The sequence below is a fragment of the Hevea brasiliensis genome, chromosome 5 (genome assembly GCF_030052815.1).
Source record: "Hevea brasiliensis isolate MT/VB/25A 57/8 chromosome 5, ASM3005281v1, whole genome shotgun sequence".
NCBI lineage: Eukaryota > Viridiplantae > Streptophyta > Magnoliopsida > Malpighiales > Euphorbiaceae > Hevea > Hevea brasiliensis.
This window is the reverse complement of record NC_079497.1, coordinates 106,735,668-106,807,756: the sequence shown is the minus strand read 5'-3', so window position 1 is coordinate 106,807,756 and position 72,089 is coordinate 106,735,668. Positions and strand designations below refer to the sequence as shown.

The window sequence follows — 72,089 nt, the reverse complement described above, 5'->3', positions numbered from 1 at the left end:
TTTAGGATTAGGATCTTCAAATCTAATGACTCATGCCCTTCAAGTCTTATGGCAATCATTGTGCACAAGGGAATTATGTCAAGACATTCATTTTTACTCTATGCAATTCATTTCATTTAGATGAATAAAAAAATGAATGTAATATATAATAAAATAAAAATTAATCGATGAGATGTTCTAATTATAAATAAAAAAATAAAAAATTTAGATATAAAAGAAAGACAAGAAGAAAGAATTGTTTGCCAACACTTATATGTAAGAATTGTTTGCCAACACTTATATGTTCTTTAATTTTCTTATACTGTCATGTGAAATTTGTTCCCACAAGCCATATACTCTAACAATAAGAAAAATGTTGTTTTCTTGAGTGTAGATCCCTCAATCCCACAAAACACTTCAAATATTCCCTAAACAATGCCTGTGGTTTAGCCTAAATTGTTCTTTTACCACAAAACATGATTGATTTACAGGTAGTTGACTTATAAACTTGTGTAGTTTTTAACTTCTCATTAGAAAGTCTCGAGTTTTGCAAAAATGACATAAATGTAGATATCATCTTCCCATCTTCATTTGGAAGTGATGTTGCTTACGGGTACCTCTCTAGTGTTTGAATTTAATAACGAATGAGCTAGAAAGAAAAACATACTTAGTGTCGAGCCTTTTTATAGGCATTGGACAGACTTCAATTTTACGCTATGAGTGTGGGTGTAAAAGTTTCCTATTGGGATTTTGAATCCCATATAAATTGAAATATGATGCTTATTCTCTGTTGATAGAGTCAATGTGTAACACCCCTATATGCATAGTCCTGTGCATTTCACTGTTCCGATGACCGGTGTCGGTCCAAACAATTAAGAGGATTAGAACTACATTTAAGTCACTCAGAAAAGTCCTGAATAAAAATTAATATTGATTACAAGAAGGTAAAATACAAATAATAAAAATAAAGTATAAAAGGTTAAATAAACCGGGGGGTCACAGCGATGGGTGACCGTACTGGAAAGTGACTGCAAGGTCAATTGTAACCCTAATTTCATACGGGGCATTATGACACCATAGTCCTAAGAATTATTGCGAAGCTAGTGAAAATGAGAAAATCATAGAAAAGATTTGAGAAGTAGGTCAAATAATTAGATCAGGGTTCCGGAAGAAATACAAAATTATTGGTAAACTGAATTAAATCGGCGATGGGCAAATTGGTAAATTCACCCTTAGAGGTGACTCATGGCCTAATTGTCCAATAAAATGTAAGAAATTAAAATTTTGAAATATAGATTTAAATTGAAGAAGTTATGAAAAAACAAAGGAAAAGAAAATCAAATTAAAAAGACTTATGACATCATCATGATAATGCCAAAATGACTTCATAAATAATTATCATTTAATCATTTATTTGACTAAGTCAAAATAAGGATAAATACACATAAATGAAAAAAAAAATGCAAATAGAGTCTTCTTCCTCTTCATTGTCATGGCCTTCCTCTCTCTCTCTCTCCCTTTTCTCACTTAACTCCTCCATTAAAGCTTAGTTTAAGCTTTTCAAAACCCAAAAAATTAGCCATAAAAATTTTAGATTTCTTAGTAAAAACTTCTTTTTGAGTCTTGAGTTGGAGATTTGAGCAAGAAAAAGAAGAGGAAAATTAGAGATTGAAGCCTGAGAATTCTACCAAAGAGGTTAGTAGTAAATTTGCAATTTCCCTCCTTATATTCATGCTTAAGCATCTAAATTAAGTTAGAAATTGTGTACAATCAAACAAAAATGATAGATTATGGGACTAATGGAATCCGGCCAGCTTTTGGGGAGAGATGGATTTGATGAGTTTAATTGAATTAATTATGAATTGTGATGTGTTAAGAGTTGAGCAAGGTTAGTGAAGTGAGTTTGTATAAATTGTGCAAATTGCAAAATTAGGATTCTTGACCTTAGGCAAATTGGGGGAAAATTTGGAGGTTTTTGAAATTGAAGCAAATTGACCTAATTTAGACTTAAAATGGTCAATTGGGATAAATTAAAGTGTGTTTGAATGGTTAGTTTTGAAAGAGAATGTTGGTTGGTAGAGTCCAATTCTGGACAGCCAGACCATGGTCCACTTAAAGGACCAAAATTGAAATTCTGCTACTCCAATTGGTGTGAGGCTAATTAAAGATGAAATTAAACACATAATGCCACAATTTTCATGCAAAAACCCTACCCTGAAAATGACTTTAAGTTAGTGAAAAATTAGGTTAAACCCGGATTAGGCACACTGCCACTGTACAAAAATGATCAAATAAACAATATTTGTTCATTTGGCCATAACTTAGTGTAGAAATGTCCAAATGACCTGATTTTTACACCATTGGAAAGATATGACATAGTACTACAACTTTTATGAAGAACACAAACCCAAATTCTTCCCATAACCAAGTCAATTTACCACCCAAAGTTGTGTCATCAAAACTGCCAAAACCAAGAATTACCCAGAATTTCTGGGTTCTTACCAATCTGGCTAGCCTTAGAAAAATAGGCATAACTTGAGTTACAAAACTCCAAATTAAGTGATTCAAAAAGGAAATTAAAGCTAAGACAATAAGGAACAACTTTGATGAATGACATTTATCCAAATTCCTACTATAGCAAGACCAATGGAATAGTAGAAACAGTGACCCAAAACTGAAAAAAAGTACAATTTCTCTTAGGAAGCTTTGAATTTAGAATGGCAATCAACGCCAACAAATTTGACACCTAAAATGTGGCATGTGGGTGCAATTAGGGTTAATATACCTATTAAAGATGAAAAAGTCAATATTTTGACTTGAATAGTATAATGAATAGCAACCCCATAACCATAAATACAAGAATTCATCTTATGAGACCTAATAGGTAAATTTAGTAGGCAAAAATGAAATTATTGTTGGATTAATTCCTAGAAATAATCGAAGGGATATTGAAACACTTTAAAATTTTGTGTTTCAATTGGAGAGGAGCTACTCAAGGAAAGAGGAAAAATTAGATTAGATCAAAACAACCAAAGAGGTTTGTGCACAACTAGTTTTCAATTGATAATGTTTTGCATATTTCATTTGATTAAATGATTTTATTTCCTTTATGTATTATGTTTATCAAGTATTGAATTTATTTCAACAATTATTGAAATTTGTTACGATATGAATGAGTTTAGTTTTGGAGAATGATTAAGTTATGATTTTATTTCAACAATTATTGAGTATTATTGTGGATTGAATAAAATTGGCTTTGGAAAATTGTGATTGAAATGCGATTTGCATAGGAAATGAAAAATTATACTTTGAATTGTGATTGGCATGGAAAGTATCGATTATTGAAATTGGCATTGAAAATGAGTTGTATTATGAGTTTATGCTCACAAAAAGGGGCAATGAATTTTATGATGTTATTTTGATATCTCACTATAAATGCTCGACATGGTTATTACCCGTCCCTCATTTTTTGAGGAGATAATAGTGTTAGCTTTGTTTTGATTATTATGGTACGTGCACATTGATGATTAGATCTTCATCTTATCAGAGGATAGATCTAAATTGGAGATGGCCCTTTCGGAAATTTAATTGTTATGGTGTTATAGATGGAATGTGCACGACTCGATCTCTCCGATCATAGGGAGTGAGAATCACTTTGAAGATGGCCCTTACGGATTAGTCCTGCATAGTTAGTGAGATTAAGAATGGTTTTTGGAAAGTGAGCAATGGTGATTTTAAAATGAGATTTGTGCATAATGGTTTTAAAAGAGATTAATTAATTTAGTTGATCTCTATTCTTCTTATGTTCTTCCTTATTTAGTGAAATTTACTATTTATTTCTATAAATTAATGGGATTATTTTAAATGTCCAATTATGATTTAATAAAATGAGATTATTGTTCAAGGTCATTTAAACAAAGGATTGATATTATTGGAAGCTCTCATTTTGATATTAGGAATTATGATGAATCTAAAGATTTTCAAATTCTTTGTTATAATTTTGTCAATATATTTTGTATTACATTTTAAATTATAGTTGTGCACCACTGAGTTCACCGCTCATCGATAGCTTTGTATGCTGTCGTAGGTGAAAGAAAAGATAGAGCAGCTGAGTGAGATCACTTGAAGATGCGCCTTGTAGACATATTGGGACTATCTTTGGGTATATCCTAAGAATATCCTTGTACATTAGATTTTGATGTAATCATGTAATTATATGTATGTAATTTCATTTGAGCAGTTGCATAAACTCTTTTATAATATTATCTTAAAATTTATTTACTCATAAAGTTTTGCAATTGATGCATACATTTTGCATAGTCATTTAGGTCTAATTTCATAGCCATTTTATTTTATTATTAGTTATTTTTAGCTAATTTCATTAGTTATTTAGTTAGTTTTTCATAATTGTCAATTTTGGATTAATTTGTAATTTTTACTTTGTTTTGTAGGAAAAATGGTGTTTGTGAAGGACTGAAAAGAAATTTTGCCATTGAGGAGTGACTTCTATAGCCAAAGATGTCAAAAACAAGTCTTCAAGCTGAAATATGCATTGACCAAATTGTGCATAACTTGCCGCATAAGCCATGCAGATCTGCATAAGGAGAAAAATCACTGTTCCAATACCTGCCGAATTGTGCATAAGGAAAGTGCATGGCTTATGCAGATTCACGTCTCCCTTATGCACTCTCACGGAATTGTGCATAACCTATGCGCCAAGTCATGCAGTTTCGCATAAGTGAACCAGAAACAGCCAAAAACTGCATAAGGGACTGCATAACTTATGCAGTCCCACAAAGGTTTCATTAATGAGCTGGCAGAAGATTCCCTCAGAAAATTCCTCCTAGAACTCACCATTTTAGGGCTCCATGTCAGAAAATGCTATAAATAGTCCCATTTCCCATTTTAGAAGGGGGAGGGGAAGCAGAAAAAGGAAAGGAAGAGGAGCAAAAGGGCAGCTGAAGAGTCACAAATCTCTCCCACACCATTTCCAATCAGATTTGGAGATTTCTTTCCTTTCTTACATTTTTCCTACATTTCTAGTGTTTAGTTTTTTTATTTCCTAGCTTAGATTAAAGCTTTATTTCCATACAAACTAAGGATATCTTGTAAACATTATGGGTAGTGAGTAGTTTTACTTTGATTCTGGAGTAAGGGTTGTAATATTTGTGATATTTTATGGATTTTGATTGGGTAATCCATATTTTGTGGTCTTAATGAGTTTTATTCATTTCTTGTGTGCTTAATGACATGCTTAATGTAGGATCCCATTAAGTGATGTTCTTAATCCATGGTTGAGGCACCGAAAGGAGAAGGCCTTGTGATAGATAATCAAGAAATTGGACTTAATTAACTTAGATCTAGAAATAGACTAAGGATTAAGAGGATTCACAGATTAATTAAAGAACCTAATGGGTCTTAATTAATTCTAACTCCACGAAAGTAGGATTAGATTGATTAAGGCACTCTTTGTCTCACTCGAAAGGGTATTCAAAGGATTTAAGAATTAATCTCCTTAAAACCCGTAAGTTCCACAAGATTGGATAACCAATTTAAAATCCCAAAATAGCTCGAATATGAAATCCCGAACTCTGGAATCGCCTTTTTATAATTGTTAATTTCTAATCAAAATTTAATTGCTTGCCATCTTAAATTTTGTCATATTTCAACTTGCTTATTTCAAATTGATGCAATTTTAGTTTAATTAATACATTGTTGGATAGATTATTAATTTTGCACATATAGATTTCATACTCCAATACCCATCAATTTATTGCTTTAATTTCATAAATAGTTCAATTTAGTCAACTTTTTATATCAAAAATTCAATCATTAACACAACTCCTCGTGGGAACGATATCTTATCTATATTACTTGTACGACCCGTGCACTTGCGGTTGGGCCACATCAAGTTTTTGGCGCCGTTGCCGGGGAGTTGTTTGTTTAATATTGAATTCTTGATTATTTTAGTTGTTTATAGTTTTATTTTTGTTATCTTTTCTTTTTTTTTTTTGTTCTTTTTCAGGTACTCTTAATCTTTTATGAGAAGAGCTAGAAGCACAAGTGACACATCCTTATTGTTCAATCCTGAAATAGAGAAATTTTGTAAAGCCAACAAGAAAGAAACCAGAAGAAGAAAAGAAGCTTTGAGAGAAACTGAATTAGAAGCGGACATGGCTGATGAAAGAATTAGAATTGGTGGTAATGCTGGAAATGATCGAAACAATGAAAATGTAGCCCAAGGTGAAGAGATTATAAATGCTAATGTGCCTAGGAGAAGTATGATGGATCATGCTTTTCCTCGTTTTGATGACTTGAGAGAAAGCATAGCAAGACCAAGAATTGATGCAAATAGCAACAAGATGGATTTTGGAGTTCTTCAAATGATTCAAAATTCTCAATTCGGAGGACATCCTTCTGAAAATCCACACACACATCTGAAGAAGTTTGCTATGATTTGTGATATGCAAAAACTGAAGGAACGGAAGCGTGAAAAACACAAGTTTATACCATTGAATTCAAAAATTTTCACCTAGGGTCACATGCATCATGTAAGATTTATTTTTATCTATTTGATTTCAATGATAAACAACATATTAAAACTCTTTTAATATGTTTTTGGATCTTGATTTGCCATTTAAGATTTTAAAATTAATCAGATTAATTTTAGAACCCTAGATTAAATCAAGAACGATTACACTAACCTCTTGATGCACTGCAAAGATGTCTCGCGCTTTGAGATTCGTCTTGAGACACGGATGTTGTCCTCTAGCTTGTCCACACCAAGAACACCTATGGCAGCCCTTGAACAGCTTCTAAAGCCTTTTCTATTAATTAGAAATTCAAGTTCTGCCTTTTAAGAGATTAGAGATGTAAACAGGACACTAGAAACAATTTCTAGTGTTCTTAATTCAAGAGATTGATGGCTAATCTCTTTGAATTGATGAGAGATGAAGAAGAATAGAGGGAGGGCTTCAAAATGGCGTGACCAAGGAGTGTGGCTGCTGGTTGTCTTTTATTTTCTCATAACAACACTTAAATAGCTAGGTTAACACATTAAACCCTTGCCACATGTCACCCTTTGATTAGCTCTAGGTTTAAGTGACCCAATCACATTGTGCCAAGTGTCAAACCTATATGTAATCTTGATTTTAATCATCTTACATGATTAAAAAACATTTGGCAAGCTTATGTGTTATGCCATGTGTCACCATCTCATGGTGCCACGTGTCACACTGCAAAATGACCAAAATGCCCCTGTGTCTTAATTTTGAGTTCTCAACCCAAAATAATTATTTTTCTTCTTCTAATTAATTCATATCAAATATAAATTGATTAATTAATCTCTATTAATTAATTTCTCATTAATTAAATTCATATTTAAACACTTTAAATATAAATTTAACTTATATTATACATCCAATAATCTAGATTTGGTTTCAAGTCATGCTAGGGACTTTGCAAACTAATTGCAAACCAAACCTATTTAATTAATCAATTAAACTCTTTAATTAATTAATTAAATCATATTTAATTAGGTGATAACTTGTGTATGTGTGTGACTTACTAGGCTCATCACTAATTGGCAATGAGACATGATATCAACTCTTAATATCATCCTAACTCTTTCTTACCATAAATGATTTCTCTAAATCATTTTATGAACCTCATAGACCATGGTTAACACCTAGCATAGCATGCCATGGCCACCCAATTAGTAATAAGTTTTACCTTAAATGAACCTATAATCATATGTTACCATGCACTAGAATCTCTCTGTTACAAAATCCCAACTCAAGCTGGAGTCATGGTTTATGTCAAACTCCATTTGCTATGAATATTATGTTCTCTTTTAATTCCAGTTCTTGATTAAAAAGATTTTCTCATCAGAAACTCTTTTCTGAATAAATCTATCTGTCCTGGCTAGGAACTTGAAACATCAAGAACAATTAAATGAACATAGGATTTTATCTCTATTTACTTAGAGGAACAGATTCCATCTTGATCAATACCTACCTCCATATATAACTAGTAGGAGCCAACACATGCCAATATACCCATGCACAGAACAAGTATGAAAGCAGTATCAAACTCAAACTACCTATATACAAGATAACTGTGCTATCTCAGGTCTAAAGATTATATGCACTAATATGATTTATGACAAAACATTGACAAGAGTAAACTCTATGTGCTTGTCATAAGTGTCACTGGTTCGGCCTACTTATCATTTATAAATGCCTATCATGTTTGTTATATGGCATGAGACTCACCATTCCATCTTATTTATATCTCATATAAATAACTTGGGAACAAACATGAATACAATCTTTCTGGATAAGTCATGTCCTTATTATGAAGTATCCTCGATTGTGAACCTATTTATGATACTTCGTGCTAGAAATATTGTCACTCATATTCTTAACAACTTAAGAATAATATTTCTAACAAAATATCAATGGACCTTTTCTATTACACATAAATATCTTATGTAAACGGAAAAGTGGAAATGCCTTTTATTAATAAAATATGTACAAGATACATACTAAATGATATGCTCTAGGGCATACTACTAACAATCTCCCACAAGCACTAGAGCCATTCATTACAATACCTTAGACCCATCTTCTCAAGATGTCAGTCTAACTGAGCTTGTTACAAAGGCCTAGTGAATGGATCAGCTGGTTTTTCAGCTAATGTTATTTTTTCTGCATGGCTATATCGCCTTGCCCAATTATATCTCTAATAATGTGGTAGTGCCTTTCTATGTGTTTGGATTTCTGGTGAGACCTTGGTTCCTTAGCCTGTATGACTGCTCCATTATTGTCACAGTGTAGTGGAACCGCGACTCAATGGAAGGAACTCTGTAAGTTCTCACGAACTTCTTTATCCAAATAGCTTCCATTTGCAAGATCTCGATGCAAAGAATATACTCACCTCTGTAGTGAAATCGCATTCGTGCTCGCTTGGAACTCTTCCAACCGCACCTCCATTACAAATGAACATATATCCAGAGGTAGACTTTCTATCATCGATATCTGATTGGAAATCAGAATCAATATAACTATCCAATTGCAAGTCTCCACCTCCATAAATCAAGAATAAATCCTTAGTTCTTCGCAAGTACTTAAGAATATTCTTGACAGCTATCCAGTGTTCCAAACCTGGATTGGATTGATACCTGCTAGTGAAACTAATATCATATGCGATATCCGGCCTAGTACACAACATTGCATACATTAAACTTCCAATAGCCGAAGCATATGGAATCCTGGCCATCTTATCTCTTTCTTCAGGTGTCTTTGGAGACATCTCTTTAGAAAGATGGATACCATGTCTCACTGGTAACAATCCTCTCTTGGAATCAAGCATGTTAAACCTCTTTAACACCTTTTCCAAGTATAGACTTTGGGATAAACCAATTATTCTTTTCGCTCTATCTTTATAGATGCGAATTCCAAGAATATAGGTTGCCTCCCCTAAGTCTTTCATGGAGAATGTATTTGACAACCATACCTTTATAGTCGTCAACATACCTGTGTCATTACCCATCAATAGTATGTCATCCACATATAAGACAAGGAAAGTGATAGCATCACACTAACCTTCTTATATACACATGGCTCATCCTCATTTTTGACAAAACCAAAGGATTTAATGGCTTCATCAAAACGGATGTTCCAACTCCTCGAAGCTTGTTTCAACCCATAAATGGATCGTTTTAGCTTGCATACTTTGGAACCATCTTGGGATTCAAATCCCTAGGTTGTTCCATGAAAATGTTTTCTTCAATGTATCCATTGAGAAAAGTCGCTTTGACATCCATCCGCCAAATCTCATAATCATAGTATGCACTATTGCTAATAAAATCCTAATTGATTTAAGCATGGCAACAAAGTAGAAAGTCTCCTCATAGTCGATTCCTTGCCTTTGGCGAAACCCTTTCGCTACTAGCCTTGCCTTATAGGTCTCTACCTTTCCATCAGAACCAATTTTCTTCTTGAAAACCCATTTGTTCCCTATAGTTATAATACCTTCAGGTGGGTCAACAAGATCCCAAACTTGATTCTTATACATGGAATCAATCTCGGATTTCATAGCATCAATCCATTTTGAAGAGTCTATATCTGATATAGCTTCTTCATAGGTAAGTGGATCATCTCCATGATCTACTTCTTCATGAGTAGATAACTCTTGTTCTTCTTCATGAAGAAAACCATATCTCACTAGTGGGTGAGATACCCTGGTTGTTCTATGAGGAACAGTTGTAGATGTTTCATCAATGGGTATTGGTTGACTAGATGGATCTATATCCATCTGATCTGTTGGTTGGTCAGAATTCTCCAATTCTAACTCTATTTGTCTTCCTTTGCCTCCTTCTTGAACAAACTGTTGTTCAAGAAATGTGGCATCTCTACTTATCACAACCTTTTGTGAAGTAGGCAAATAAAAATAATATCCAAAACTATCTTTTGGATATCCAACAAATTGACATTTTCTGATCTGGTCTCCAATTTATCGTTGTTCACTTTTGATATAAGCTGGACAACCCCAAATCTTAACATGCTTAAGACTTGGTTTTCTTCCATGCCATATCTCATAAGGTGTGGAAGAAACTGATTTTGATGGAATCCTATTCAGAATATACAAAGCTGATTCTAATGCAAATCCCCAAAAGAAGATTGGCATATCAGTATAGCTCATCATACTACGTACCATATCCAATATGGTACGATTTCTCCTTTCAGATACACCATTCACCGTGGCGTTCTCGGAGGAGTCACCGAGAAACAATGCCATGCTCTCTCGGTATTCATCAAATTCAAGACTCAAATATTCACCTCCATGATCTAATCAAGAGCTTTAATATTCTTTCTGCTTGATTTTCTACTTGATTTAAATTCTTTGAACTTTTCAAAGATTCATGTTTGTATTTCATCAAATACAAATACCCAAACCTTGATTTATCATCAATAAAGGTAATAAAATAATGAAAACCCCTCTAGCCATTTCTTTAAATGGACCACATACATCACTATGTATTAGCTCTAAAATATTTTCAGCTCTTAGCCCTTATCCAACAAAGGGTGATCTAGTCATTTTACCCTGAAGGCAAGATTCACAAGTTGGAGTAGGCTCAGAGCCCAATGAGGATAAAATCCCCATTTTCTCCAGTTTTGTAATCCTATCATCTACAACATGACATAACCTTAAGTGCCAAATATATTTTGAACTTGAGTTGGTTTTCACCATGGCATTGCATTCATTTAGATTACTATACTCTGGCCAGTGGAAACACTTTCTTACTGGTAATGGAAACACTTTCCTATTGGCAGTGGAAACACTTTCCTTTGCCTTTGTCAGCTTTGGTCTTCCTTTTCTGTTTAGCTATTTTCTTGGAAGGACCAGGAATCTGAGGTTTCTTTTTCTTATTGCCCTTCTTCTTGTTGGACTTTCCAGCAGAAGAAGATGCAACCAAAGCTACCTCTTTCCCTTTATTGCCTGGCATATTCTTTTGGGCAATAACCAGCATGTTGAGTAAACTAGCTAAGGTGCATTCCTGTTTAGTCATATGGAAATTTGTCACAAATTTCCTAAAAGACTCAGGAAGGGACTTAAGGATCAAATCCGTCTGTAGTTGGAAATCCATGTTGAAGTCAAGATGTTCCAACTGCTCAATCAGCCGAATCATCTTGTGGACATGATCCCCAACATTCTGTCCCTCAAACATCCTCATACGGAATAGCTGTCTAGATATCTCATACCTAGCATTCCTGCTGTGCTCACCATACAACTCTTGTAGGTGAAGGAGGATCTCACTCGCACTCTGCATGTTCTCATATTGCTTCTGTAACTCATTACTCATGGAAGCAAGCATGTAACACTTAGCTCTCATATCATGCTCCTTCCACTTGTTCAAAGTATCATGTTCCTCTTGTGTGGCCTCTGGAGGTAAGGGACCAGGAACATTTGAATCTAGAACATATCCTATATGTTCAAAGTTTAGGACAAGCTTCAAATTTCTTAGCCAATCAGACAGATTTGGTCCTGTCAACCTATTGTGATCAAGTATGCTTGCAAGGATATTGGATGGTGGTGGTTATTTTGTGCTCATTTTTATCAGAAAATTAACTGCAGAAAATAACCAGATTAATTAGTAAATGTATCATGTAATTAACCAAAATGATTATGGTCTTTTAATCAAATTAGTCCTCCCACTAACTTAGCGAATCCTACACTTCCAAAGTAGGAAACGGAAATCCTAGTTGGATGGATTTCTAGTGGATGATTGAATTCTTATAATTCTATTGATCATCCTCAGGTACATCCATTATTGGAATTACAATAAACTATAAGTGAGCAACTCCTTGCCCATTACATCTCATGTGAGGTTCAATCCTTTACCTAGCCCCTAATGCTCAAAATCTCAGGTACATCCATTATTGACTTATCTTGCATTAGTTAAGTTGATCCCATTGAGCCAGTAATTATGCAAATAATTTTAATGTCCTCAGGTACATCCAATATTGGCCACTAAACCATTTACATATTTACAACATCTCATGCTTAACAATTATTCTTAAGAAAATCTCTTAAATTAATTGCATCTCATGCAACTATTTAAAATTTCTTAAAATAATTGCCCCAATGGAGGGCCTATGTTATAATTACTTTAATTATAGCATTTTCAACTTAATCATTTGTTTGGAAGATTTTATGGTCATTCTAATTACTATTAAGGTCTCACTTTGCACATTATCCATTTAGCATGCATATATCATATAATTACATACATTCCCATACATCTCATGCATTCATGGATAAGCAGTAAATATGGTATGATCATGGACTTTCTAAGGGATTCAATTCTGAGCCACCAAGAATTGAATCAGGGCATTCCTAGGTGCATTTCATTCATTCATTCATTTTACAAGAGTTGCTAAAGGAGTACATAATCAACACTTGATCTTGAATTCCTCCCACTGGTCCCACCAATGCTCTTGACCTCCTTGAACTTCTTGCAATCCAATATTACATAGTAATCCTTGGCATACCAAGGCGAATTTACAAGAACTTAAATAAATGAAATTACAACCCAAAAATTATTACAAACTTAATAATACATGCCCAAAATAAATTAAAATAAATTAATTAATTTACAATCTCAAAGAAACATAAAAGAAATAAATCCAATCACATTGGTCTTTTATAGTCCATGATCATCCATCATGCATATCACTATTTAACAATTAAATAAAACATACATACTTAAATTAAATTGAATATCTCATATTCAACTTAAAAATCCAGATTTGAATATGATTCAAATAAATTTAAAAATTCAGATTTGAATCTTATTCAAACAAATTTAAAAATTCATATTTGAATTACATTCAAACAACTTCAAAAATTCAGATTTGAATCACATTCAAACATTTTTAAAAAAAAATCAGATTTGAATCACATTCAAACATTTTTTTAAAAATCAGATCTGAATTTTATTCAATCAATTTTAAAAAATCATATTTAAATATGATTCAAACAACTTTAAAAATTCAGATTTGAATCACATTCAAACAACTTTTAAAATTCAGATTTGAATCACATTCAAACAATTTTTAAAATTCTGATTTAAATCATAATTTAATTGTGTGATTAAAAATCCTAATTAAACATTTTAATTAGTCATATGATGAACCTTTCATCATGCAACAATTGCAGAATTTAATAACAACCATGCGCACCATGATCTTCCAAAGCCATGCGCACCATGTTGGAGTTCATCAAGCATACCGCCACACCTCTTGATCCAACCAGCAATGGATCAATCATCTCATGATCAAATCACAGAATTAAATCATATAATAAACAATCTAAATGGCAAATATAGTGGCTCTGATACCAATTGAAGGAATGTATGTGAAAACACAAGTTTATACCATTGAATTCAAAAATTTTCACCTAGGGTCACATGCATCATGTAAGATTTATTTTTATCTATTTTATTTCAATGATAAACAACATATTAAAACTCTTTTAATATGTTTTTGGATATGTATTTGCCATTTAAGATTTTAAAATTAATCAGATTAATTTTAGAACCCTAGATTAAATCAAGAACGATTACACTAACCTCTTGATGCACTACAGTGTGTCTGCGCCTTTGAGATTCGTCTTCAGGACACCAGATGTTGTCCCTCTAGCTTGTCCACACCAAGAACACCTATGGCAGCCCTTGAACAGCTTCTAAAGCCTTTTCTATTAATTAGAAATTCAAGTTCTTCCTTTTAAGAGATTAGAGATGTAAACAGGACACTAGAAACAATTTCTAGTGTTCTTAATTCAAGAGATTGATGGCTAATCTCTTTGAATTGATGAGAGATGAAGAAGAATAGAGGGAGGGCTGCAAAATGGCGTGACCAAGGAGTGTGGCTGCTGGTTGTCTTTTATTTTCTCATAACAACACTTAAATAGCTAGGTTAACACATTAAACCCTTGCCACATGTCACCCTTTGATTAGCTCTAGGTTTAAGTGACCCAATCACATTGTGCCAAGTGTCAAACCTATATGTAATCTTGATTTTAATCATCTTACATGATTAAAAAACATTTGGCAAGCTTATGTGTTATGCCATGTGTCACCATCTCATGGTGCCACGTGTCACACTGCAAAATGACCAAAATGCCTTTGTGTCTTAATTTTGAGTTCTCAACCCAAAATAATTATTTTTCTTCTTCTAATTAATTCATATCAAATATAAATTGATTAATTAATCTCTATTAATTAATTTCTCATTAATTAAATTCATATTTAAACACTTTAAATATAAATTTAACTTATATTATACATCCAATAATCTAGATTTGGTTTCAAGTCATGCTAGGGACTTTGCAAACTAATTGCAAACCAAACATATTTAATTAATCAATTAAACTCTTTAATTAATTAATTAAATCATATTTAATTAGGTGATAACTTGTGTATGTGTGTGACTTACTAGGCTCATCACTAATTGGCAATGAGACATGATATCAACTCTTAATATCATCAGAACTCTTTCTTACCATAAATGATTTCTCTAAATCATTTTATGAACCTCATAGACCATGGTTAACACCTAGCATAGCATGCCATGGCCACCCAATTAGTAATAAGTTTTACCTTAAATGAACCTATAATCATATGTTACCATGCACTAGAATCTCTCTGTTACAAAATCCCAACTCAATTTGTAGTCATGGTTTATGTCAAACTCCATTTGCTATGAATATTATGTTCTCTTTTAATTCCAGTTCTTGATTAAAAAGATTTTCTCATCAGAAACTCTTTTCTGAATAAATCTATCTGTCCTGGCTAGGAACTTGAAACATCAAGAACAATTAAATGAACATAGGATTTTATCTCTATTTACTTAGAGGAACAGATTCCATCTTGATCAATACCTACCTCCATATATAACTAGTAGGAGCCAACACATGCCCATATACCCATACACAGAACAAGTATGAAAGCAGTATCAAACTCAAACTACCTATATACAAGATAACTGTGCTATCTCAGGTCTAAAGATTATATGCACTAATATGATTTATGACAAAACATTGACAAGAGTAAACTCCATGTGCTTGTCATAAGTGTCACTGGTTCGGCCTACTTATCATTTATAAGTGCCTATCATGTTTGTTATATGGCATGAGACTCACCATTCCATCTTATTTATATCTCATATAAATAACTTGGGAACAAACATGAATACAATCTTTCTGGATAAGTCATGTCCTTATTATGAAGTATCCTCGATTGTGAACCTATTTATGATACTTCGTGATAGAAATATTGTCACTCATATTCTTAACAACTTAAGAATAATATTTCTAACAAAATATCAATGGACCTTTTCTATTACACATAAATATCTTATGTAAACGGAAAAGTGGAAATGCCTTTTATTAATAAAATATGTACAAGATACATACTAAATGATATGCTCTAGGGCATACTACTAACAATCTCCCACTAGCACTAGAGCCATTCATTACAATACCTTAGACCCATCTTCTCAAGATGTCAGTCTAACTGAGCTTGTTACAAAGGCCTAGTGAATGGATCAGCTGGTTTTTCAGCTAATGTTATTTTTTCTGCATGGCTATATCGCCTTGCCCAATTATATCTCTAATAATGTGGTAGTGCCTTTCTATGTGTTTGGATTTCTGGTGAGACCTTGGTTCCTTAGCCTGTATGACTGCTCCATTATTGTCACAGTGTAGTGGAACTGCTGACTCAATGGAAGGAACTACTGTAAGTTCTGTCACGAACTTCTTTATCCAAATAGCTTCCATTTGCAGCATCTGATGCAGCAATATACTCAGCCTCTGTAGTGAAATCTGCATTCGTGCTCTGTTTGGAACTCTTCCAACTGACTGCACCTCCATTACAAATGAACATATATCCAGAGGTAGACTTTCTATCATCGATATCTGATTGGAAATCAGAATCAATATAACTATCCAATTGCAAGTCTCCACCTCCATAAATCAAGAATAAATCCTTAGTTCTTCGCAAGTACTTAAGAATATTCTTGACAGCTATCCAGTGTTCCAAACCTGGATTGGATTGATACCTGCTAGTGAAACTAATATCATATGCGATATCCGGCCTAGTACACAACATTGCATACATTAAACTTCCAATAGCCGAAGCATATGGAATCCTGGCCATCTTATCTCTTTCTTCAGGTGTCTTTGGAGACATCTCTTTAGAAAGATGGATACCATGTCTCACTGGTAACAATCCTCTCTTGGAATCAAGCATGTTAAACCTCTTTAACACCTTTTCCAAGTATAGACTTTGGGATAAACCAATTATTCTTTTCGCTCTATCTCTATAGATGCGAATTCCAAGAATATAGGTTGCCTCCCCTAAGTCTTTCATGGAGAATGTATTTGACAACCATACCTTTATAGTCGTCAACATACCTGTGTCATTACCCATCAACAGTATGTCATCCACATATAAGACAAGGAAAGTGATAGCACTGTCACTAACCTTCTTATATACACATGGCTCATCCTCATTTTTTATAAAACCAAAGGATTTAATGGCTTCATCAAAACGGATGTTCCAACTCCTCGAAGCTTGTTTCAACCCATAAATGGATCGTTTTAGCTTGCATACTTTGGAACCATCTTGGGATTCAAATCCCCTAGGTTGTTCCATGAAAATGTTTTCTTCAATGTATCCATTGAGAAAAGCTGTTTTGACATCCATCTGCCAAATCTCATAATCATAGTATGCAGCTATTGCTAATAAAATCCTAATTGATTTAAGCATGGCAACAGGCGAGAAAGTCTCCTCATAGTCGATTCCTTGCCTTTGGCGAAACCCTTTCGCTACTAGCCTTGCCTTATAGGTCTCTACCTTTCCATCAGAACCAATTTTCTTCTTGAAAACCCATTTGTTCCCTATAGTTATAATACCTTCAGGTGGGTCAACAAGATCCCAAACTTGATTCTTATACATGAAATCAATCTCGGATTTCATAGCATCAATCCATTTTGAAGAGTCTATATCTGATATAGCTTCTTCATAGGTAAGTGGATCATCTCCATGATCTACTTCTTCATGAGTAGATAACTCTTGTTCTTCTTCATGAAGAAAACCATATCTCACTGGTGGGTGAGATACCCTGGTTGTTCTTTGAGGAACAGTTGTAGATGTTTCATCAATGGGTATTGGTTGACTAGATGGATCTATATCCATCTGATCTGTTGGTTGGTCAGAATTCTCCAATTCTAACTCTATTTGTCTTCCTTTGCCTCCTTCTTGAACAAACTGTTGTTCAAGAAATGTGGCATCTCTACTTATCACAACCTTTTGTGAAGTAGGCAAATAAAAATAATATCCAAAACTATCTTTTGGATATCCAACAAATTGACATTTTCTGATCTGGTCTCCAATTTATCAGTGTTCAGCTTTTTTATATAAGCTGGACAACCCCAAATCTTAACATGCTTAAGACTTGGTTTTCTTCCATGCCATATCTCATAAGGTGTGGAAGAAACTGATTTTGATGGAATCCTATTCAGAATATACAAAGCTGATTCTAATGCAAATCCCCAAAAGAAGATTGGCATATCAGTATAGCTCATCATACTACGTACCATATCCAATATGGTACGATTTCTCCTTTCAGATACACCATTCAGCTGTGGCGTTCCTGGAGGAGTCAGCTGAGAAACAATGCCATGCTCTCTCAGGTATTCATCAAATTCAGTACTCAAATATTCACCTCCATGATCTAATCGAAGAGCTTTAATATTCTTTCCTGTTTGATTTTCTACTTCAGATTTAAATTCTTTGAACTTTTCAAAAGATTCATGTTTGTATTTCATCAAATACAAATACCCAAACCTTGATTTATCATCGATAAGGTAATAAAATAATGAAAACCCCCTCTAGCCATTTCTTTAAATGGACCACATACATCACTATGTATTAGCTCTAAAATATTTTCAGCTCTTAGCCCTTATCCAACAAAGGGTGATCTAGTCATTTTACCCTGAAGGCAAGATTCACAAGTTGGAGTAGGCTCAGAGCCCAATGAGGATAAAATCCCCATTTTCTCCAGTTTTGTAATCCTATCATCTACAACATGACATAACCTTAAGTGCCAAATATATTTTGAACTTGAGTTGGTTTTCACCATGGCATTGCATTCATTTAGATTACTATACTCTGGCCAGTGGAAACACTTTCTTACTGGTAATGGAAACACTTTCCTATTGGCAGTGGAAACACTTTCCTTTGCCTTTGTCAGCTTTGGTCTTCCTTTTCTGTTTAGCTATTTTCTTGGAAGGACCAGGAATCTGAGGTTTCTTTTTCTTATTGCCCTTCTTCTTGTTGGACTTTCCAGTGAAGAAGATGCAACAAAGCTACCTCTTTCCCTTTATTGCACGGCATATTCTTTTGGGCAATAACCACATGTTGAGTAAACTAGCTAAGGTGCATTCCTGTTTAGTCATATGGAAATTTGTCACAAATTTCCTAAAGACTCAGGAAGGGACTGAAGGATCAAATCCGTCTGTAGTTGGAAATCCATGTTGAAGTCAAGATGTTCCAACTGCTCAATCAGCAGAATCATCTTGTGGACATGATCCCCAACATTCTGTCCCTCAGACATCCTCATACGGAATAGCTGTCTAGATATCTCATACCTAGCATTCTCTTTGTGCTCACCATACAACTCTTGTAGGTGAAGGAGGATCTCACTACTTTCTGCATGTTCTCATATTGCTTCTGTAACTCATTACTCATGGAAGCAAGCATGTAACACTTAGCTCTCATATCATGCTCCTTCCACTTGTTCAAAGTATCATGTTCCTCTTGTGTGGCCTCTGGAGGTAAGGGACCAGGAACATTTGAATCTAGAACATATCCTATATGTTCAAAGTTTAGGACAAGCTTCAAATTTCTTAGCCAATCAGACAGATTTGGTCCTGTCAACCTATTGTGATCAAGTATGCTTGCAAGGATATTGGATGGTGGTGGTTGTTTTGTGCTCATTTTTATCAGAAAATTAACTGCAGAAAATAACCAGATTAATTAGTAAATGTATCATGTAATTAACCAAAATGATTATGGTCTTTTAATCAAATTAGTCCTCCCACTAACTTAGCGAATCCTACACTTCCAAAGTAGGAAACGGAAATCCTAGTTGGATGGATTTCTAGTGGATGATTGAATTCTTATAATTCTATTGATCATCCTCAGGTACATCCATTATTGGAATTACAATAAACTATAAGTGAGCAACTCCTTGCCCATTACATCTCATGTGAGGTTCAATCCTTTACCTAGCCCCTAATGCTCAAAATCTCAGGTACATCCATTATTGACTTATCTTGCATTAGTTAAGTTGATCCCATTGAGCCAGTAATTATGCAAATAATTTTAATGTCCTCAGGTACATCCAATATTGGCCACTAAACCATTTACATATTTACAACATCTCATGCTTAACAATTATTCTTAAGAAAATCTCTTAAATTAATTGCATCTCATGCAACTATTTAAAATTTCTTAAAATAATTGCCCCAATGGAGGGCCTATGTTATAATTACTTTAATTATAGCATTTTCAACTTAATCATTTGTTTGGAAGATTTTATGGTCATTCTAATTACTATTAAGGTCTCACTTTGCACATTATCCATTTAGCATGCATATATCATATAATTGCATACATTCCCATACATCTCATGCATTCATGGATAAGCAGTAAATATGGTATGATCATGGACTTTCTAAGGGATTCAATTCTGAGCCACCAAGAATTGAATCAGGGCATTCCTAGGTGCATTTCATTCATTCATTCATTTTACAAGAGTTGCTAAAGGAGTACATAATCAACACTTGATCTTGAATTCCAATGCTCTTGACCTCCTTGAACTTCTTGCAATCCAATATTACATAGTAATCCTTGGCATACCAAGGCGAATTTACAAGAACTTAAATAAATGAAATTACAACCCAAAAATTATTACAAACTTAATAATACATGCCCAAAATAAATTAAAATAAATTAATTAATTTACAATCCCAAAGAAACATAAAAGAAATAAATCCAATCACATTGGTCTTTTATAGTCCATGATCATCCATCATGCATATCACTATTTAACAATTAAATAAAACATACATACTTAAATTAAATTGAATATCTCATATTCAACTTAAAAATCCAGATTTGAATATGATTCAAATAAATTTAAAAATTCAGATTTGAATCTCATTCAAACAAATTTAAAAATTCATATTTGAATTACATTCAAACAACTTCAAAAATTCAGATTTGAATCACATTCAAACATTTTTTAAAAAAATTAGATTTGAATCACATTCAAACATTTTTTTAAAAATCAGAGCTGAATTTTATTCAATCAATTTTAAAAAATCATATTTAAATATGATTCAAACAACTTTAAAAATTCAGATTTGAATCACATTCAAACAACTTTTAAAATTCAGATTTGAATCACATTCAAACAATTTTTAAAATTCTGATTTGAATCATAATTTAATTGTGTGATTAAAAATCCTAATTAAACATTTTAATTAGTCATATGATGAACCTTTCATCATGCAACAATTGCAGAATTTAATAACAACCATGCGCACCATGATCTTCCAAAGCCATGCGCACCATGTTGGAGTTCATCAAGCATACCGCCACACCTCTTGATCCAACCAGCAATGGATCAATCATCTCATGATCAAATCACAGAATTAAATCATATAATAAACAATCTAAATGGCAAATATAGTGGCTCTGATACCAATTGAAGGAACGGAAATGTGAAAAACACAAGTTTATACCATTGAATTCAAAAATTTTCACCTAGGGTCACATGCATCATGTAAGATTTATTTTTATCTATTTGATTTCAATGATAAACAACATATTAAAACTCTTTTAATATGTTTTTGGATCTGTATTTGCCATTTAATATTTTAAAATTAATCAGATTAATTTTAGAACCCTAGATTAAATCAAGAACGATTACACTAACCTCTTGATGCCTTTGCAATGCGTGCGCCTTTGAGATTCGTCTTCAGGACACCAGATGTTGTCCCTCTAGCTTGTCCACACCAAGAACACCTATGGCAGCCCTTGAACAGCTTCTAAAGCCTTTTCTATTAATTAGAAATTCAAGTTCTGCCTTTTAAGAGATTAGAGATGTAAACAGGACACTAGAAACAATTTCTAGTGTTCTTAATTCAAGAGATTGATGGCTAATCTCTTTGAATTGATGAGAGATGAAGAAGAATAGAGGGAGGGCTGCAAAATGGCGTGACCAAGGAGTGTGGCTGCTGGTTGTCTTTTATTTTCTCATAACAACACTTAAATAGCTAGGTTAACACATTAAACCCTTGCCACATGTCACCCTTTGATTAGCTCTAGGTTTAAGTGACCCAATCACATTGTGCCAAGTGTCAAACCTATATGTAATCTTGATTTTAATCATCTTACATGATTAAAAAACATTTGGCAAGCTTATGTGTTATGCCATGTGTCACCATCTCATGGTGCCACGTGTCACACTGCAAAATGACCAAAATGCCCCTGTGTCTTAATTTTGAGTTCTCAACCCAAAATAATTATTTTTCTTCTTCTAATTAATTCATATCAAATATAAATTGATTAATTAATCTCTATTAATTAATTTCTCATTAATTAAATTCATATTTAAACACTTTAAATATAAATTTAACTTATATTATACATCCAATAATCTAGATTTGGTTTCAAGTCATGCTAGGGACTTTGCAAACTAATTGCAAACCAAACCTATTTAATTAATCAATTAAACTCTTTAATTAATTAATTAAATCATATTTAATTAGGTGATAACTTGTGTATGTGTGTGACTTACTAGGCTCATCACTAATTGGCAATGAGACATGATATCAACTCTTAATATCATCAGAACTCTTTCTTACCATAAATGATTTCTCTAAATCATTTTATGAACCTCATAGACCATGGTTAACACCTAGCATAGCATGCCATGGCCACCCAATTAGTAATAAGTTTTACCTTAAATGAACCTATAATCATATGTTACCATGCACTAGAATCTCTCTGTTACAAAATCCCAACTCAAGCTGGAGTCATTGTTTATGTCAAACTCCATTTGCTATGAATATTATGTTCTCTTTTAATTCCAGTTCTTGATTAAAAAGATTTTCTCATCAGAAACTCTTTTTTGAATAAATCTATCTGTCCTGGCTAGGAACTTGAAACATCAAGAACAATTAAATGAACATAGGATTTTATCTCTATTTACTTAGAGGAACAGATTCCATCTTGATCAATACCTACCTCCATATATAACTAGTAGGAGCCAACACATGCCCATATACCCATACACAGAACAAGTATGAAAGCAGTATCAAACTCAAACTACCTATATACAAGATAACTGTGTTATCTCAGGTCTAAAGATTATATGCACTAATATGATTTATGACAAAACATTGACAAGAGTAAACTCCATGTGCTTGTCATAAGTGTCACTGGTTCGGCCTACTTATCATTTATAAGTGCCTATCATGTTTGTTATATGGCATGAGACTCACCATTCCATCTTATTTATATCTCATATAAATAACTTGGGAACAAACATGAATACAATCTTTCTGGATAAGTCATGTCCTTATTATGAAGTATCCTCGATTGTGAACCTATTTATGATACTTCGTGCTAGAAATATTGTCACTCATATTCTTAACAACTTAAGAATAATATTTCTAACAAAATATCAATGGACCTTTTCTATTACACATAAATATCTTATGTAAACGGAAAAGTGGAAATGCCTTTTATTAATAAAATATGTACAAGATACATACTAAATGATATGCTCTAGGGCATACTACTAACAATCTCCCACTAGCACTAGAGCCATTCATTACAATACCTTAGACCCATCTTCTCAAGATGTCAGTCTAACTGAGCTTGTTACAAAGGCCTAGTGAATGGATCAGCTGGTTTTTCAGCTAATGTTATTTTTTCTGCATGGCTATATCGCCTTGCCCAATTGTATCTCTAATAATGTGGTAGTGCCTTTCTATGTGTTTGGATTTCTGGTGAGACCTTGGTTCCTTAGCCTGTATGACTGCTCCATTATTGTCACAGTGTAGTTGAACTGCTGACTCAATGGAAGGAACTACTGTAAGTTCTGTCACGAACTTCTTTATCCAAATAGCTTCCATTTGCGACATCGATGCAAGAATATACTCACCTCGTAGTGAAATCGCATTCGTGCTCTGTTTGGAACTCTTCCAACTGACTGCACCTCCATTACAAATGAACATATATCCAGAGGTAGACTTTCTATCATCGATATCTGGTTGGAAATCAGAATCAATATAACTATCCAATTGCAAGTCTCCACCTCCATAAATCAAGAATAAATCCTTAGTTCTTCGCAAGTACTTAAGAATATTCTTGACAGCTATCCAGTGTTCCAAACCTGGATTGGATTGATACCTGCTAGTGAAACTAATATCATATGCGATATCCGGCCTAGTACACAACATTGCATACATTAAACTTCCAATAGCCGAAGCATATGGAATCCTGGCCATCTTATCTCTTTCTTCAGGTGTCTTTGGAGACATCTCTTTAGAAAGATGGATACCATGTCTCACTGGTAACAATCCTCTCTTGGAATCAAGCATGTTAAACCTCTTTAACACCTTTTCCAAGTATAGACTTTGGGATAAACCAATTATTCTTTTCGCTCTATCTCTATAGATGCGAATTCCAAGAATATAGGTTGCCTCCCCTAAGTCTTTCATGGAGAATGTATTTGACAACCATACCTTTATAGTCGTCAACATACCTGTGTCATTACCCATCAATAGTATGTCATCCACATATAAGACAAGGAAAGTGATAGCACTGTCACTAACCTTCTTATATACACATGGCTCATCCTCATTTTTGATAAAACCAAAGGATTTAATGGCTTCATCAAAACGGATGTTCCAACTCCTCGAAGCTTGTTTCAACCCATAAATGGATCGTTTTAGCTTGCATACTTTGGAACCATCTTGGGATTCAAATCCCCTAGGTTGTTCCATGAAAATGTTTTCTTCAATGTATCCATTGAGAAAAGTCGTTTGACATCCATCCGCCAAATCTCATAATCATAGTATGCACTATTGCTAATAAAATCCTAATTGATTTAAGCATGGCAACAAAGTAGAAAGTCTCCTCATAGTCGATTCCTTGCCTTTGGCGAAACCCTTTCGCTACTAGCCTTGCCTTATAGGTCTCTACCTTTCCATCAGAACCAATTTTCTTCTTGAAAACCCATTTGTTCCCTATAGTTATAATACCTTCAGGTGGGTCAACAAGATCCCAAACTTGATTCTTATACATGGAATCAATCTCGGATTTCATAGCATCAATCCATTTTGAAGAGTCTATATCTGATATAGCTTCTTCATAGGTAAGTGGATCATCTCCATGATCTACTTCTTCATGAGTAGATAACTCTTGTTCTTCTTCATGAAGAAAACCATATCTCACTGGTGGGTGAGATACCCTGGTTGTTCTATGAGGAACAGTGGTAGATGTTTCATCAATGGGTATTGGTTGACTAGATGGATCTATATCCATCTGATCTGTTGGTTGGTCAGAATTCTCCAATTCTAACTCTATTTGTCTTCCTTTGCCTCCTTCTTGAACAAACTGTTGTTCAAGAAATGTGGCATCTCTACTTATCACAACCTTTTGTGAAGTAGGCAAATAAAAATAATATCCAAAACTATCTTTTGGATATCCAACAAATTGACATTTTCTGATCTGGTCTCCAATTTATCAGTGTTCAGCTTTTTGATATAAGCTGGACAACCCCAAATCTTAACATGCTTAAGACTTGGTTTTCTTCCATGCCATATCTCATAAGGTGTGGAAGAAACTGATTTTGATGGAATCCTATTCAATATACAAAGTTGATTCTAATGCAAATCCCCAAAAGAAGATTGGCATATCAGTATAGCTCATCATACTACGTACCATATCCAATATGGTACGATTTCTCCTTTCAGATACACCATTCAGCTGTGGCGTTCCTGGAGGAGTCAGCTGAGAAACAATGCCATGCTCTCTCAGGTATTCATCAAATTCAGTACTCAAATATTCACCTCCATGATCTAATCGAAGAGCTTTAATATTCTTTCCTGTTTGATTTTCTACTTCAGATTTAAATTCTTTGAACTTTTCAAAAGATTCATGTTTGTATTTCATCAAATACAAATACCCAAACCTTGATTTATCATCAGTAAAGGTAATAAAATAATGAAAACCCCCTCTAGCCATTTCTTTAAATGGACCACATACATCACTATGTATTAGCTCTAAAATATTTTCAGCTCTTAGCCCTTATCCAACAAAGGGTGATCTAGTCATTTTACCCTGAAGGCAAGATTCACAAGTTGGAGTAGGCTCAGAGCCCAATGAGGATAAAATCCCCATTTTCTCCAGTTTTGTAATCCTATCATCTGCAACATGACATAACCTTAAGTGCCAAATATATTTTGAACTTGAGTTGGTTTTCACCATGGCATTGCATTCATTTAGATTACTATACTCTGGCCAGTGGAAACACTTTCTTACTGGTAATGGAAACACTTTCCTATTGGCAGTGGAAACACTTTCCTTTGCCTTTGTCAGCTTTGGTCTTCCTTTTCTGTTTAGCTATTTTCTTGGAAGGACCAGGAATCTGAGGTTTCTTTTTCTTATTGCCCTTCTTCTTGTTGGACTTTCCAGCAGAAGAAGATGCAACCAAAGCTACCTCTTTCCCTTTATTGCCTGGCATATTCTTTTGGGCAATAACCAGCATGTTGAGTAAACTAGCTAAGGTGCATTCCTGTTTAGTCATATGGAAATTTGTCACAAAATTCCTAAAAGACTCAGGAAGGGACTGAAGGATCAAATCCGTCTGTAGTTGGAAATCCATGTTGAAGTCAAGATGTTCCAACTGCTCAATCAGCCGAATCATCTTGTGGACATGATCCCCAACATTCTGTCCCTCAGACATCCTCATACGGAATAGCTGTCTAGATATCTCATACCTAGCATTCCTGCTGTGCTCACCATACAACTCTTGTAGGTGAAGGAGGATCTCACTCGCACTCTGCATGTTCTCATATTGCTTCTGTAACTCATTACTCATGGAAGCAAGCATGTAACACTTAGCTCTCATATCATGCTCCTTCCACTTGTTCAAAGTATCATGTTCCTCTTGTGTGGCCTCTGGAGGTAAGGGACCAGGAACATTTGAATCTAGAACATATCCTATATGTTCAAGGTTTAGGACAAGCTTCAAATTTCTTAGCCAATCGCATGATTTGGTCTGTCAACCTATTGTGATCAAGTATGCTTGCAAGGATATTGGATGGTGGTGGTTGTTTTGTGCTCATTTTTATCGGAAAATTAAGCTGAGAAAATAACCAGATTAATTAGTAAATGTATCATGTAATTAACCAAAATGATTATGGTCTTTTAATCAAATTAGTCCTCCCACTAACTTAGCGAATCCTACACTTCCAAAGTAGGAAACGGAAATCCTAGTTGGATGGATTTCTAGTGGATGATTGAATTCTTATAATTCTATTGATCATCCTCAGGTACATCCATTATTGGAATTACAATAAACTATAAGTGAGCAACTCCTTGCCCATTACATCTCATGTGAGGTTCAATCCTTTACCTAGCCCCTAATGCTCAAAATCTCAGGTACATCCATTATTGACTTATCTTGCATTAGTTAAGTTGATCCCATTGAGCCAGTAATTATGCAAATAATTTTAATGTCCTCAGGTACATCCAATATTGGCCACTAAACCATTTACATATTTACAACATCTCATGCTTAACAATTATTCTTAAGAAAATCTCTTAAATTAATTGCATCTCATGCAACTATTTAAAATTTCTTAAAATAATTGCCCCAATGGAGGGCCTATGTTATAATTACTTTAATTATAGCATTTTCAACTTAATCATTTGTTTGGAAGATTTTATGGTCATTCTAATTACTATTAAGGTCTCACTTTGCACATTATCCATTTAGCATGCATATATCATATAATTGCATACATTCCCATACATCTCATGCATTCATGGATAAGCAGTAAATATGGTATGATCATGGACTTTCTAAGGGATTCAATTCTGAGCCACCAAGAATTGAATCAGGGCATTCCTAGGTGCATTTCATTCATTCATTCATTTTACAAGAGTTGCTAAAGGAGTACATAATCAACACTTGATCTTGAATTCCTCCCACTGGTCCCACCAATGCTCTTGACCTCCTTGAACTTCTTGCAATCCAATATTACATAGTAATCCTTGGCATACCAAGGCGAATTTACAAGAACTTAAATAAATGAAATTACAACCCAAAAATTATTACAAACTTAATAATACATGCCCAAAATAAATTAAAATAAATTAATTAATTTACAATCCCAAAGAAACATAAAAGAAATAAATCCAATCACATTGGTCTTTTATAGTCCATGATCATCCATCATGCATATCACTATTTAACAATTAAATAAAACATACATACTTAAATTAAATTGAATATCTCATATTCAACTTAAAAATCCAGATTTGAATATGATTCAAATAAATTTAAAAATTCAGATTTGAATCTCATTCAAACAAATTTAAAAATTCATATTTGAATTACATTCAAACAACTTCAAAAATTCAGATTTGAATCACATTCAAACATTTTTAAAAAAAATCAGATTTGAATCACATTCAAACATTTTTTTAAAAATCAGAGCTGAATTTTATTCAATCAATTTTAAAAAATCATATTTAAATATGATTCAAACAACTTTAAAAATTCAGATTTGAATCACATTCAAACAATTTTTAAAATTCTGATTTGAATCATAATTTAATTGTGTGATTAAAAATCCTAATTAAACATTTTAATTAGTCATATGATGAACCTTTCATCATGCAACAATTGCAGAATTTAATAACAACCATGCGCACCATGATCTTCCAAAGCCATGCGCACCATGTTGGAGTTCATCAAGCATACCGCCACACCTCTTGATCCAACCAGCAATGGATCAATCATCTCATGATCAAATCACAAAATTAAATCATATAATAAACAATCTAAATGGCAAATATAGTGGCTCTGATACCAATTGAAGGAACGGAAGTGTGAAAAACACAAGTTTATACCATTGAATTCAAAAATTTTCACCTAGGGTCACATGCATCATGTAAGATTTATTTTTATCTATTTGATTTCAATGATAAACAACATATTAAAACTCTTTTAATATGTTTTTGGATCTGTATTTGCCATTTAATATTTTAAAATTAATCAGATTAATTTTAGAACCCTAGATTAAATCAAGAACGATTACACTAACCTCTTGATGCACTGCAGCGTTCGCGCTTTGAGATTCATCTTACGACACGGATGTTGTCCTCTAGCTTGTCCACACCAAGAACACCTATGGCAACCCTTGAACAGCTTCTAAAGCCTTTTCTATTAATTAGAAATTCAAGTTCTGCCTTTTAAGAGATTAGAGATGTAAACAGGACACTAGAAACAATTTCTAGTGTTCTTAATTCAAGAGATTGATGGCTAATCTCTTTGAATTGATGAGAGATGAAGAAGAATAGAGGGAGGGCTGCAAAATGGCGTGACCAAGGAGTGTGGCTGCTGGTTGTCTTTTATTTTCTCATAACAACACTTAAATAGCTAGGTTAACACATTAAACCCTTGCCACATGTCACCCTTTGATTAGCTCTAGGTTTAAGTGACCCAATCACATTGTGCCAAGTGTCAAACCTATATGTAATCTTGATTTTAATCATCTTACATGATTAAAAAACATTTGGCAAGCTTATGTGTTATGCCATGTGTCACCATCTCATGGTGCCACGTGTCACACTGCAAAATGACCAAAATGCCCCTGTGTCTTAATTTTGAGTTCTCAACCTAAAATAATTATTTTTCTTCTTCTAGTTAATTCATATCAAATATAAATTGATTAATTAATCTCTATTAATTAATTTCTCATTAATTAAATTCATATTTAAACACTTTAAATATAAATTTAACTTATATTATACATCCAATAATCTAGATTTGGTTTCAAGTCATGCTAGGGACTTTGCAAACTAATTGCAAACCAAACCTATTTAATTAATCAATTAAACTCTTTAATTAATTAATTAAATCATATTTAATTAGATGATAACTTGTGTATGTGTGTGACTTACTAGGCTCATCACTAATTGGCAATGAGACATGATATCAACTCTTAATATCATCAGAACTCTTTCTTACCATAAATGATTTCTCTAAATCATTTTATGAACCTCATAGACCATGGTTAACACCTAGCATAGCATGCCATGGCCACCCAATTAGTAATAAGGTTTACCTTAAATGAACCTATAATCATATGTTACCATGCACTAGAATCTCTCTGTTACAAAATCCCAACTCAAGCTGGAGTCATGGTTTATGTCAAACTCCATTTGCTATAAATATTATGTTCTCTTTTAATTCCAGTTCTTGATTAAAAAGATTTTCTCATCAGAAACTCTTTTCTGAATAAATCTATCTGTCCGGGCCAGGAACTTGAAACATCAAGAACAATTAAATGAACATAGGATTTTATCTCTATTTACTTAGAGGAACAGATTCCATCTTGATCAACACCTACCTCCATATATAACTAGTAGGAGCCAACACATGCCCATATACCCATACACAGTACAAGTATGAAAGCAGTATCAAACTCAAACTACCTATATACAAGATAACTGTGCTATCTCAGGTCTAAAGATTATATGTACTAATATGATTTATGACAAAACATTGTCAAGAGTAAACTCCATGTGCTTGTCATAAGTGTCACTGGTTCGGCCTACTTATCATTTATAAGTGCCTATCATGTTTGTTATATGGCATGAGACTCACCATTCCATCTTATTTATATCTCATATAAATAACTTGGGAACAAATATGAATACAATCTTTCTGGATAAGTCATGTCCTTATTATGAAGTATCCTCGATTGTGAACCTATTTATGATACTTCGTGCTAGAAATATTATCACTCATATTCTTAACAACTTAAGAATAATATTTCTAACAAAATATCAATGGACCTTTTCTATTACACATAAATATCTTATGTAAACGGAAAAGTGGAAATGCCTTTTATTAATAAAATATGTACAAGATACATACTAAATCATATGCTCTAGGGCATACTATTAACAAAAACAACCTGGAGTGTCTGATGATGCAGCAAGATTGAAGCTATTCCCGTTCTCTTTGAAAGATAGAGCATTGGATTGGCTTGATTCTTTACCTCACAACTCCATCACAAATTAGGAGCAACTCACTGATGCATTTCTTGCACAATATTTTCCACCTGGAAAAACTCAAGAATTGAGGAACCAAATGACAGCTTTTAGACCAAGAGAAGATGAAACTCTCTATGAGTCATGGATGAGATGGAAAGAATTAGAGAGACAATGCCCACATCATGCCATTCCGAAATGGATGATAAATCAGAATTTTTACACCAATGTCACTCCTGCAATTAGAGGGATTATTGATGCTCAAACAGGAGGAGAATTTATTATGAAGCATGAAGATGAAGCTTATGAGCTATTGGAGAAAATTGCAAAGAATACTCATCTTTGGAGTAATCCAAGAGGACCAGCTCTAACTCAAAAAAGGCAAGCTGCTGGAATGTATGACCTTGATCCATTCAACATGATTAATGCAAAGTTTGTTGCACTTACAAATGTTTTGGCTAAGAAGATGGAAGATTTGAGTATGTTGGTTAGTTCATCATCATCATCTGGAAGTTCACAACAAGTTGCTTATGCAGAAGGAACTACCAGCTGTGGAGTAGACTATGGAAAGCAAGCAGCATATGTTGGTAATTATGGAAACAAGAAAATGGGGAATCCTTACTCTCAAACTTATAATCCAACTTGGAGGAATCATCCCAACTTTTCATGGGAAAATAAGCAAAGTCAAGTTCCAAATCAGAATTTTCAGCCACAATAGCAACAAGGAATTCCATATCAGCAAAATAGGCAACCATTGCCTAATTTTCAGCAGAAAACTATGAATCCTCCACCAAAACAGCAAGAACAAAGTTCCACCACAGAACCTTTATTACAACAGATTCTTGCTAACCAAACTAAGCATGATGAAGAGATGAGAGAGATGAAAGCAAGGCTGGAACAGATGCAAACACATAATAGAATGCTGGAAAATTAGATTGCACAACAAGCATCTTCCTCAAGTACCAAGTCTTTTGGAAAACTTCCAAGTCAACCAGAAAACCCAAGAGAGCAATGTCATGCCATTACACTGAGAAGTGGTAAAATAGTGCATAATGAGAAGAGTGAAAAAAGTGAGAAGAGAGAAAATGAGGAAGATGTTGATGAAAATGAAAAATAAGAGAGTGAAAAGAAAGAGAGTGCAAGAAAAGAGAAAGAAGAGAAATACATACCTCCAGAGCCTTACATGCCACAGCTTCCCTTTCCACAGAGATTTCAAAAAGCCAAGCTTGATAAGCAATTTGGGAAGTTCTTAGAGGTTTTGAAGAAGCTATATATAAATGTGCCTTTTATTGATGCTCTTTCCCAAATGCCCTCTTATGCAAAATTCTTAAAAGAGATTCTCTCAAATAAGAGGAGACTTGAAGACCATGAAACTGTAGATTTGACTGAGGAATGTAGTGCCATCCTCCAAAGGAAACTTCCTCCAAAACTCAAGGATCCAGGGAGTTTTTCAATTCCATGCCACATTGGGGAATCATGTTCTACAAAAGCTTTATGTGATTTAGGGGCTAGTGTTAGCCTCATGCCCCTCTCCATTTATGAGAAGCTCAATATGGGAGATCTTAAGCCAACCCACATTTCTCTTCAGTTAGCTGACAGATCAATTAAGTATCCTGAAGGGATTTTGGAGAATGTGCCTCTAAAGGTTGGGAAGTTCTATATACCTGTTGACTTTGTCATCTTGGACATGGAAGAGGATTCTAATATCCCAATCATTTTGGAGAGGCCTTTCCTAGCTACAGCTGGTGCTTTGATTGACGTGAAAGGTGAAAAGCTTACTCTTAGAGTCGGAGAGGATCATTTAGTCTTCAACATTAGCAATGATAAAAAGAAGCAACATGAAGATGTAGACTCTTGTTTGAGAATTGATATAGTTGATGAGTTAGTAAAAGAGCACTTTAGAAAGAGCTATCTGAAGGCTTCTCTTGAAAGTTGTCTTATCCATGAAGGGAGTATCAATGATGAAAATCCAAAATAGGCTGCATTTGCACAACATTTGAATGGTAATCCACCTTATCCTATGGCACCAATCTTTCAAGTTGAGCAAGTGGAGAAAAGTGAGGTCAAGCAATCATCTCTCAAAGAAAAAGATGCACTAAAGGTTGTCAAGAAAGAAATGGTCGGATTTTTAGACAAAGCAACGAGGATCTTCTCATGTGATGGAAAGAAAATGAAGTATAGATTCATTGAAGCATCTATTGGGAATAGAGGCAATAAATTCCAATTTCAGCCACCATGAAAAATGAAAAGAGTCCAACTAAGGACTATAAATTAGTGCTCTTGGGAGGCACCCCAAGTTCTTTTATTTTGCTTTTGTTGATTTACTTTTATTTACATTACTTTTGTTTTTATCTTAAAGCTCCCCAAATTCAATTTTTGACATTGTTGAATCTTGTCCCTTGTAGATATATCTCAATGGAGGAAGGTTGGTGAACTGCTGGGGAGTGATTCTTAACCTGAAAATTTTGTCCTTAAACTCTCCCAAAATTTGATTTGTTTTTACTGCATAACCTGTGCAGGGGCTGCTATCTGGTTTATGCAGAGGAAAAATGACATTTTGCAGCAAGGAAGGGTCTGCAGCAGATTACTTATATTCTTGGTGAGGTTGGGTGTGTAACTTTTAAGTATATGTGCTTATAATGTTAATATGGTGGTAAGTGAGTCATTTTTGCAGTTTTGAACTTATTTGGATTGTGGGATTCAAAGTGGATATGCTGCATTTTCTTGGCATAACTTGGGGAGTTCATCATTTGTAGATAAATGCAACTTTATTCAGATTTTATTGAGTTTTAATGTGCTAAATATTGATTTGCAGAATTTGAGTCAAAATGGCATGGGTCACAAATGCCTTTTATGCAGGATTCACTTTTACAAGCATGTGTGATGTAATTTTGATGGATTTTGTATATATATTGATGTGTTTTTGGTGATAATTTCTCATGATTTATGCTTAATAGAATTATATTTCTTCATTCTAGGGTATTTTTCACACTTGCAAATCATTTTCCATTGCAATCTCAATCTTGTTGAATTGTGCATAAGCAACTGCATAACTTATGCAACCTTGCATAACCACAATTCTTGCCATTTTCATCTCTGTTGCAAACTGCATAAGGTAGTGCATAGCTTATGCAACTCTGCATAGCCACATTTTTGTCAAATTTCATACCTACCGAAACTTGCATAAGTGTGTGCATGATTTATGCACATTTGCATGACTTCAAATCCTGCATTTTCTCTCTCTGCCGAAGTCTGCATAAGGAGGGTGCATGACTTATGCACTTCCGCATAACCAGAAACTCTGAATTCCAAAACCTGCCGAGAGGTGCATAAGTAGAGTGCATGACTTATGCACTTCTGCATAACCACAAACCCTGAAAATCAAAACCCACCGAAAAGTGCATAAGCAGAGTGCATAGCTTATGCACAACTGCATGACCACATTTTCCAAACACCAAAATCTGCCGAGACCTGCATAAGGAGAGTGCATGACTTATGCACTTCTGCATAACCACAAACCCTGAAAATCAAAACCCACCGAAAGGTGCATAAGCAGAGTGCATGACTTATGCACTTCCGCATGACCAAACTTCCAAAAGACCAAAACATGCCGACAGGTGCATAAGCAGAGTGCATAGCCTATGCACTTCTGCATGACCTCACATTCTGAACTCCAAGACTTGCCGAGAGGTGCATAAGCAATGTGCATAAGCTATGCACATTCACTTTCCCCTTATGCAGTTTTATAAGTCCAGTTTAAAACTTCTTTTCGGCAATATTTTTTTTCCCACCTCCACCTCCCGATAGCCCTGCTCACTCCTTTTCCCCCCACGACCTTAATTCCGGCATACCCCTTCTTCTCCACTCGTATTTCCGTCGGATAAACCCTAATTTCTCCCTGCATTTCCATTTCCGCCCTCATCTCCTCCATCCTCACTATCGGAAATCAATGGAGTCGCCTCCCCATTCCCCTCCTACATCTCCTCTCCAGGTTTCGCCATTGTCAATGCGGCCTCCCAACCCCGATTCCCCTCCGCAAGAAACACCTCCACCACCTCCCACAACCACCTACAAGCGGAAAATTAGGTCGAAATCTACGCGACCCATTGCTTCTGTACCTCCTCTATCAAAGCGTAAAGAACCACCCACCCCATTTTCAGAACCACCACCCAAAAACCCCAAAACTTCAGCCTCCACACAAGCCAAATCACCCTCTTCCAGCAAAAAGCAATCGTTAGCAGCCTCACTGGTATCAAAACTACCTTGGCCTCTTCCTGATGCAGTTTAAAAGGCAGCCTTTAAGAGACTTAAGGAAAGGAAGGTGCAACCCGCTAGGTATATTTCTGTAGATTCTCTACAGTCACTTGGTTTATTTGATAATGTGGTTGCCTATCTTGATGGTATGGGTTGGATGGAATTTGTGCACAAGCAAGAAATTATTTATCCAGCTTTAGTTTTGGAATTTATTTCCTCATTCTCTGCCACCCTGAAATTGCATGATGTAGATTTTAAGCCAACTATGAAATTTAGATGTTTGGGGCAAAATAGAGAGTTATCATTGGATCAATTTCATAGCATTCTTGGTTTTGCAATTGATGGGCTATTTAGAGTGCCATATATAGGGGTAGAGGTAGCAAACAAGGGTATTTGGAATGCTGCTCAATTTTGGAGAATTATCACAAACCAACCTCAGACTTTTTCTGCTGGCAGATCAAAAACCTCTCAAATACTTGACCCTGCACTTAGGTTTATTCATAGGCTGATTGCTAGCACTATCTTAGGCAGAGGACTAGTTACAGTCGTGGGGAAATCTGAATTATTCATGTTATGGTGTGCTTTTCACAAGGTCAAGGTTTCTCCTGGTTATTTCTTTTGTGAGCATGTGTTGCATATTGCTACTAAATCCATAGGTGACATTGTTTTGGGTGGGCTCATAACTGTAATAGCCAAGCATTTTGGTTTTAATCCTCAAGAGCATCTAGACACCTTATATTTTGATGCTACACATCTATCCAAAACAGGATTCAACCTGCCACATTCTGACATTGCACAACCAGCAACAGAAACTGAACCCATTGCACAACCAGAAGCCCAACCTGTCCCATCAGTCCCACAGCACTCTACTGAACCTACCCCACCCCCTCAATCTGCACAGGACACCCCAGCAGCTTCTGCACAGCCCACACCTCCTACAGCTGAACCGTCCTCATCCACAGCCCCTCCTGCATTCAACACTAAAGCCTTATTCACCTATCTTGAAAGGCTTAGTGATGATATATACTTTGTGGATAGGAAGCTTGACACTGGTCTTGATACCCTCAAGGATCGTCATGATCACCTATTTGACCTTGTCATGGAAACCAGGGACAAGCAGAAAGAATTGAAGGAGATGATGAAGAAACTCATGATTTTTCTGGGAATGCCACCTCCACATCCATCACCTCCTCCAGCACCATCATTTCGACAGCAGCCAGATGCAACCAGCCCCTTAGCAACATCTATGGACAAGGGCAAAACAATAGAACTAGATTAGTTTTTGTTTTACTTTTGTTCAAACTTGTAGGACTTTTTCTTTGTACATATGTTCAAACAATTATAGTTTGTTTTGAATTCTGTTCGTTTGTTTTGAATTAGTTTGTTTTGAATTCTGTTTTTCTTAAAGTTCTATTGGATGGCCATTACATTAGTTTTTCATTGATTTTCACTGCCTTTACTGGCCTTTTGTGCATAATTGTCCATATATTGTATATTTTTGCATGCTTCTACTGGTGGTTGCATATTTTTCCTTGCTAATTATTATGCAGCAGCTTTTGAATATACTGCACAGGCTGTGAATTCCCTTATGCAATTATTTTGCATAGCCTGTGCAGCCCTTTTATGCCACTTATGCAGAACTGCACAGGCTGTAATTCCCTTATGCAAATGTCCTGCATAGCCTGTGCAGTCCTTATTGCCACTCATGCAAAACCGCACAGCTTATGCACCTTTCTTATGCACCTGTTTTGGACAGCACTTTACTCTGCATAACCTGTGCAGCTTCTTATGCATCCCTTTATATCTTGAATTCTCCTCTGCTCCATACCAGGTAACTCTTTCTTTTTGCTCTTAATTTTCACAATTCCTGGTAATTACTATTTGCTTTGAATTTTGATAATACACTGCTTGAGACATTGAGGGCAATGTCTAATTTTGAGTTTGGGGGTGCACATTTTGATTTTTGCTTCATTTTTCACATATTGAGTATAGGAACATCTCATCCCATTCCATTTGCATATGCTGTAAATATTTTACATATACATCCTTACATACATACACATAATACATTTACACACACATTATACAACATTTACACACACATTATACATCACTTAGAAATTGTACATATTGCACACAAATAGATTCCCTCCATTTAGTTATTTAGTTAATGCATTACTCATTTTTAGGAATCATGCATCATGCATTAAAATCTTTTGCCAAATCCCTTGAGTATTGAAAAGCTGCCTATGAGAGTGATTTGACTCACCTTTTAGTTGGGTTTGTGGATTGAAAGTTTCCTAAGAGGTGCAAGGTTTTGAAGTGTCTATCCCTTGCCTATATCTTCTTAGCCAAAAAGCCACCCAACTAGTCATTTAGAGATGGAAGTGTTTAGAGGGAGTTATTGGATATAAGGTAGTCAAATGATGTCTCACCAATCCTAGAACAAATTTTCTAAACCTTTCAAGGCGAAATACCATCTTGTACTTGAAAAGAGAGATGATTAGGCATTCTTTGATTTAAACCTTCTCATTTTAAACCTTTGGCCCTTTTTCCTAATTAAAATTGACACTTGCAAACCCCTTTGAGCCTTTTTATTCCTAATTTTTCTTGAAATCCTTATTGTTACCTAGCCAATGAACCAAACACTCCAACCCTTTTCATGAGAATAATTATTTATAACATTAGGTACATAAAAAAAAAAAGAGAAAAGAAAAAAAATGCAATAAAAGGGAGAAGAAATGCTTGTCACCTTGGTAAAGTGCTAGTATATGTACTTTTCACCATTGTCATTCAAAATGAAAGAAATCCACCCAAAGTATTAAAAGAAATGAGTTTGGGGGTGGCAAATTTTAGGGATAATCATCAAACGAAAATGCAAGATACAAGTTTAAAGAATCAAAATGTCCCTCCATTTTTATGTGTTTTGTAAACTATGCTAGCACTTGACAATCCTCATTGTGTATTTCTCTCCCCCATATATATATAAAAAAAAGAAAAAAAATATATAATAAAATAAGAAGTGTACCTTATGTTGTCAAAAATTGAAAATATTCTCATGCTTTGAATCCTTTTTACCCATCTTTCTTCTTAGCCTCATTTTAAACCCCATGGCCCCATTGCATCCCTAAAAAGACCTTTGATTTCTTGATAGTACTTGCTACATTAATGGAGATAGGAGTAGGGAATTTGCCTATGGGATTGGAGAAATTATCTATTCATTCATTTAATTCCATCATTCTATATAGGGACACTTTGCCTATTGATTGTCCTAGAATTCCTTTTGAGCATAACTTTCTCTTTTGATTGGTTGGTTTGGGGATTTTGAATGATAATTGACTTGATGGCTAAGCGGTGAAAGCTTGGATAAGCATTAGATTCTTTGCATTTTGAAGGATGGGTATATGGATTGTTGGTGTGGCTAAAGGTGTGTTAAGTTACTTTAATAGTTGATTTTCATAGCTCTTTGGATAAGGCACCCCTAAAAAAATTTGCATTGCAATTTTAAGTTTGCTTGAGGACAAGCAAAAGCTTAAGTTTGGGGGTATTTGATGCATACATTTTGCATAGTCATTTAGGTCTAATTTCATAGCCATTTTATTTTATTATTAGTTATTTTTAGCTAATTTCATTAGTTATTTAGTTAGTTTTTCATAATTATCAATTTTGGATTAATTTGTAATTTTTACTTTGTTTTGTAGGAAAAATGGTGTTTGTGAAGGACTGAAAATAAATTTTGCCATTGAGGAGTGACTTCTACAGCCAAAGATGTCAAAAACAAGTCTTCAAGCTGAAATATGCATTGACCAAATTGTGCATAACTTGCCGCATAAGCCATGCAGATCTGCATAAGGAGAAAAATCACTGTTCCAATACCTGCTGAATTGTGCATAAGGAGAGTGCATAGCTTATGCAGATTCACGCCTCCCTTATGCACTCTCACGGAATTATGCATAACATATGCGCCAAGTCATGCAGTTTCGCATAAGTGAACCAGAAACAGTCGAAAACTGCATAAGGGGCTGCATAACTTATGCAGTCCACTTATGCAGTCCCACAAAGGTTTCATTAATGAGCTGGAAGAAGATTCCCTCAGAAAATTCCTCCTAGAACTCACCATTTTAGGGCTCCATGTCAGAAAATGCTATAAATAGTCCCATTTCCCATTTTAGAAGGGGGAGGGGAAGCAGAAAAAGGAAAGGAAGAGGAGCAAAAGGGCAGCTGAAGAGTCACAAATCTCTCCCACACCATTTCCAATCAGATTTGGAGATTTCTTTCCTTTCTTACATTTTTCCTACATTTCTAGTGTTTAGTTTTTTTATTTCCTAGCTTAGATTAAAGCTTTATTTTCATACAAACTAAGGATATCTTGTAAACATTATGGGTAGTGAGTAGTTTTACTTTGATTCTGGAGTAAGGCTTGTAATATTTGAGATATTTTGTGGATTTTGATTGGGTAATCCATATTTTGTGGTCTTAATGAGTTTTATTCATTTCTTGTGTGCTTAATGACATGCTTAATGTAGGATCCCATTAAGTGATGTTCTTAATCCATGGTTGAGGCACCGAAAGGAGAAGGCCTTGTGATAGATAATCAAGAAATTGGACTTAATTAACTTAGATATAGAAATGGACTAAGGATTAAGAGGATTCACAGATTAATTAAAGAACCTAATGGGTCTTAATTAATTCTAACTCCACAAAAGTAGGATTAGATTGATTAAGGCACTCTTTGTCTCACTCGAAAGGGTATTCAAAGGATTTAAGAATTAATCTCCTTAAAACCAGTAAGTTCCGCAAGATTGGATAACCAATTTAAAATCCCAAAATAGCTTGAATATGAAATCCCGAACTCCGGAATCGCCTTTTTATAATTGTTAATTTCTAATCAAAATTTAATTGCTTGCCATCTTAAATTTTGCCATATTTCAACTTGCTTATTTCAAATTGATGCAATTTTAGTTTAATTAATACATTGTTGGATAGATTATTAATTTTGCACATATAGATTTCACACTCCAATACCCATCAATTTATTGCTTTAATTTCAGAAATAGTTCAATTTAGTCAACTTTTTATATCAAAAATTCAATCATTAACACAACTCCTCGTGGGAACGATATCTTATCTATATTACTTGTACGACCCGTGCACTTACGGTTGGGCCACATCAGCAATACAAATTTTAGTACTCTAATGAATGTAAATATTAATTTTGTCACTTCAATGTAAGTATTTAAATTTCTTTCTAAGTTTTAGGAATGATAAATTATTTTCTTTGTATTGGAAATTGAATTTATGAGAATGAGATATTTCAGTGTTTGATTTAGTTCAACTTCAATTTGATTATATTGAAATGTGGATTGGGCTTGGCTGTGTTGATTAAATGGAGTTGTAGATTTTATATTCATTGGGAGTATTTTTCTGCAGGTTTGAAGAACTATTTTCTAAAAGTTTAGCCAGCATTCTGTTAAAATTTTTGTAAAAATCTGCAAAAGTTTAAAAATGCTTAATTAATCCTAAAAAGATTTATTATAGATATTAGATTTGAAAAGAATTAAATTTTAAATTTTTATCACCACGCCAGATTGTTAAATGTAATTGTTTTACCGAAATCCCTTGTAGTATATTTAATAGATTATCAGTAGGCGAAGTACGGTAATTTATTAGGTATAATATGGGATCATGTTATATTTTACGAGGAGTAGCGTGTGATACAATGTCTGGGTAAGAGTCTACCATTCGGTTAGGCATATCTTATAATGTCTAGGCCATGATATTCAGTGGGTAAATTATATTCATATATGAACTATTCATGTGAGTCTGCACCATGATATGATTTGGGTGATGGACAATCGAGTACTTTAATTGTTTGAGTCACATAAGTGTATTTTAGCGACATATAGTATTAGGTGGAAATGGTTATTTGTACTAGTCTTTAATAAATGAGGAGAATCCTCAATGAAGGAGTTCATCTGGGTACTCTAATTTGTTAAATAATTGATTTAAAATTAACTATTGTAAATTCATTTTTTTTGTTGCTTATTGACTCAGTCTAAGTTTTTTTATATTCTTTCCTTATTTTTCTATTTTTTGGTTTAGTCAAGGCACATTGAGTTAGTGCCAAATATTTTTGCTTATCTGTTGCTTTTTCAGTTACTGTGTAAAGCCTATTTAAAGGTAAGTTACAGACTATGAATAATAGGAAAATTGTTGTGCATCATTTTGCAGCACATTGTGCCCATCGCCTGTTTGTTTAAATTCCTCTTTAAAGATAATTTCTTGTTTCCTATTTTTTTAACTCTGTTTCCCAACATTTGTGGTTTCAAAACCTTTTTTGTTTGTAACTGGGCATAAAACTCATGGTAAGTAACGACAATGCAGTGAGCATTTCTCAACCATCAATTTCTATCTTCAAAGGTAAAAGCTATAAATTCTGGAACATCAAATGAAGACCTTATTCAGGTCTCAAGATTTGTGGGACTTAGTTGAGAATGGGTATCCTAGTCCAGATGAAGAAGCCAAGTTGAAAAAAAATAGGAAAAGGGACTCCAAAGCATTATTCTCCATTCAACAGGTAGTTCATGAGTCCATTTTTTCAAAAATTCCAAAAGCAAATACAGCCAAAGAAGCTTGGATGACTTTGCAGACAGCGTTCCAAGGCTCCTCAAAGGTGATCATGGTAAAGCTTCAATCACTTCATCATGATTTTGAGACCTTGCAGATGAAAAGTGGAGAATCGGTGCAAGATTTTCTATTTAGAGTGCCTGCAATTATTAATCAAATGAGGTCCTATACAAAAAGAGTTTCTAATCAAACTATAGTAGTAAAGGTGTTACGGAGTTTGACTCCAAAGTTTGATCATGTAGTTGCAGCTATAGAGGAGTCCAAGGACCTTGCTACATATTCATTTGATGAATTGATGGGATCATTGCAGTCCCATGAAGCAAGACTAAATAGGCTAGATGAGAAGAATGAAGAAAAAGGATTTCATATCAAGGGGGAGCCTTCCAATCAGAAAAATAAAAAAGGGAGGTTACAAGTAGAGGACGTGGCAGAGGAGGATCCCATGGAAGAGGTGGATGTGGCAAAGGATGGGGTGATGAGCAAAATGGTCAAATGCAACAAATTAAAAAGCCAAGGGGTAATAGAAGTGGTGTTCAATGTTACTACTGTAAACGGTTTGGGCATGTAAAAGCTGAATGTTGGAAAATGAAAAAGCAAGCAAGCTATGCAAAGCAAGAGGAAGAGGAGGAGGTCAAGCTTTTCATGGCCTTTCATGATGGTACAACAGCTTCTGACAACATTTAGTTTATGGACAATGATTTCTCTAATCATATGACAGGAATAAAGTTATTGTTTAAGGAGCTTCATGAGTCATACAAGATAAAGGTGAGACTTAGAGATGACAAACAAATGCAAGTAGAGGGCAAAGGTACCGTGGCAATTAATAATGGTCATGGTAATATAAAGCTTCTTTACGATATTTATTTTATTCTTTTTTTATCTCAAAACTTATTGAGTGTTGGGCAACTTATGGCTAGTGGGTATTCCATTTTTTTTTATGATGTCTCTTATGTGATTAAAGATAAAAAATCTGATCAGATAATAGTTGATGTTCGTATAACACCAAATAAGTTATTTCCATTTGAAGTGTTTAGTGTTGAAAATCATGCACTTATTGTCAAAGATAATAGTGAAGCAAGATTATGGTCTTTGCGGTATGGGCATTTAAATGTAAAAGGTCTAAAATTATTGAGTCAAAAAGAAATTGTTTGGGTTGCCCAAAATTGAGTCAATATATGTTTGTAAGGGGTGCACATATGGGAAACAATGTTAAAAACCATTTTTAAAGGGGAAGTCTAGAAGGGCGTTTAGTTATCTTAAGATTGTTCATGCTAACTTGTGTGGTCCTATGCAAAAAAATCATTTGGTGGGAGTAGATATTTTCTCTTGTTTACAGATGACTATATTCGCATGAGCTAGGTTTATTTTCTACAATACAAGTCAGAAACATTTTAAACCTTTAAGAAGTTTAAAGCTCTTGTTGAAAAGTAAAGTGGAAGATGCATCAAGGTGCTTCATACAGATAGAGGTGGAGAGTTTTGGTCTCATAAATTTATTCAGTTTTGTGAAGAGCAAGGCATGCATAGAGACTTGACTGCTCCAAATACACTGGAGCAAAACAACGTTGCTGAACGAAAGAACCAAACTATTGTTGAGATGGCAAGGAGCTTGTTGAAGGCCAAGGAACTTTCAAATAAGTTTTGGGCAGAAGGTGTTGCAATTGTTGTTTATTTGCTGAATTTATCACTAACAAACGCTGTTCTAAACCAAACACCATATGAGGCTTGGAGTGGTAGAAAACCCTGGGTAAGCCATTTAAAAGTTTTGTGCTGTGTTGCTTTATGCTTTGATTGATTTTCATAATCATAGTAAACTTGATAATAAATCAACAAAATGTATTTTTGTTGGTTATTGGTCAATCTAAAGCATATAGGTTGTATAATCCTGTTGGTGGCAAAGTAATTATTAGTAGGAATGTGGTTTTCAATGAAGAAGCAAAATGGACTTAGCATGAGAATTCAGATGGTGTTCAACTTGAAATCTCAAATGAAAATGAAGCTCCACAAACTGATGTTCAGCAGCCCTCTTTATTAAGTCCTTTGTTATCATCAAGCTCATTTTCTTCAACGTCATCTTTTGAAGAAACACCTTTAACAAAATTCAGATAATTAAGGGAAATTTATGAGGTTAATCAAGCCTTGTTTGTAGCTAATCCAACAACATTTGAAGAAGTAGCAGAGAAGGAAGAATGATGCAGTGCCATGAAAGAAGAAATTGCAGCAATTCAAAGGAATGAAACTTAAAAGTTGACGAATTTGCCCAATGATAAGAATGCAATGGGCCTAAAGTGGGTGTTCAAAACTAAGTATCATACAGATGGGAGTATATAGAAGCACAAAGCTCGACTAGTGGCAAAGGGCTACTCATAACAACAAGGTATTAACTTCGAAGAAACATTTTCTCCCGTTGCTCGTTTTGAAACAGTGAGAATCATCTTGGCATTAGTTGCACAATTGCAATGGAAAGCGTATCAGTTTGATGTTAAATCAACATTTTTAAATGGAGAGTTGCAAGAAGAGGTATATGTTACTCAACTCGAAGGATTTATAGTTAAAGGCCAAGAAGAGAACGTGTACAAGCTACGAAAAGCACTTTATGGATTGAAACAGGCTCCACAGGCATGATACAGCAAAATTGACTCCTACTTTCTTAATAATTGCTTTGAAAGAAGTAAGAATGATCCCAATCTTTATTTGATGAGACAAGGCAAAAATGATCTTCTCATTGTTTGCCTTTACGTTGATTATATGATTTATATGGGTTCTTCTTTCTCTCTCATTAATGAATTCAAAGTTATCATGAAGAAAAAGTTTGAAATCTCATATTTAGGGATGTTGCACTATTTTCTCGAGTTAGAAGCGAAGCAAGTTCAAGATGCAATCTTTGTGTCACAAAGGAAGTATGCAGTTGATTTGCTTAAAAGGTTTAATATGTTGAATTGCAAGATTGCAGTCACTCCTATGAACTTAAATGAGAAGTTGCAGGTTGATGATGGAACTGTACAAGTAAATGCAAGTCACTTTAGAAGCTATGTTGGTGGCTTAATTTACTTGATGCATACACGGCCATACATTATTTTTTCAATTGGAGTAATATCTAGGTTTATCCACAGCCCTTCAAAACATCATCTCGATGCAACAAAAAGTGTTTTGTGTTATGTTACTGTAATAATTGATTTTGGGTTATGGTATGGAAGAGTATCAGATTTTAGGTTGATTGGGTTCATCGACAATGATTGGGCTGGATGCTTGGAGGATAGGCGAAGTACATTAGGTTACATTTTTAATCTTGGGTCTGGTGCTATTTCCTGGAGGTCTAAGAAGCAAAGTACAATAGCTTTGTCTTCATCAGAAGCTATGTTTAGGAATTTGGCTAAGGAGAATACTTGCAGATCTTTGTTAAGAACAAATTGGAGCAAATGAAATTTTATGTGACAACAAAGTTGCAATTGCTATAATAAAAATTCCAGTTTACCATGGAAGAACGAAGGATATAGATATTCAAGTTCATTTTATTCGAGATCTTGTGGTAGAATGATTAATTAGATTGCAGTACTGCAATACAAATGAGCAAGTAGCTGATATTTTCACTAAATCTCTCCCACGTGATAAGCATGTTTGCTCCAGAAATCAGCTTGGAGTGTGCAATTTTGAATCAAGAGAGAGTGTTGAATAATTGATTCAAAATTAACTGCTGCAAATTCATTTTTTTATTGCTTATTGACTCAGTCTAAGTTTGCTTATATTCTTTCCTTATTTTTTTATTTTCTGGTTCAGTCAAAACACGTTGATTAGTGCCAAATAATTTTGCTTATTTGTTACTTTTTTAGTTACTGTGTAAAGCCTATCTAAAGGCAAGTTACGGACCATGAATAATAGAAAAATTGCTGTGCATCATTTTACAGCACATTTGTGCCCATTATCTGTTGTTTAAATTCCTCTTTAAAGATAATTTCTTATTTCTTTTTTTTTTTTTTTAGCTTTGTCTCCCAACATAATTATCATGGGAGGAACCGGAGATACCAGGTTAAATATGAATATGATTCCTCGTAAAATATTAATGGATACCATTGTAATAAAAGAGTATTTAACTAGTTTAGTCTGATTTTAATTTGCAAGAGCATGCCCTTAAAGAAAAATTTTAGAATATATATAGACAATGATTTTATTTATAACCATTGATTATAATGAATTTCTTGTCTTGAAATTACCTTAGAAATTTAATTTTTAAATAAAAATGATAAATTTTGAACCGATTTATTAATTTATTCTAAATCTGATCAAGTCAAAGTGTTTAATAATTCATTTTGATTTGCACAAAATGTGAAATGTTTAAATATAAATGGTCTATAAAATCAAGGATTAATTTAATGATTTATATAAAATTAAAGCTTTATCTAATAATTTATATGATCAACTCTAAATTTATCCATACAAAATCTTAATTTAAAAATTAAACTAATAAAAATTATATACATATTTTTAAATCTAATAATTTGAGTCAATTTATAATGTATAAATTAATTTAAAATTTCTTTCTATATAATAATTTAATGAATAATTCTGATAATTTGCCACTTAATTGCCACCCCAATTTTTGTGTGCAAATTAAAAAAAAAAAACTGACTTTAACCTAAAAAATATATATTCTTGTAAAAATCTCTCATATCCTTAAAAATGTCCAAGTAAGAGAATAATTATTCCCCTTTTAAATTCCTATAACAACACATGACACCTGCTATTCCCAAAAAAACATTTTAGTTCATGAATATTTATTAGCCCAATTTCAATATCTATTAGCCCAATTTCAAGAATATGAGATAATGTTATTTGAAAACAAAAGTTACTTAGGCCAGACAAATATTAAATTTCTTGAAATAAATTTGCAAAATGAAAATTTTCAACCTGATATTTTACGTCACAATTTTTTTAAAGTAGTATTTATTTTTTTTTATTAAATCACTATACAAAAAATATATTGAATTAATAAAAAAATAAAAATATAATATATTTTATAAATTTTTAACATTTATTTTTATGAAATTTATTTATTTCATTTCGCAAATTTATATCAAGTGATACAATTTTTTTATAGATTAATTATTTTATTGAAAATATATAATTAATAAAAATAGACACTTTATAAAAATATAAAAAAAACAATGGTACTTTGCAAAAATATAAATATATGATATTTTTTTATAAATAATATAATCAAATATTGTTTTAAATTAATAGTGGTAGTATATGACTTTTATAATTAAAATTAAATAATTCAATTTATTATTATTATTGTTATTATTATTATTAATTTAACATATTTTCTGTAATATGATTACTTTTGAAAAATAAATATGAATTTATGAAAAATTTAAGAAATAAAATATGAAAATTTTGTAAAATTTAAATTTTTTTAAGTAATTATAGAAATTACTCAAAATAATAATAATAATAATAATAATAATAATAATAATAATAATAATAATAATAATAATAATAATTTTTAAACTCCCAAAATAATAATTATTAAATAGCCTGCAAATGATTGTTAAAATAAAGTATGAAAATTATTATTATTAAATCTGACTTGTTTGATTAATTTGGTATGCTAATGACTCGGATATAAAATTAAGTCAGTTCTCTAATTGAATCAAATAAATAATTGACTTGAAAAAAATTAAAACAGCTCGATAATTGATCAGGCAACCTACTGATTTAACAATGCATTAACTCAATAAATTTAAAATTTTTTAGTTTAAAATTTTTTTTAAAAGTATAATTATATAGATCTTTGAATATTTAAAAATTTAAATTTATATTTAGTAAAAAAATAATAAATTATTTAACTATAATTCTTTTATGTACAAGGATAGAAGAAATTTGTTAAAATATACATTATTTTTCGAATTTTAATATATAATAATATTTTATAAATATTAGGAAAATAATTATTCATTATAATAATATGTTATTTTATATATTAATTATAAATATTTAAAATAAAAATAATTAAAATTTAAATATTTTTTAATATTTTCATATAAATTTTAATAAAGTTATTAAAATATATGTAAATACACTCTAATAAATGTTAAAATATTTATTTTAACCGTTTTCTCAATCGGGTCAATCATTGGATCGAGTATAATAACCATGCTGAAAATTAATTACTTGAGCAATTTTCTTGCAACCCGGGCTGAACTCGCACCAACGGACTTGAGTCGACGCGGGATCTCGTTCTCATTTGCCCAATTGCTAAAACTATAAATCAAAGCCATCGTTCTAATCAATTTCTCAATAAATTTCACTCTGAAATTCAAGAATCTTGTTGAGTTTCTGAAATTCAATGCTAAAGGCAATACAGATTCTTGGTTCATCGTCAGGGTTTGTGGCTTTTCGATGGAAACCGCATGCCACTAGCGGTTTTATCTTAGTCTCCACCAACCCATTATCTTATTCTGCTCCTAGGAAAGGACCCACGAGACCTTCTCTTCTGTCATCGCCTTATTCGACTAGCAAAGCAAATTCTTTAAGGGCACTTTGTGCGCACTCTACTGGGTCCGAGTCAAAGATGGATGCTTCTTCTCCGGCTCCTCCATCGATTGCAGTTCAGTCAGCTGTGAGTTTCTTCTAGTGACTCAGGTCCTTTACATTCATCGGTTTTAATTCTATTTTCTTTGTTGCTTGAAAATTTGGAACTTTTTGATGTTGCGAAGGAAGGACGTTTCTTTAATGCTATAAATGTAGTTGTGGTCATAGTTCTCCTCTGAGAACTGGGGGATGAATTGGATAATCAGTTGTTGTGGGGAAATGGGCTATTTACTTATTCGGTGTTGTTTAGTTTAGCTTCCTCATTGTGGGATCCTATGATTTTTCCGTACTTTTAATTGTTAAAAATGCTGAGCTGCTTATCAAGAAAGGAAGCATCCTGGGCAAAGATTTGAACCTTAGACCTAGGCTAGCATTTCATTCTTGTTAAAATTCTTAGTAATTTTGGTAGCCTTTTGTAGGTTTCTGAAAGAATATGGTGCAACTTGGATTAATTTGATTATGGAATTAGTGTTAGACTTACCGATTTTCCTCCTTTCATTTGCTACTTGTTTTTATTCAATAATAAAAAAGTAGACTATTACTATAGTTATGTTTTTTCAGTTCTTTTTTCCTCTCATTATTCCTTGCACTTAGAATTTGTTTTATTCTGTGCAGGGAATTGTTCGCAAGATCAATTTTTGTCAATGGTGTGGTGGTGCAACAAAGTATGAGATACCTGATGGAGAGGAAAAGATGAGAGCTATTTGCACACTTTGTGGGAAAATTGCCTACCAGAACCCTAAAATGGTAAGATATTGCACTATTATAATCAAGATTCTGTTGAAGCTTTCCTCTGTCTTGTTTGATTGCATGTGTGGGTGAAATTATTGAGGGAACATTTTTTTCCTCTGTAGGTATATCTTTTGAACTTGACTCTAGCATGTTGTTTGTTACCAAGGCACTAGGCATTTAGCTGGATCCAACTTATGTGAATTGCTAGATCTAATTATTTTGCAGCAAAATTCATGGAAATTTGATAATAAACGAATATGGTTTACTTAAGAAGTATCACAAGGATTGAATATGACCTTGGGACAGGAACAATTTAATCATGCGAGAAGTTTTTGTGGGCTATAGGTCAAGGTTGAAGTTTGAAGAAAGGTTTAAAGGAAATAGAGAGCAACTAGTTGAACTCTCTGCTATAAAATAGTGTAATTGCCAGTGATTATATTTATTGGTCTAGTGATTTGATGAGATTGAAAGTGATCATTGTAAGCATGTGCTGAAGCATTATAAAGTTACCTGCTATTAGAACTCTAAAACTCACTATTAGTCTCTTATTTTGCTGTACAACTTACTATTAATATCATCTTTCATGCAAGTGGAAGTATTATAGAATTTATTTGCAATTACCAGTCTCAATCAGATAGTATTGAGGGAATGGATATTGTCAATGATCAACCTATCTTCATTTTGTTGTGCATTCGCATTTTTCCTTTGATGAGTAAAGCTTAAAAAGAGGGCACAGCCTAGGACAGGCAGATACACTGGATCCCTTGCTAATGTTTGCATGGAGATGAATTCTCTTTTATTACTGCTGGAAAGAACACTGAGAGAGGCTTAAGGCTATTGTTGGGGTGTGGCTAGGAGTTCTAAAGTTCCCTGTTGGCATTTTGGCATGAGGCCATGTATTTAAATTGAATGCAAAGTTGGTATGAGAAAATGCATCAAATTGTTGGTTAATTGCTGCCAGGAAATTCTAACATTACATGTATTTTTTGTCCAAGATGTATTGATGTATTGATGAGCATGCCTAGAATTATATACTTTTATAAGTTGCATAGAATGTGTGGTGTGACTGGCCTGTAAAACTAACTGGTTAGGATTCATGAAGGAGACAGCTGAACTTTATCCTTTTTGGCTCAAGTATCCTGAAACGACCAATGGATAGGTTATGATGCAGAGCTAGATCCTAATAACTGAAAATAATGCCATTGCAATGATATGATGTTATCTTAGAACATTTAAAATTAACTGAGAAACATATTTTAGCAAATGAAAGTTAATTTGACATAAAAAAAAAAAAAGTTGGAGGAAAAAAAGGGGGCTTTTAATTCTGATGAATTTATGAATTCCATGGTGTTGTTTTTCTATGTAGTGGCATGGGAAAGGCTTTGGCTTTGACTTGGTAATTTATAGGACTGACACAAAGGAATGACTTGATAATTTAAGGGACTGAAATTGATGTCAATAGATGATTATCAGTGTGGTATGGTTTGGTTACCAGTTTTTTGCATCTTGAAGAAGAATGGTTCTGCCTGAAAGGTTGTGAATTGGAAAGCTGAAAATGAGCATAGGAACATTGAAAAAAAGCATGGCTGATTCAACAGAAAGAAGTTTAGATTCCCTTCATTCATGTAAAGAGAATGCCTGTTAGAAACAAATTGGGGGGGAGAAGGATTCATATTGTTATCATCACTGCCGCAATCTGGAGTGGATGCTGTGTATATTATTATTATTTTTAAAAGTACCGTTGTGCATGCCAAAATCTTATGCTGTCACAGAATAAGTTTTTGCTAGTTTCTGATGGTGGAGCTCTTCTGGTTTTTGCCTTTATTTTGCCTGATCTGGTACATTGAGAATAATGACTTTCTTTTGAATGTGATGCGATTGTAAGTTCTTTTTGTTTCAAAATGATAAATTTAGGTTGTGGGATGCCTCATTGAGCATGACAACAAGGTCCTACTCTGCAAGCGAAATATCCAACCATCTTATGGCCTTTGGTATGTATATATGATGCGGTCAAGGAAAAGGAATTATTTTGATCTAATTTTTCATTGTAAACTGAAGAAGTTTAGGTTTCTTTTAATTAGGATGTTTATATTATTTAGGATTTTATTATTTAGTAATTAGTATTTTATTTTATTTAGTAAACTTGAGTTGGTTTGAGATTTCTAATTAGAATTTGTTAAGTGTTTTCTTGTTTAGGCTTCCAAATCCTAATATTAGTAGGATTAATAAACCTATTATAAATGCCTATATCTTTTTAGTATTTTGGTAGACCTTTTTCTATGCTTAACAATTGATTAGAGAATTAATAAAAATTGAGAAATTTGTTTCTCTTTCCCTCTGTTCTATCAGCTCTACATTAATTTGGTATCAGAGCCTCTTTGATCTGTTTTCTATGAGCAATTAGAAACCCTTTGAAATTTTCCCTCAAGTTTACTGTTTTTTTCTTCACTGCCTCAGTTTTCCCTCTAACCTTCGCTGCTGCCCATAAACCAATGCCTGGTTTCCACCTACCAATCCATCATTTTCCCCTTGACTATTGTCCTCTTGTTATTAAAAAAAAGAAAACAAAAAATCTTGTTGCCTTTGCAAGCCTCACGTAGCCCATTTATTGTCCATAACAAATCCCCATCACTGGGTCATAGTCTCATAGACCACTGTGCCCCCACCCAACTCCACTGTTGACCACTAGGCCATTCCCCTGGAGCAAATCCTGCCGCCAAACACTACCTAGAATCCTAGTTTTGTTCAGGTCAGGTTTGACCCAAATTGCTTTCTGGCCTGATTTCAGTGCCGTAGGCCTTACCTAAAACTTGCCACATGCTGGCGATGTCATTCTTACTGTCGGAACTCACATCTGAAGTCTCTGCAGCAAGATCCGATTGGGTTGGGTTGAGATCCGCCTAGGATTTGCAGCAAGCTCACATTTCTTATTGTGTTACCGCTACACAGGATTCCGTACCCAATCTCACCATGTCATCCTGTGGTTCGTGCCTTGTTAGCCACTTCATTAACTGATCACCTACCACTGTAGTAGACAGTTCCACATCAGCGTCTGCCAGGTTAACAAATTTTTGGTGGGATCCCTTCTTTCTAATTTTGACACACTGATTTTGATTTTGACATCCATGTTGGGCAGAAACAATTATTTAAAGTTGGTAACTTGTAAGAGTTTTAAATTGTGTTTTCAGTTATATTGATATAGTGGACTGACACTGAAAGACGATAAATTGAAATCAGACTACAAGATATTTATATGGGCTGAAATTCAAAGATTACAAGCTAAAATTGATGGCTACAAGTTACAACTAGATGAAATATGTTATTTGAGAGATTCATATGGTGGTGATATATATTGTTCTCCTGACTTATTTTGTGAATATCGAACCATCAAACTACTTTTACGAGTTAGGGAGAGAAAACTTGAAATATGGAAGAAGGAATATCAGATTCAACAACGAGTTAAGAAAATAAAACTTAAAGCATGGAAGACAAAATCTATGTTGCAATTAAAAGCAGAGTTGTACGCGATATTAAGATCTTTTGAAGATGTAAAAGTAAGGCAACAACTTGAAGATGAAGAACATGAAGAGCAACTTGCAGATGAAGAACAAGAAGAGTAGCTTGAAGAATCTGAAGCTTTGGTTGTTAAGCCTTCACATGTTGAAATCCAAGGTGGTAAAATTGTGTTGAAAATTTTTGAGCAATATGTTCTAGAGAACAGAACTGATGAGAATGAGCAAAAAGAATTTGAGGACTTTATCCTAGGGGAAATAGAAAAAAAAAACCATTGAGAAGACAATGGATATTAAAAATTTATCTATTTTTATTGTTCCTACTTCTTACTTCCTATTGAATTGAAGAGCTTTTCAATTTTAATTGTGACTCATTTTATATGTCTAGATGTGTCTTAGGATTTGAAAGCAATTATGAAATTCTTCATTCATTTTTATTACTACCATTCAACAAGATATAGTTGCATGTTCTCTAAATTAAGTTCCTAATTCTTCAACATTGCAAAACTTGAGGTCAAATTTTTTCCAATCGGGCAAGAATGATGCAGATAAGGAAAATAAATTATGTCAATTTAATTTTTCATTGTAAACTTAAGAACTCTAGGTTTCTTTTAATTAAGAAGTTCATATTATTTAGGATTTTATTGTTATTTAAGAAGTAATATTTTATTTTATTTAGGAAGTTTGAATTGGTATGGGATTCCTAATCAGAATTTTCTTAATGTGGTAGACTTTTTCCATGATTGACAATTGATTTGAGAATTAATAAAAATTGAGAATTTGTTTCTCTTCCCCTTTGTTTTATTGGTTCTACATAAATGTACAATTGGAGTTTTTGAGTTTTTATAGGATAGAATCTTTTACACGGGTCTTCAATAAAGATCTTGCATTTACTCTCCAGGCTGCTTGTGGTTTTATTGCTTCTTAATATAGCTAGCATTATACCTTCAAATCTGAAATATTTATCAGTGATAACCTAGATAATTGGATGCCACTTACGCAGGACTCTTCCTGCTGGTTACTTGGAAATTGGTGAGTCAGCTGCTGAAGGGGCAATCAGGGAAACCTGGGAAGAAGCACGCGCAGAGGTAGAAGTGGTGTCACCTTTTGCTCAATTAGACATCCCTCTTATTGGCCAGGTAAGGAGAAATGCCTCTCATGAATCATTTTAATTTTCTGTAAACCTGCTCAAGGTTTTTCTCAGTTTTGTCTTCTCTTTTTTGGAGCAGACGTACATAATTTTCTTCACAAAGTTGAAGAAGCCCCATTTTTCACCAGGGCCAGAGTCATCGGAGTGTCGGCTTTTTTCACTTGATGATATACCTTTTGATTCTCTGGCCTTTTCATCCATGTTCGTTACATTAAATTTGGTAAGTGCCTATTCGAGCAATGATGTGTGGTATCTTTATGCACTCAATTTACTCCTTTGTCTGATCTCCTGTGGTTGCAGTATACTGAGGATGTTAAAGCTGGAAGACTAAAATTTCACTATGGTACCATTAATAAAAGGTACAATAATAGAATTATTTAGTTCTTTTACAAGTGTAATTTACTCCTATGACATAGAAAAATAAAACTTCACTTGAGGATACATATAGTACTCAAGTTGGCTATATTCCGTCTTCTCTCAACTTGTTGCGTTGGCTTCTTTTGTAATGTTATCCACTTCTATCATCAACCTTATAAACATGTGATTGATTTGATAGACTCAGTTTAGTGGGCCCCAATGCTTCCACCTTTTCTAATACTTATGAAAAAGGATAATACTAAAAAAAAATCAGCTGACTTTTTCTTTTTTTTTTTTTTCCCTAACATGACAATTTTGCTGCCAATATTTAGCTAATGCATCACAATTTTCTCAGAATTTAAAGTTGGCACCAGAAGTGAAACTTTTCTTGTTTTCTGTAACTAAGGCACTCCGTTTGTTGCACAAAAAATATTTTTGGTATTTTTTAGTATTTGGGACATTCAAGAAAATGGGTCAACAGAAAATATTTTCCTTGTCAAAGGAAAACTAAGTCATTTTTAAAGAAAATGACTTTCTCTTTTCAAAAGGGGGAAGTCATTTTTCATTTTCTAAATTTTGATAATCTTATTAAAATGTGAAAATATTTATACATACGTAACATAAACACATAACATATCATTAGTTTAATATTGCAACCAAATAACGAAAAATATTTTCATGGAAAAATATTTTTTTTTTCATGGAAAACATTTTTCATATACAAGTTATTTTCTATGAAACAAATAAAGCCTAATAGTTGTGTTGTTTTCCCTGGTGGTTTTGTTCCCTGATTTGAGGTCATGTACTCTTGTTATGGAGATTTAGTGTTTGTGTGCAATTTAGGTGGACATCATGAATGGGTATTAACTACAATTTGTGTTAACTAAACTTGAATTATTTTCCTAACATTCTTGATCATTGAATATTTTAGTTTATATTTGGTGGAAAGTAACAAAATATTAAGAAATAAAAACTCGATGGAATAGTGAAGTGAAAAATTCATTCCATTACCATTTACCAAAGATTACCTCCTTTTAACCAGTACTAGAAAAAAAAGGATGAGGGTACCATTCCCTTATTTTGAACATTCTTCATTGTTAAGCATTATTATTTGTCTTTATTTTTGGCCTGTGTGCATTTTGTGACTAGTTTCTTTCCTTGATGCTTTTTGGCAGGCCTGGCACAAGCCCTTCTGATATCCATGCCTTTACTCTTGACTATCATTTGCAGTCCTGAAAGATGACGATTCCTTTGCCTTGGTTTGTGAGAGGATTAACAAGAAGCGAACACATCAAATTTTGAACAGCTTAGATTGAAATTCTTTTATTTTCATCCCGTGTTGGAAGATGGAGATGGTTAAGCAGTTTCATTTGGTGTTTGGAGGCTATCTGGCGAAGGAGCGAATATACCCTATAATGACAGGATTATCAGAATGGCGTCGGGACTTCTTATGTTGTTTTATTTGTAATTGGCCAACTTAATGGTTTTGATTGTTATCAAATACTGTATCCAAAATGCAGGGCATAATTCTTATGCATTGAAGTGATACCTGTAACTAATGAATAAGCCTTCTCAGCTTTTAGTTTTCAGGATCTTCTGTTTTTATGGTTTCGAACTTCCAATATATGTCTGGACTGGAATTCGAAAAGTGCTTTACAGACCTTCTTGCGATTGCACAATCAATCACAAATTGTCTAAGACATAATGCTGCTCTAAAAAATTGGAGTAGTTTTTTGAAAAAATTTACTAAGAAAATTAAAAAATAGAGTTTTGTGTTTATATATTATTTTTTAAAATAAAATATTAAAAAATTAATTTTCTAATTTTTTAATGTTTAATTAAGATTAAAAAAAAAATTTAAGATATTTTTCTTTATAATAAAAACTGTATTTTTTTAATTATTTTTCAAATAAAAAATAATGACCGGCTGATAATTAAAGGTATACCTAACTTTTTATAAAGATTAAATAATAATATAAAAATTATTTATTTACAATGAAAAAAACCAATTGTATTGTTACAAAATATATAAAATATATGAAACATAATAAAAAAATTTAAAAATAAAATAAAATTTTAAATATATTTTACAATATTTTTTTAATTATAAAATATGTGAATAATTTTTTAAAATTCTAAAGTTATTATTTATTATTTACAAGTAAACACATTTTTTTATATTTTTTTTATTAAAAAATTAAAATTTTCATTAAAAAAATATTTTTCACAAATAAATTGGCTCTAAATGCTTCAATGCATATCTGAAACTTGTTTCACCACATGTTTGGTATGAGGGAAAGAAAACAATATAATCAGAAAACGATTTTACATCCATATAATTAGGGCCGGTTTGATGTTGTATGCACATTTTTTGAAGGGATAAATTTTAGTAGTAGTTTCTAAACTTTAGGATTGTAATTAAATAATTTCAAAATTTAAAAATGTAACATAAAATTTTTTCAACTTTAAAATTTTGTATGGTAGAATTTTTCTCACTCTAAATAATCGATTTATAAGTAAAACTCCGATATGGACAATATAGAACGACATTGACATGGATAATTCTTTCTCCTTTGTGTAATATTGGTAAAACTATGATCTTATTTGCATATCATCCATGAAAGAATTTCAGTGCCACAAACATTAAATAAATAGCAGCTGACTAGAGGGATTTTGCCTCCTAGAAATAATAATAGTTATCTACATTACCATCGCTCTGAATTGTTCACATTAGTATGTTATTTATAAGCTGTAATGTCTCAATTTTTTTTCAATAATAATTTTATGTGTAATTTTTGATATTTTAATATATTAAAAATTATGGTATTTTAATTTAAATTTTCTAAGTTTCTAAGATTGGATTTTTATTTTTAGGGCAATTAATTTCAATGATTTTTAAAAAATAATTTAAAGACCACGTGACAAGTTTGAAAATATTTTTGGATCCATAATTTTTTTTGAGTTTTCTGTAATTTTTCAAAATTTTCAGGCCTTGTTTTGGGTCACAAGGCAAACCAAAAATCAAATAGCAAATATTTTGGATCGAATTGGTCTGGATTGGACTGGACGAATCAAATCTGCCTTCTTTGTCTTTCCTCCTTCTCTTCTGCGTGTCCCGACCTCCCTCTTTTCTCTCCCTCTTTTCTCCCTCCTACCTCTCCACCACCGCCAACCACCACCTCCCTCGCCAACCACCACTTCCCTCGCCAACGCACCTTTGGTGCCCCTCCCTCGCAGCCGACAGTCCCATTTTCTGGCAAGAATCACGCCTTGGAATCGAAAATCTGAGACCACCAGTGCGTCCAACATGTCGAGAGCTTTGCAATGACACTAATTTAGAATTTTTTCAACACCGAAAATTTGATGGGTCCCACGAACTTGCTAGTAATTTTTCGAGTCTTTAATGGGTCTTTTAAATTAAATAAAAATTATATTATAACTCTTGGTGTTATGGGCTTTGCGAAAATATTTTCGTCTTGAAGAAATTTTACTGGCGATTAGGACTGTAATTTCGGGCCGAACGCGTGGGCTGCCGGACCCACTTCAGAAGTGGGTCAATATTACAGTACTTTACACAAATTTTAAATGTCCCGGACGTGTTACAGGTGTCAAAATTGGTGTAGGTAAAACTAAACTCTGAATTCTCCTTTTTACCTAATGTTGGGTTTGGAATAAAATCCATAAAATATTCGTAAGTAGCTATAAAATTATAATTCCAATTGCAATAGTAGAATGGTATTGTTAAAGACTGCAGAGAATAATTATAGAATTTTTGGGGTTAATTTGGATAGTTTTTGCAAAATATTAGTTTTAAACGAAATAGCTAAATTGTGTAATTATGTGAGAATTGACTGGTTTAGCAAGCCCAGGAAGGGCATTGTATAATTGTTGTGTTGTGGGCCTAAGACCTTTTGGATTGAGAAGTATTAGTTGAGTTGCTTTACAAGTTTGGTAGGTTCTAGGAACAAGGAAAACTCTATTGGATTTTCGACATAAATTTAGGATATTTTTGACTCTTTAGTTTTTTTTTTATTTATTATTAATGAAATTTCTTGAATATAATTATTTAAATGATCCGAGTCAACCTTTCTCTTCTTCTCAACCGCTCCAATAACACTTAGATAATCTGTGAGTTTGATACTAATTTTATTTGTAATTTAAATATTATTAATTTATATTCAAGGCATGCTCATGCATTCACTTATATGTATGTATATGTTTAGTTAAAAGCTTGGCACGCTCCTTACTGCATATGTTATTGAATTTGCATGAGGATGTCACCTTAAGATAACTTAGAGCTGTGTGTTTGTGTGTGTGTTGGTGTGAGTATGGTGTGGATATGGATATGAGTAGGACGAGTGGTTATGGCTGGAGCTTGACTTGCTGAGATCTAATCCTTATATCTGGATAAGTCAAGGTGAGCACGGTTTTGAGTTGATCTTACTGGCCCCCGCACTTGGATTATTAAGAGAAAGTTTAACTTGAGTTAACCTCACTAGTAGATATTGAATTAAAAGAGCTGTATAGGGGATCAACTCTCATATATGTATTGATGTGACACATGAGTGCGTGCATGCTCTAAATTATCTTTTGTGCGAATATTGGTTGAATTGTTTAAACTATATGAACATGTTGCATTTCATACATAGGAATGCATTAGATTTAGATAGTTATAGAATATTTAAAATCAATATCTTACTCTCTGAATCGAACGCTAACTCCTGTTCAACTATTTTTCCTCAGGTGACATGCAGCTTTATTTGAGATTAACCTACTTTCTTTTCCTGCAGATTTAAACAAAAAATATTTTGATTGGACTTTATTTTCTTTTATTTAAATCTAGAACTTCCCATGGACTAATAGTTGTACTTTTATTTGGGTTATGATAACTTAGTTCTAGAGTTGTAAAATTAATTATGTGAGATTGCATGTATGTATGAGATGTTTGTTATTAATGATGGAGGAAGTTGAGCTCCCAAATGTTGATATATGTCATTTGAGGATTGTGAGGGTGAGCTGAGCTCTCTATATTATTGATTTTATTTATTTACAGGTCAGGTAAATTAATACGCACTCCTCAATAGATAGTCCAATTTATAGCCAGATTCTATCTACTTATTTTCTTGAAATTGGGCTTTATGAATGGATTAGAAATAATTAGGCTCACTACGGGTTTCAGAGGCCTTGTACTGACTTAAGTCCTAGTGTCGGTCTGAACTAAAAATTAGGTTGTGACATTTCATAAACTATCACACCCTACCACTCAGTAAGATGTAACATGATTCTGTAGTACATCTAATGAATTACCGTACTTCACCTACCCGTAACCCATTAAATATACTACAAGAAATTTTAAAACAATTTTTGTTCATTTTTAAAGTGGTGAGCAAATTTTTTTTTCTAAAATTAAAACCTTTATTTGACACTAAGTCATAAATACAATTTTCAAGTCATTAAAATTTTTTCACAATTTTTACAAAAATTTCGGCAGAGTACCGGCTGTATTTTGAGAAAACCAAACTTAAAACCTGCAAAGAAATACACTCCCAATGTTTTCAAAACAACCACAACTCCAATACACTCATTTTCATTTCCTCATTCATCACAATCAATTCAATTCACTTATCAAGCCAAACTCATCATAAAAGAAACCATCCATAATTTTTAATTTCCAGAAGAAAGTAAATAATACATTCATTTAGGTACTAAAATTATTGTTACAACTAAATTTGCATTTCCATTACACACCCAAAACAACATTTCAAAAGTTTTATACATCTGCTCAAATAATTTATACACATATATTTACATGCATAATCAAAATCTAATATACAAGGGTATACCTATAATATACCCGAGGCTAGTCACAAGCAGTCTTCAAGGTGCAGCTGCAGGAATCTCACTCAACTGCTCTATCTCTACTCTCACCTGCGACAGCATACAAAGCTATCGCTGAGTGGTGAACTCAGTGGTGCACAACTATAATTTAAAATGTAATACAATATACATTGACAATAATTATACCAAAAATTTTGAAATCTCGAAATTTAACCAATTTCCAAATGTCAAAATTTTTGTTGCCAATAATAATAGTCACTTGTTAAAATAACCTTGATCAAAATTTTAATTTGTCAATTCACAACTGAACAATAAAAATAATTCCTGCAATTATGAAAATAAATAATTATTTTAGCAAAATCATTTGTACATAATCTCATTTAAAATCACAATTTCTTATCAATCAAAACCTATTCTTTATCTCATTAACTATGCAAGACTAATCCAAAAGGGCTATCTTCGGGAGCGATTCTAACTCCCTATGGTCGGGGAGATCAAACCGCGATTCTAACTCCCTATGGTCGAAGAGGTCGAATCAACGTGCACAGTACTCAACACACTAATGAAACTTCCGATGGGCCATTAACAAAAACTTAGATCTAACCTCTAATAAGAGGAGGATCTAAGCTTGTGCACGTACTATGGTAATCAAAACAAAGCTAACTCCATTGTCTCATCAATAAATAATATAGAGACGGATAATAACCTAGTCAAGCATTTAAAGTGAGATATAAAACCATATCATGCATTTCTTTGTCCTTTTTGTGAGCATAAATCACAACACAATATTAATTCAAGATCAATTCCAATATTCCATAATTTTTTTATGCTCATTACTGTCGACACCATATTTTGGCCGATCCCCGAAATCAACAGACTTCGAAATCGATCCCCAACACCAAGTCTCCAGGTCGCTCACTTCATTACCGATCTCTCTTCAAAGAGACCAAACAAACACCAAGTCTCTAGGTCGCTTAATTCATTACCGATCTCTCAAACCAATTATCGAGTCACCTCGCCAGCCGATCACATTTTCGATCTCCCATCAAACGAAATCCAACCGACATTAAGTCTTCGTGCCATCTAGTCTTATTTCCGACCTCCATTTTATAAATATGGTGGATAATCGTTAAATAAAGTTAAGGTTTCAATTCGGTCCGATCTCTGTTATGGATAATTGTTTAATAAAATTAAGGTTTTAATCCGCCTTAATATTGCTTCCGATCTTAAGTGTTCAAATCAGGTTTCCAATTTTAATAATCTTGAGTCCTGTTCGGTGTTTGTTCTCAGCCGATCTCATGCTTACAATGTTTTTTTGACCTCTTATACTTAGATAAATAATCACTTTTAAGTTTGATGTTCTAATTGGTTCAGATAGTCAAGCACTTGTACAATTTAGATACTTTCCGATCACATCCAGTCATTGAACAAAAGAGAGAATTTCATTTCATTTCAAAATAAAATACAAGTCACTCGGCTGGAGGATCACCCCCAGCCTGTTCTACATTTCTCTCACCCTCTCTATCTCCCTCAGCTTCCTCCTCGCTCTCCTCTTCGTATTGGGGAGCTAGGTCCACCATCCAGGAAAAGTCCTCCTCGGGATAACAGTTCTTGAGCTCGGCCAAAAGGTCCCCGTGGGCGTTCACATAAGCACTGGCCTCCCTCGTCACTGCCTCTTCTTCTTTCACTCTAAGTTCTTCAGTGAGGCGAGCGACATCAGCAGCTCTGAGCGCCCGAGCTTCTTCGAGAGCATGAGCCTGCTCGGCCAATTTATCCTCATAAAATTTCATCTGCCCCTCAATTTCAGCTATATATTCCCGGGCGGATGAAAGTTGAGCCCGGGCGGAAGCCGCTTCCTGACCCACCTTCTGGATCTCCTGCTTCAAATGATGAGCCTTTTCCCTAATAATATGCTGGTTCACTAAGCTCTCCACGCTCAAGCTCATCGTCTGGGTCAGGAGATCGTCGATGTTGCCTTGGGTCAGCCTGTTCCGATCCTCCTGGAGGTAGATGGAAGCTCCCAGAACCTTTGCCAAGCCCAGATTCTCCCGTATAGATCAGTTCTTCTCTAGGGAGTGAATCAGGACTTGAGCGCCGCGGGAAAGGGTCCGAGAAGTAGGTTGGGAAGGACCCCCTTCCGCACTCAAAGCAACCGGTGGAGGAGGTGGTGGCTCTTCTTGTCAAGGTGGAGACCGAACCACTTTTATTTCAGGGATCGGCGGTCCTGAGGGTCGGGACGAGCCTCCTTGCATCTCCCCTGGATCGTGCCTTGGCGTCTGTGAGGCCTCAGCACGCTTCATCTCCCGCACCTTCCTAGAAACCTCTCTCTTTCGCTTTCGGCTCTCTTTGGAAGCCTCGCCGCTCACCATACCTACACAAAGAAAAAGTCAATGAATTCGTTAAGGCCCAGAGATCAGAGATATAGAAAGTACCGAGGCCTAGGTCAGAGAGCTGAAGCCCACGTTCTTCGACGGTAACCAGCCACATCATCCAATGATGCAGTTCGGCCATCGCTGCATCTAAACAGGAAAACTTCTGATTGGCCACCTGATCCTTTAACTCCATTACCATTGCTCCCTCTTCCCTACTCAGGGTGATGTGCTTCGGGAGTGATGGGCCTAGATGCAGCCAGCTACGTGGGAAACCCTCAAAACCGTTCGAGATCTTGCTCCTCAGAATAAAGAAGCGATTCATCCAATTCTTCAGCGATGAGGGTAGATCGGTAAAGAGCCCACAATGCGGTTTCGCTTGAAAGAATCAGTACTCGTTGTCCTTTCGACGAGTTAACCTATGTAGCTGGGCGAACACCTTCGCTGTAGGACTGAGTCCCTTAGCTCGGCAGAGGCCTCTGAAGGTTACCAGGATCCGCCATGAGTTTGGATGTACTTGGGCTATACATACTTGGTGGAATTTCAGAACGTTCTTGAAGAAATCATCAAGAGGAAACCGCAGCTCGGCTTTTAATTGCTCTTCGTATATCATGATCATATCATTTTCTTCAAAGAAATGATCGGCTCGGAGATCGCCATGGCATCTGATAAGCTCGTATGAGTCGGTCCGAAGATTGTATTCTTGGCTAATCATCTGCAGACCTGTTTCTTGAAGGATGGACGGCAACTCATCCATGGGAAGGCTCTCTCTCCCTGAGGAATGTGTTCGTCTTGAGGGTGCCGCTTGACCACGGGTTGAAACGGAAGTTGTAGGAGGTTCAGATCACCCGCTTGGTCCGACCGCTTCAACCTCATCTGACGACCACGAGACATGAATGGAAGGGGGGATCGCCGCTCTTTGACCCTCAGCGCCGCTTATTTTCAAAGAAAAGAGAAAATTTAACTAAAAAAAAGATCAAAACCCTTATCGGAGTGTGATCGGTGTCAGAAGAACTTGAAAAAACAAGAGAATTTTGGAATCGCTCGCGAGATGCTAAAAATGACATAAGGGAGCAACTGGCTGACCCATCCCCTATTTATACTCGTCTGAGCATTTAATGCTCACAGTATCCCAAGCGGCGCATCGGTTAGCGGGATTCTCCAGTTTTTCTGACACGTCGCAAGAACATTCCAGAAACTCCATAAATAAATAAGGGGAGATCGGCTAGTTAAAGATCGACGAATTAAGGTAGATGTTCAGAATTACAGATCGACTAAGGGCTATTCAGTTAGGAATCGGATCGGATAAACACATTAGAGATCGGAAAATAATCAATGCAATAATAGTAAAATGATAATTGTCAAAATAAAATTTCATTTCTAAAAGGTCAGATTACATCATGTGGGCGATCTCTAGAGATCGGATTATATTAAAGGTCAGATTACATCATGTGGGCGATCTCTAGAGATCGGATTACATTAAAGGTCAGATTACATCATTTGGGCGATCTCTAGAGATTGGCGGTACATCCTACCTAATAAAGACCTATGTCAAAACCTAGTCTCGTGGCTGAATCAAAAGATATGTTTGATTAGGAAACCAGCCATCGACATCGGATAGATGTACAGCTTAGATGGGGTAACTATGACTCTCATAAGGATGGGATAGGTCATCGTCAATGTTATCGCTCGGAACCGAGCTGCTGTCGGGACACCCGATGTGGTGAGGAGCCAAGTGAACTTCGAAGGGCAGTCACCAGTGATAAGAGGGAAATTAGCAGTCTTCTCACCCGAAATCGGTTTGCCGATTATATCGGTCGATCGACTCGAGATGGACACGATCGATATTCTTGATCTGGATCGATAAATTAGTCCGGTTCTCTCACTGTCATCAGAGGTAGCCATCGTGATTTTCTTATCAATGGGGTTGTAAATTTTCAGTCAATAAGCAAAGTGAACAGTCGAAAAAAGATCAAAAGCAGCTACCATGGCCGGGATTGTTGCTGGGGCGGCTAGAACAGGAAAAGTGAGAAGCAGAAAGAGGAGAAAATGAAATGCGAAAAGGATGTCCCGTTGAAGAGATATATATATAGAAGGTCTGAGCATTTATTGCTAGCGGAAAACGAAGCGAATGCCTCGGTAACCGAAAGAATAAATGCTTTGACTGAACTAGTCCGGATAGAAGAGAAGATTTTAGAATGGGAGAGATCGGGAGAGGGGCCTGGCATGAGAGATCGGAAAAGGATCATATTAGAAAGATCGAAAGGGATAGGAGATGGGAAAGCAAAGAGAGAATAAGACAACTTTCAATAACTGTCGTCATAATCAGAGCCGAGGTAGTTAAAGCGTTGCAGACGAGATCAAATCTCCACCGCATGCCTCATTTGCAGAATCGCCCACATTACTGACAGGTTGCCAGAATGTGTCATGACAGTCCTGTACATCTCGATCTCCATCGTTGATCTTACTTGCAAGGACAAGTCCGGAGCCATTGGATCAAAGAGAAGACGACAAGACAGGCGTTTTTTTTTCCCAGCCCTCGGATCTCCCTTGACAAGAAGATTTTGAGCCGTTGGATTAGAAAAGAGAAAGGACAAATATTCTGAATAAGATCTCAACCGTCCATTTTGATTCTCTTCAATTTTCAGGCATCAGATCGTGTCCTTTAAAATCCAAACCTTCCATCTCCCTCAAAGGAAATCCTGACCCTTCATCGGGAGCCCCCGGTCCCTATAAATACCTGCATGAAAACTGTTAAAGGGGGAAGAAGAACAAAAAGGGTGGTGATTATAGTGGAAAGGCCCTGAAAATTGATTCAGTTTTGCTACTCTGCTATTTTTAAACTTTCAAAATAGAAAAAACTTCAGAAACCAGTTTTCTAAAGTATTTTCTTTAAAGGAGTGTTGGACACTGAAACTCTTTATTTTCAGTTTGTTTATTACTCTGCGATACCCTCTCTTAGTTTCAGTTCTGTTTTCATCATCTTTATATCCACTCTTATTTTCCAAGCTCAATCTCATTCAAACCCGGTTATTGTCATTTCGGCTCGACTGCATTTTAACTTGGTACTCTTCATTTCAAGGCAAGCATTAGTCCCCAGACTATTAACACGCAGCTCTACTATATTTGTGACTCCATAGTTAGTTCAATAGATTCAACTCCCCACAGGTGAGTGTTTAGACCGTTGCTTTACCAAGTGCTCATTTTTTATTTATTTATTTATGCTCGTAATTTTCGTCAAGTTTATGTTATGTTAAAGACCCCACGAAGGTGGTTATTCTCTTGAGTTTACCTTTTGTTCATCCGTTCATGTTATTTACTTTTTTTTTAGCCTTTATTACCTTCAAATATAGGCGTTCTGGTCCTGAGTAACGGATAGGTATTTTGGTGAAATGTTGGTAGCTGTATCCTAACACGAGAGTTTCTTCAAAATAATAAAAGTTTGGATAATAAATCAGAAGAAAATTATGAAGTCAAACCACTAGACTAGCTCAGGAGATAGCTTGGTATAGTGGGGGATCAAGGTAAGATCGGATCCCCGACTAGTAAATGGAAGAGATCGGATATTGCCTGTCAAAAGGTATTGGTAAGGCAATCACATAGGAGATCGGTAAAAAAAAAAAAAAATTAATTTGTATCCCCTGCCTAATTATAAGGTACCAACGGATTAAGAGAAGCCTTGTTCGGGCTCTCAGCATCTTCGAATGTCAGAACCCTTAGTCTAAGGTCTTTACGACCTACGATCGCAATTAAATCTCAGGAGGTTGGGGAAGAGTTCTTACCCGATCCTCATTTAAACAAAAAAGAGATCGGATGAGAGTTCTTATCCGGTTCTCAATCAAAATTTTCATAAATATTTAAAGAGATGGAAGGAGAGTTCTTATCCGATTCTTAATCAAAAATTTTCATAAATATTTAAAGAGATCGGAGGAGAGTTCTTATCCGGTTCTCAATCAAAATTTTCATAAATATTTAAAGAGATCGGAGGAGAGTTCTTATCCGATTCTCAATAAAAAATTTTCATAAATACTTAAAGAGATCGGAGGAGAGTTCTTATCCGGTTCTCAATCAAAATTTTCATAAATATTTAAAGAGATCGGAGGAGAGTTCTTATCCAATTCTCAATCAAAATTTTAATAAATGAAAGAGATTGGAGGAGAGTTCTTATCCGATTCTCAAATCAAATTTTAATAAACATGCGAAGATCGAAGGAGAGTTCTTATCCGAGATTCCCCACTCAAACTTTAAGCAGATTATTCCTAGAGATCGGGAGAGGCTTTTACCTAGGTTACCTCAAATTCAAACTAAAATAACAAAATACACAAAGTGATCCCCTAAACCAAAACCGCTATGCAACATCAATTCATTAAAGGTCGTCTCATATACTTATGTATATGGGTAATCCGAAATAATGAAAAATCAAATATTTCCTTTTATCAAAGGGATTAACACCATCATTCTAACCCCCCTAACTTTCGATTTTAATTTGTAAATAGCATAATGTTAAATCTGTTTGCCCTCATAGAGGGATGAGGCGGGGTGCCTAACAACTTCCCCGCCCGTATATGGACCCCGAACCTAGAATCTCTGTTTCGAAGTGGTTTCTTTTAATTTACCCTTTTTTGTGCAAATGGTTTTCTTTAATTTCCCTCAAAATTAAAGTGGCGACTCCTCACTCTTTCCCACTTCAGTGAGTGTTCGTCCAGGCGACCGCAAAACACCTTGCGACAGCTTGGCGACTCCACTGGGGAATGGAATTTTTTCTTAACCCCGGTCCAAAGGTCCAAAAGCAGATTTAATTTTATGATCAAACCATAGTTTGGTGGGCTTAGTTTACAAAATTCCATATGTTAATTATTGTTATTTTTGCTAACCATTTTGCTTGTCTTGATTGTCTTATCCCCCACAGCACTCTCCGACTAAAAAAGGAAAAAGGAAAAACTCCCCCATACTGGGAAGAGGTAAAGGTGTCCCTTCACACACTGAACACTCACGCAATGTCCTCACATACTTCAGCCCTATACCTGAGCTTTCTCACCCTCTAGGAAAGTAGGAGGGAGTCATGTAGCGGTATCCGTGGGTTTTACCCCATTAGTATCCATGAAGGCTTCTGCTCAGATTGAAACTCGTTCTATTTACTGTAATACTTGTGGAACTCTCCCGTTAGTATCATGGGGATAGAATGGGGCTCTACTGTTTGCAGTAGGGGCAGTCTGGGAACCTGTGGCTTTTAGAAAATTAGACCTTGAGCTAAACTATCACAATAGCTGGAAGTCGTAGCAAACTACCTCATAAGATAGAACTATCTGATTAGGTAGCGCCTATCCAGTACCAGGACTCTTCCTATTTTAGGACAAAAGGGGCATACTTGCTCTTACCCTATTCTATTTATGTTTTCTTATGTTCTTATTTTTTAGGGTAATCTTGGGTCATACTGTTAGGAGGATTTACACATTTTCCTACCTTGACAAATGTGTAAGTGTTCCCCCCCTAACAGTATAATTCAAAATTACCTGAATTTATCCTGCTAACAAGTTTCCTCCATAGGTATCACTGAGTTAGGGTCTGTAAAAGAATAAGCATCATTTTTAACATGGCATCCTCGAGTCAGTCAGTGGAAGAAGTTCCTAGACAAGAACAAAATGCTAAACCATGGTCCAGATTGCCTCATAGTTCAATGCCCCCGCAAAGTGACGTCACCAAGGCAGATACTAGCCCGCTGCCTCCATTGGACCTAAGCAAGGTTGAGGTCAGAATGACCGGTCTCGAGGGTCTATCTAGTAGTTGCAGATTGCTTCCCGATCACATCAAGGCAAAGTTCGAGAAAAAATACGGGAGGATTGCGACCGTGATACGAGTCAAAGTCTAAGTTTCGGCATTAAAAGCCATGCTATCAGTTTGGAACCCCAAGTATGGAGTATTCTCCTTCAATGACATCGATACAACCCCCACTATGGAAGAATATCAGGCACTGCTAGAAATTCCTTATGTGGCGTAGAATCGGATCTACCTACACCTCGAGCATAGGCAGACCTGGAAACGGTTCGCACATATGTTGGGGATTCCCTCGGAAGAAGCAAAAGTGAGAGAAACTATCAAAGGAAACACGCATGGATGAAATTGGACTTACCTCAAGAAGTGGTTGGATCGGTACATCCAGGAAAAACAATGGGAGCAAGCTTTGGGGATCTATGGCCTGATCTTGTTCCCTGGGCCTTCGGGAATTATAACCTGCAGTGTAACGGAAATGTTTTGGGCTGTAGAAAAACAGAAGATTAACCCAATACCGGTAATCCTTGCAGAGACTTTATTGACTCTTACTTATTGCAGACAACAAGGCAAGGGATCCCTTAAGTGCTGTTCTTAATTGCCGCACCTCTGGATCATCAGTCACATGTGTCCTGTGGAGACAAAAGGGTTAACTTGGTATCTTAACCAGCCTCTTATTGAGAAGATGACCAAATTAGTAATCAGCCCAAAGGATGAGCTGCAGTGGCAAGAATGGATTCTGAGCTTCAACAGCCATGATTACTATTGGAAGAAATTGTGGACATCGGGTCAACCTATTTTGTTCAGCACAGGGGGTAATCATTCAGTTTCTCTAATCGGAGTAACTGGGTACACAAGTTACGTCCCAGCATTGGTGATGAGGCAGTTCGGTTCAACCCAGCCCGCAATCAGTATTAAAGAATACCATCAGGGTCACTACTATCATGAGCTTGATAATGAAGAAGAATTGAAAATAGCTAGCAAATCCTGGGAAAATATCACTATGACGGAAAGGTCATCTAAAGGTCTGAGTGCCACGGGCGATTATCTTAAATGGAGAGCCAGCAGGGATCAAGGTCACCTAACTGCCAATTCAACCAAACCAGAAGGCAGTGGCCCCCGTCAAAACATCCTTTCAGAAGAAGCTAGCGCTCGTTTGGCCGACTCTCTACAAAAGGCGAATACCGAAAATTCGCAATTACAAGAACGAATAAAATAGTTAGAGGACCAACAGCAGATCCTCAAAGAAAAGTAAGAAGGCTCAGGGAAGAGACAATGACCGAAAAGATAGGGTTTAAAGAGCAAGAAACACGATGGGAAAGGGAAAAGAGGTCTCTCCAAGCTACAATGAGAGAGGCAGAAGTCCGGAATAGTAGGCTCCAAGAGAAAGTAGAATACCAAGAGATATTCATGGAAGAATACAAATAAGAGGGGAAAAAGATGAAGCTTGAACTAAAGGAGCAAGCACGGCTTATCAATGATATTTTAAAAGAATGTGCTAAGGAAAGAAAGGGAAAAGAAAGACAAGCTTCTCTCTATCAAGAGCTAAGAGAAAATGTTGACCAGCTGGAGAGAATGATAGCACAAGGGAAACAAGAACTCTTGTCAGAATCTGAATATGCCCTGAAGACATTCAACCTCGCCAGACAAGAAGAAAGGCTTTATGAGTATCTTAAAAAGTGTCATTACATTATAAAGAGTCTCCCTGAGCCCAGGCCAATGTAAAGAGTGCTATGTATGAACTATTCGATTAATGAAATGACTTTGGGCCATTGTTTAGCAAAATTGTGAATGAATAATATGACTCCCGTAGGAACCACCCTCGCTAGGTTTATGCGAAAAGTTGGATGCACCATATGGACAAGTATCATAGATATGCATTCAATCCAGTCATTCACCGTCAGACTATCGAACAATGCCATGATAAAATTGATGCAATTATTCTTCTGCAGATTTCATTCCCGGCTCTCAGATGCCACCGTATCCTTTGTCCAAACCAGGACCCTTTTAATTTTTAACAAAATTCAAAATTCACTAAAGGACTTCTTTTTTTTACTCCCCACAAAAAATCAACATTGCTTCAAGTAAAGCAAGCCTGACCAGACATGCACTTCAACCCAGATGATTGTACTTAACAAGGTCACGAACAAAAAGGCTAATGGAAGACCAGGAACAAGTCCAGAACTTACAAGGATAAGTGTCCGAGTTGAAAGACCAGGTCTCAGAGCTCATGAGACTAATGAGGGAGATGTCCCAAAATAAGCCTGCATCAGAGCCCAACTTACCACTACCTCCCCCACCTCCTACAACGGTTGATTCTCATCATGCTTCAACCTCTTTCACCTTCCAGCCACCTATCCCAAATCCAACAATCACTGTCAATCCGGCTCCCCTAAATAATGACCCACCCTTCTCCTATTATCTGGCTATCCCAAATGCTGAACCATACCCTTCAATCTTGATCCCTCCGGTTCATTCTGCCCCTCATCTCCCAACTGGGGGAATATCTCATGTAGTAGGAGGGGAAAATAAGAGAAGAGAAAATGAGAAGTTATCTACTCTAGAAGAGAGATTAAGAGCAGTAGAGGGATTGAATATGCATGGTTCAGTAGATGTATCGTCACTGAGACTGGTACCGGATGTTGTAGTGCCACCCAAGTTCAAAGTCCCGGACTTTGACAAATACACCGGGAATTCAGACCCTCGCATTCACCTGGCCACTTATATTGCCAAAATGTCTGCCCTGACAGAGGACGATCAACTCCTAGTCCACTTCTTCCACGAGAGTCTCTCCGGGGCAGCCCTGAGATGGTGTATTCAGTTGGACAGGAGCAAATTGCGCTCTTGGAAAGATTTGGCTGTCGCTTTCCTGAAATAATATAAGTTCAACTGCGATGTTGCCCCCATAAGGAGAGACCTCCAAAACCTGGTGCAGAGAGACAGGGAAAGTTTCAAAGAATATGCCCAGAGGTGGAGAGAGAAAGTGGTAGAAGTATATCCTCCAGTGACTGACAATGAGCTTTGCTCCCTGTTCATTCAAACGTTGAAGGCTCCTTATTTCAATCTAATGATTGGAAATACCTCAAACAGCTTCTCGGACATCATCCAAGCTGGTGAGAGAATCGAAGCTAACCTCAGGTTAGGACAGTTGCAGGAGATGATTGAGAATGCTGCGAAGAAGACTGCTAGTTTTGGCAAAAAGAAAGAGGGTGATGTGCATTCCATCACCCGACAGAACAAGCACTCCCCATTTTCCCAGAATAATTACCGGTCATATCCTCCCCCTCATGGCCCAACAATTGCCAACATTCCACCCCCTTTCCCAAATTATCCTCATCTACGCCCACAGTATCCACCACCAACAACTTACCAGCCTAGACCACCTCCTCAACCTACTCAAACAAAACCTCCCCAAAATAACCCAAGATCACAGAGAAATCCTGATCCACCCCTTCCCCTCCCACTTAGCGAAATATACCGATACCTTGTCGGTATAAATCAGATAGTGCCGATCCCCTTTGACCCAATTCAGCGACCATATCCCAGGTGGTATGATGCCAGTGCCCGGTGCGAGTATCATAGAGGGGCACAAGGGCACTCAATCGATAATTGCGGGGCACTCAGGGGGAGGGTGCACGCTCTAATCAGAAACGGGTGGTTAAAAATCGAAGGGAATGGCTCCCTTCCCAATATCACCTCAAACCCATTGCCCAATCATGGTACGAGCAATGGCGTGAATATGATAGATTCAGGAGAAGAAGGGTCAACCTTGAAGGTGGATCAACTGATTCCTCACTTTGAGGAGATTTTTACCATGGCAGTGAGGGAAGGTTACCTCTACCCTCAAACACCAGAGCTTGAAGATAATGCAGGATGCCCCTATCACGGAGGAGCAGCTAACCATGAGCTGCAAAATTATGGGGAGTTCAAAGAAGAGGTCCAGAACTTACTGTCCCTCAAAGTCTTAAGATGCCAAGC

General features: G+C 35.0%; 2 protein-coding genes and 1 non-coding gene across 3 annotated transcripts; 2 read left to right on the top strand and 1 right to left on the bottom strand.

Annotated features, from left to right (window-relative positions):
- Positions 1–30,998: 30,998 nt before the first annotated feature.
- Positions 30,999–31,105, bottom strand: LOC131180377 (small nucleolar RNA R71). Its single transcript, XR_009149153.1, has one exon. It is a non-coding gene; the product is annotated as a small nucleolar RNA R71 (small nucleolar RNA).
- Positions 31,106–44,592: 13,487 nt separating this feature from the next.
- On the top strand, positions 44,593–45,216 carry LOC110668399 (secreted RxLR effector protein 161-like). Its single transcript, XM_021829603.2, has one exon. The coding sequence runs from the start codon at positions 44,593–44,595 to the stop codon at positions 45,214–45,216; it is 624 nt and encodes a 207-aa protein (XP_021685295.2).
- A 2,757-nt stretch (positions 45,217–47,973) lies between these two features.
- LOC110668419 (nudix hydrolase 23, chloroplastic) lies at positions 47,974–55,724 on the top strand. Its single transcript, XM_021829632.2, has 7 exons — positions 47,974–48,412; positions 49,000–49,131; positions 51,031–51,107; positions 53,632–53,767; positions 53,858–53,998; positions 54,079–54,137; positions 55,311–55,724. Exons 1-7 carry the CDS (start codon positions 48,140–48,142, stop codon positions 55,369–55,371), a joined length of 879 nt encoding a protein of 292 aa, XP_021685324.2. The 5' UTR covers positions 47,974–48,139; the 3' UTR covers positions 55,372–55,724.
- Positions 55,725–72,089: the final 16,365 nt, after the last annotated feature.

What these genes read in the sequence shown, in the direction of transcription:
- LOC110668399 (XM_021829603.2), top strand. Translation starts at nt 44,593, where the DNA reads ATGAAGAAAAAGTTTGAAATCTCATATTTAGGGATGTTGCACTATTTT.
- LOC110668419 (XM_021829632.2), top strand. Translation starts at nt 48,140, where the DNA reads ATGCTAAAGGCAATACAGATTCTTGGTTCATCGTCAGGGTTTGTGGCT. An exon ending in ACATCCCTCTTATTGGCCAG is followed by an intron (nt 53,768 to 53,857) that starts GTAAGGAGAAAT and finishes TTTTTGGAGCAG; the next exon opens with ACGTACATAATTTTCTTCAC. An exon ending in TATGGTACCATTAATAAAAG is followed by an intron (nt 54,138 to 55,310) that starts GTACAATAATAG and finishes GCTTTTTGGCAG; the next exon opens with GCCTGGCACAAGCCCTTCTG.